The sequence below is a fragment of the Rissa tridactyla genome, chromosome 2, assembly GCF_028500815.1.
Source record: "Rissa tridactyla isolate bRisTri1 chromosome 2, bRisTri1.patW.cur.20221130, whole genome shotgun sequence".
Lineage (NCBI taxonomy): Eukaryota > Metazoa > Chordata > Aves > Charadriiformes > Laridae > Rissa > Rissa tridactyla.
Genome location: NC_071467.1, coordinates 24,820,460 through 24,892,548, shown reverse-complemented (window position 1 = coordinate 24,892,548; position 72,089 = coordinate 24,820,460). Strand labels below are relative to the sequence as shown.

Below are 72,089 nucleotides of genomic sequence, written 5' to 3'. Positions count from 1 at the left end.
GGAACAGCGAATGTTTTGTTCCTTCCCAAAATGACAAGTGTGAAGATCATAAAATCAAACTCAACTGGAGTAGCAAATTGATTCTAGACTATCTAGTTCTTCCAGGCTGTGTCATGCCGAGCGGAGTCGGTGGTTGGTTGCCTAGGGTAGCAAAATATTAGGAATAACACAGTATTTAGTGACTGCTCCTTACGAGCGTGCCTGCGAGAGGGGAGGTGTGTTCATGTGTTACTGTGCTTAGCGCAGCAGAAACCCTAGAACTGAGTCAGTCCCGAGTCCTGCCTTTCCAGCCAACTTTCCAACAGCAACGAACTAATAGCATTTCCAAAGGTTAACAGTTCTGTAACTTTGCCAAATGGTAGGGTCATGCCCTGTTTTTCTGCTAATACAATTTACTTCCCTCATTTTTTTTTCTCATGACCTTTTCCCCACTATTTGCCACCATCCATTTTGGCCCTTTCCCGTAGTGCTACAGGCCTCTAACACACTGCTGAAATTAGCAGCTTCATATTTGTGTTTTGCTCTGTCTTTCCTGCAGAACTGCTGCAGCTGTAACGAATATGCCCAAGCCTTAGCTGCTAGTCATTCAACAGACAAGGGGAGACTCTTAACTTCAGATGCATGCAAGTTTACTCACATGTCAAGTGTCTTCAAGGCTTAAATCTGGTTTTAATGGAATATCAACTTGTCCGTAGTAAGCACATAAGCACATGGAGACATTACCCTGCTGTTTACCCTTACAATTTGGTGGCACATCCTCCCCCCTCGCTTTTTTTTGTTGTTTCAACGAGGCAATGCTGTGTTCATCCTAGAAGAATGTGTTCCTAGAAGCCTGGACTCTTGATAAGGAGACCATCAACACTTTCACCCAATGCACAATTACCGGATACAAGTGTTCCTGCCCTTTACTCTGGCACCACCTGGTTGTGGCCGGAGGTGGGATAATGATCTGGGTGCATCACCGGTATTGTCTGATGTTGCAGGTCTTTTGTAAGTTCAGTAGTCCTTCAGTGTTGGAGGATACCCAGCACGTGGTTCTCAGCCTTGGAAACTCTTCCTGCTGTGCCTGAAACTTTTTCTTAACAATTTTTTTTTCACAAATGTGGTGTTTAATCTGTTCCTCTTGGATGCTACATGCTATTCCTGATACAGCTGCCTTGATGTCTCAGAGGCCCTGCAAGAGATCAGGGCTTCTGTGCCCCTGTGCCATCTCCTGGCTCAACAAAGCCGTTTAGTAGCATAAAATGCAGTGAGGACAGATGAGGTATTTATGAAGAAGAGATGCCGTTCTTAGCCAAAAGAAAACAAGAGACACAAATAAGAGACAATCCCTGTCCAAAGATGTCACTCTTCTGTGCCAGTTTCTCTGAAGAGTAATACTAGCGGCTAGCATTCACTGTATCCTTGTGTTGTTTATTGGGCACTATTATTCCCTGGTTCTCAGAGAAATGGGTATTCTCTAGTTAGATGTCCAACCTGTTTGCATTTTTGGAGTACACTGCGTTTTTGGTAGCCCAACAGCATCTGCAGGTGGGACTAGCAGAAGAATTTACACGGTGAGCAGGAGCTAGCGCACAAGCTTTGGCCAAACGCGCTGGACTGAGGCGTACAGTGGAGACACTACTGTACAGTTTCATGATCTGCAGGAGCTCGCCCCGAGCATGGGATTTGTCCTTCTCACCAGACCCTTGGCTTCCTCAGGCCATTTATTTCTGGAGATGGCAGTTCTGCACGTGGCTGTTTGCTGCACAGAAATGCACCAGGTGCGGGTTTAATGAGTGAGTGAGACGGTAACACCCTACCCCACGTGCTCATTAGGTGATTTCCAAACCCTTGTAAGTGCCAAGTCAACAACAAAAATTTCCTCTGGGACCCGGCCTTGTGCTGCACTCCATGAACATATTTCCACACCAAGTGTCACTGCCTGAGACTGCCTTTTGCTTTGAAGCCTTGCTTGGAGGGTGGGGGAAGGCAGGGAAAAGGTCTGAGTATATTTTTACAATGCGGAGAAGAATTTTTTTCTTCACTTCCCGCTCACACGGTAATGGCTGAACTTTGCTTCCTTTCTTCTTGTGAAGGAAATGTTCCAAAATAAACAAAACTACTGAGTTGCAAGCAGCTACCACGTCAGGAAACCTGGAACCGGGAGACAGCAGCTCTCTAAAGTTAGGGACCAAAAGTGAGGTTACAACCAAAGCCTTTTTACTATGTTGACCTCTATTCTCACCCTAGTTTTTCATACAAACCACTGCCTAAATAACTTACATGAAGCCAACATGAAGAGAAGCAACAGAAGGAGAAGAACATGTTGGCAAAAAAGGGCTATTTTGGATACCCCAATGGTGGGGTGGTCCAGAGAAGATGCAGGAGAGGCAGAGGAGCTGTGTGGTGGTGCCGTGTGGTCATCTTCTGGTGCAGAAGGATGAAGGGACCGAAAGGGAGAAACAAGCTGAGAGGCTAAAGGAGCTGATGTGGGTTTACGTGGAGCCTCATGTGAGGAGGGACTGTGAGATAGCTGGCGGAGGTTGGGCCTCCGAGACCACGGGAACGTGCCACTCCGAGATGTGAAGCTGAACAGAAATGAGGTGAAGGAGGTCCCTTCCCGCCTCCTCTCAGGACCGTCCCAGCTGACCCGCTGGCGCTGGTCCCGCCTGCGTGATGCTCTCAGCCTGGCCCATCTACCCCCGGCTGCGCATCAGCTCCTTACCGGGGCCAACTATTTTTCAGCTGCTTTTCAAACTCAGGCTTGGGACCCGTATTTTAGCTCGAAGATAAACATTTTGAAAGCTGTCCTCTTTCTCACAGTGCAGGCACGAGGTGTTTTTAATTATCTTAGGAAAGCTTTCCTTGGCCAGGCCAATTTGTTCACTGTTTCTCTTGCGTAGTTGGTCTGTTTGTCTTGTGGAGCTGGCCTATAAACCAGCTATTAAGGGTGTATTGTATAACATTATCAAGAAAGTAATCTTTGAAAAAAAAATGAAATCATTTTAACAACCCTTTTTTTTTTTTTCCTTGCAAATAACTTCATAGAAGCCAAATGATCTCCACAGATGACCACCCAAACCTGCTGGAAAATGCTTGCTCCAAATGAAAATGTTTAGGTTTAGTCACGTTTTAGTCCTCAAATGTTTTAAGTGATGATTTGGGCAGGAAAAAGTAAGTTCTTCCAGTAGGGAGATGATATAGGAGAAAGACGACTTCTTTATTTTTCAGAATGATGTATTTTTGAGTCATCAATGCATGATATGTGCAGAGACAGGCGAGTCCTGCTCTTTGCTAGATTTATGTCTGTTTTACACACACACACACACGCAGACTCACTCTCATACAAAGAAAGCAAGCGATGGGGAGAGAACAGCAGCAATTATTACACCTACTGGTTTTATTATTGGTTTTGCTGTGCAGACTGAACCACGTGGGTGTTGATGGTTGACTTTTTAAGAGACTTAATGAAGGTTACCCTTGGAAATTTTGACATTCTTGATGATAAATCTGCTACTTACTCAGAGGAATTCAGTTATCTTAAACAGACTATAACAAAAATTTAATTTTCCCTTTTTTTTCTTTGACATACTTCTGCATTATCCCTTTTGAGAGGGATGCCAGTATTTTTCAGATGACTGTAATTTTATTGCTTCCCTACTGACAAAGGGAAAAGAGGTATCTTTCTTAAGTGCTCCTCAAAAGGAACAGAAAAGCAAGGCCCTTGTAAGTACCAAAAGGAGACTCCTCAATATTTACATTTTATTACTATTCCAAAGGAAATTTGATGGGAGGGAGGCACTACTTATTCTAGTCAGACTATCCTTTTACATCTTATCTCTGAGGTACCTCTCATTCACTGAGAAAATGTTTCCAGAATCTTAAAAGGCTACTCCTCAACCTGGAAAATGAAAGAAACCCATAAGGAAACCTGCCTCTTTTCAGGGGTCTGTGCATTTACTGTCCGTGTCTTCTGGAGCCCACCTACCTTTCTTCCTTGGGATGCTCTTACACTGGTAACAACTTTCCTTAAAATCTATACTCTCAGTTCTTGCATGCTTAGAGAATACAAGGTGTTGAATGTATCAGCTCTGATTTCGTACTCTACTTCATGGGAGCACCCAGGAGATCTTACATCTCGGGCTTTCCACGCATGCCTGCAGAAGAACAGCAGGGGTTACATTTGCATTGGGGTTTAAACATTTCCTTCGCTATGACAACAACCAGAGCGCTATTTTCTATTTTGCTCTAAGTTAGAGATGAAAATAACAATGGAGAGGTCTAACCACCCCTGCTCTCTGAGCAATCCCTCATGAACTCAGCAGCTTTGGGGAACAGTGCAGATTTGCTCTCAGATGTTATTTTGTCCTTGGGACAGTATTTCTCAACCTGTGCCCTGGGGACCACTCATGGTGTGAAAGACTTCAGAGAATGGTTTGTGAGATCACTCTAAAACAAAGCAGCTGTCCCCACCACCTCCCCCCACCCCAAAACTGCCCAAACCCACATACACATATTGTCACAACTTTCAAAGGGCAGCCTAATTTTTAGTTGATTATTCATGAAGACCACTGGATTAAGACTGCTCAAGCAGCCTGCAGCTTAGTCCTCCAAAAAGTTCAGGGATCTTTGTATTAAAAAGCATGGAGAAATACTGCTTTGGAGAAGCGTGTCCACTATTTTATTTATTTGGGAAGACACAAAGCATCCACCTTGTGCATTGTCTGTACTCTTTGGAGTCAATGACAGATTGCTGCATCAGCCTTCCACCTTCTACCAGGTGCTTAATACTCATGAATGAAGCATACTAGATGCAACAGAGCTACTAATAAAACACAGCAGTTTTATATTATCTTACTCTACTCCTTTTGTCTCCTGGACACCACCTCAGATGCTGCTGGAGCCCTTACTACCGCTATTGCAGTAGGCTGGGTTGGCTTTTCCAGTATAAACATTGCTCCTGGAATATCTCGGCTACTGCGTAGCCTCGGCTCAAATGCAAGTCTTTTCCCTTCCTCACAGCTCTGCTCTACGGAGAGGAGGTGCTCTCTGCTATGCACAGAAGTTCACAGCAGCAAGAAGCCAAGGCTGAATGTAACAGCTTGTAATCAGATTGGGGAGCTTAAGACGGGGAGAGACCTCCACATCAGAAGTTCCTGGGCTATTGCAGACAAACAGATCATACGCTTTGCAGGCTCCATCCTAAGAGTTAGTTAGGTTTCTTGCTCCCGCTGTTTCTACTGGAAAGCTTGTTGGAGCCTTGTTCCAGAGCTTGTTTCTAGCAGCGTCTGGAAACTTCGTAATCTCAGGCACATTTTTATGGTATATGTAAGTGTATTTATTCTTGAGCTGATGCTGCCTTTTATCTTAGTGAATTATTTGTACTGCGGTCGCACCCAACAAACGCTGCAAGTGGAGCTGACCTGAAAGAAGGCACAATGAGACTCTAAACAGAAGATGCAAAACACAAATGTGGAGTCGACCTGGTCTCCTGACTGCTGACAGCTCTGGTGCCTCTTCCATCATAGGGAACAGAAAAATACCCCAAAGACCTGCTGCGAAAGGCAAATGGAGGGAACGGGGGAGAGTCAACAGGAGTGGCTGCTCCAGAGAGGAGGAGGCCAGGTTTTATGGCTACACCTACTTCACCTGAATTTGATCAGAAAAAAAGGAACCAAAACATTGCCACAGCCACGAGCACGCAGGGATTCAGGATTGTCTCTTATCTGTGCTGGGGCACGGTCTGTTGTAAGCGCAGGCTCAAGGCAAGGGGCTGAATGGCTCCCAGGAACCCCCCAGCGCACCCCAGCAGTTTGGGTGTCAGTTATTAGGCAGCTGAAGGAAAGCACAGGGACTCTGGTGTCCGCCGTGGCTTCTGCCATCTATGAGCACCGACATTTGCTGAAATAGACTTAGGACCATCTTGCAGAGCAGAAAACGTTCCTGTCATTTTTTAGCACAACTGTATTCTTGTAGGTGGATGTTGAGATCATCTTAAGCAGTGCTTTACTGCAGTGTGTGTGTTGCACATTTTACCCTTTTTTCATACAGGCCCAAGTGCAGCCTAGCTCTGCTCATGGCTGGGTGCGTTTAAAGCCACCACTTGGCATAACAAAACAAATTAACATAGGCTTGAGTTTTGGCCAGCCAAACTAGATACATTTTTAAGCTATGATTTTGTTCTGGCCAACAGCTAATGATGACATGTTTTAAAGCTGTGATTTTATTTTGCAGTAGAAGACTTGTAACAAATAACTATTTTTTCCAGTCTTAATGATATTAACTGCATGTTGCACAACTCCAGTCTCTAAGAAAGAAAGAAAAAAAGGTGCACTCAGAGCACCGAGTGGCACAGCACATTGGATGCTAACAAAGATGTGGTAGGGCTGGTATCAGTGAGATATTAATCTATGCCACACAAGTACCCAGTTAACTGGACATACCCGCAAACACTTTTTCCTCCAAATGACACTGTTTAAGGCAAATGTCCCGGTCTCGGGCACAGCTGGCAGCACTGCTTCATTCCCTGCTCCAAGATCCCGTTTTGAGCTGATCATAAACCTCTGCCAAATTTCTACCTGAGTTTATTCATATGAGGTGTTTACCTCTGAGTGCTGCTGCTGGTGGTTTATAATCAGTTGGTTTAACAATATGGTTTAACTTCTTCAGAGCAAAGGTAGTGAAAAGCATTTATTTCTTAGCAAAACAGCAGCACTGAATTTCTTTGAATGTAGGAGGAAAGAAGCATCTTGTGTGTGTCAGGCATCTGACTGCCACATGAAGTGCCACCACAGCACCCTCTGGACTGCAGCAGCAGGGTCAAGGCTGAGCAGAAATCCGCATCCCCCAATAGCCCAATTCTCCCATTTCCTATAGGTGCAGCTAGTGGTCTCCAGTTCAGACGGGGGAAGATTTCAACTCAGACTTTTAAACTTCACATTAATGTTTTGACCACTAAGAGATACCCCAGAGCAGTGCATGCCCTGAACTCGCTTAGGCTGTAGGAGCCATTTGTTTTGTAAAGCGCTGCATCCTTTGAAGCCGTGCCCACCTCCACCCTCCCGGTGTAGCTGGTGGATGGGGCTACGCGAATGGTCCCTAATCTGCTTCGAGCAGTGACGGTGGGATTAGTGGAGGCCTCCCTTCATCGACAGTGAAGGCAACAGGAGGATGCTCAGTGTGCACTGTGTAATGGCATTGGCTTTGCTCTGTTCGGTTGGCAGAGCTGTGGAGCGTGAGGGCAAGCCGCTGGGGGAAATGCCGTTTCTTACTCAGCACAGTCTTTGCAAAATTACAGTTTGTCTGGGCTGTAAGTGTCTACATGAAGTGTCTAGGAAGTACATGTCCGGCATAATTCTGGAATTCACATGAGTGCTTGTTTGACCTAAGTGGGATTCATGAAAGGCCCAGCTCCATTAAGCATCTGCAGCACCAGACCCCGAATCAGGGAGGAGGGGGCTGACGTTCAGATCAATCCTTGGAAAAATTGCCCCAAGACTTTTCTCTCTCTCCTTTTCCTTCATTTTCAAGGGTGCCCTTTCGGGTTCTCAAGTGAAGACTTTGCCGACCGCAGCTGGAGAGCAAGGCAGCCCAATAAACAGGAAAGTAAGAGTCTATTTATCTCTGGCGCAGCCTGCCTTTTTCTGGGCTGGATGGAAAAGAAGACGAAAGTCCACGGAGCACTTGAGTGAACAACAAATGGCACAAGAACAAATGCAGCAAAAGGGAATGCCAAGGTTGTCATCCCCCGTCAGCGGCTTGGATGGGTTTCCTGCTCGGAGCGGCGCTGGGGAGGCTCGAGGCGGGACCCCGCGCAGGAAGCAGGTGGTTTGCTTTACCGAGAGCCGTGCGTAATGGTCAGGGAGCTGCGCCGCGCGTCGGGCCAAGCTACAGCAGATGGGCTGCAGTTCGCTCCGCTCAAGGATATTTTTCATGTTATGTGTGGAAAAGAGCAGTAACCCTTGTTTGTTATATGAGGCCTTGTAGGACTTTGCTTGGAAAAAAGCCATTTCTGAGATAAAAAAAAAGCCATTAAAACTATGAGTCACTGTAATCACATTCAAAGTACTCCAGCATGGCCTTTTATTTGCAAAGACTTCACTATTAAAAGCAGCTTTTTTTTTTTTTGATGAAGAATTCCACCACAAACTACCTCAGGCTAATTGAGGTGACATTACTGAGCTGTTCAGTTGAAATTACTAAAAAAAACCAAACCTGAACACCGCAAAGCACTGAATTCAAACTAGTCACAGTGCAAAGGGTACCAGCAAAATAGCTGTGCCTCCTCTGTGGTGTAACACGAGACCTTGGGCTGGAAATGCACCACAACGTTCTCTCCAACACAAATGCATTTCAAAACCTAGATCCCTGAAAGGGCTGGGGGAGACTCATCCCATGTGCAGGGACAAGAAGCAGGACAGAAACACAGGATCTATCCAGAAGCAGGACCCTGTGGGGAGCCTTGGGCACCTCAGGGTGCGGACATCCACAGCCTGAGCACATTGCTGGTCACCCGATTGAGCCAAAGAGGCCAGGGCTGGCACATGCGTGCCGCTGCAGTTTGGGGTTTGGATGCCCCATTCACCATCAAGAGGTGCTTGAGTCCTCTCAGAGGGGAGATGTCCAAGCTGCTGCTTTCAAAACACATCCTCTCCAAGAGGCTGTGAGCAGCAAGGGGCAGAGGGAGCAGCAGCCTGTCGTGCATCACAAATATCAGCACCTTTTCTCTCCATTGCACCATCACCATCCTTGAGAAGAGACCAATTGATCTGGGCAGGGTCTCTTCTCATCCAGGCACCCCTCCCAAAGCCTATTTACTTACCTCACCTTAAAAGGCTGCTGAATGAGTCACCGTCCTCTCAAATCCGGGCTGAGCCCTCAAATCCCACAGGTGTTGGAGAAAGGGCAGCTCAATGAGGTTGCTTACGACCACTGCCAGGTGCCACCGTGTCTGTGCCAGCCCCTGGGCCAGAGGGTTTCAGTGTCTCCTGCTGTGCTGGACCTCCTGGGGACCTCTGACCAGGGGCACATACCCTTTGGACCATTGCCGAGCTCAGCAATGAGTCAGAAGTCAAATTGCTGAAAATAATCGAGGCCGCTGCATCTCTGGGCATGCAGGACAGCCACCGTTAAATTAGCGTTAAATTGGTGTAAAACCAGAAAGCTTTGGCACCTCCAGGGAGAGGTGGCAGCTGAGCCGGGTGCTGGGCTGCAGCCTGGGGAAGAGGGGAAGCCGCGCTCCTCATCACAGCACGCTGCGTCTGGTCCAGTTCCGGGCTACTTCTTCAGCGCTCCCAGGATCTGATTTTTACTCTGTATTTGCCCAACTGTGGACTCTGGAAAAACGGAGAGAGAGCAGAAAACAACCACAGAAAACAATTTGAGGGCTGACAGAAATGTCTGACGGTGAGAGACTTAAAAGGTCCGTCTGTTTGGCTTAGCGCGTAGCCCAAGTCATCTTACTGTATTTTACTAGAGGGACTTACCGAGTACTTTAAATCACTGGCAACAGACATAGCTGCAAGTTAAATCCAGACAAGTTAAAATAGACATAAGGCACAGTTCAAAAGCAAACAATGAGTCATTGCTAGTACAAATTGCTAATGGCATTGGTGGATCCTCTACTTTGACTAGTAGGAGAGGACGGTGTGCCTTCTTCTGTAGATGGGCCAAAGGGTTCGCACAGAAGTGCTTGGAGGAGGTTGTCTGACCGTAGCTGTGCAGGAGGCCAGGCCAGATGACATCGAACTTCCTTCTCATATCAGCAACCTGCCGTTACTCACACCGCTGCGTCGAATCCTGCAGCACATCCACGCACCCAGCATCCCCTCAGTATGGTCAGGATGTGCCTGTTAGTTAGCTGTTAAATATTGTCTGGAAAAAATAAGCACATGGGTAACTGCAATGCTTAGTAATAGTAAATCATATTCCTCAGATCCTTTCCCTTGTAAAACACAGAACAGCTGTTCTTGGAAAACTGAATAGAAGCTCCAGACTTTGTTGTTGTACTCTATTGCCGGATGATGTGTTACCAGCAGTAACCTTCAGTGACAGGTAAGAACTGCCTTATTAGTAACCTCTGTGCCATGCAAGCTTCTCTCTTACTCTTGGCTGAGGGCATTACAGAGCATTAGATAGCATAAAGCTCTGGGCCTAGTACACATTCTATTGAAACTCAAGAAAATAATTAAATTTTTTTTTTTAATGGAGACAAAAGTCCTGATCTTGTGTTCATGCTGCTCTGGATTTATGCCCACCAGCTATCAAACAGAAGAAAAATGACAGTGCTGTTCTTTCAACCAGTTTAATGATTCTGGCAAAAGACCTGGCAGCAGATTCCAAAGTTTTCATCTAGGCAAGGCAATGCCTATTCCAAGAGTGGAAATCTCCAACTGGAGAACTGGCAAGCGCATGTTTGTGCTGGAGGCTTAAATCAATCATTTCTATTTTTCCCAATGTGATCTAGCAAAGTACAGAAATTGGCTCCTTCATCAATGGCCACAGGCCACTTTTCATGTTTAAGGTATTAGTGCCATGGGCTACAGTGATACATTGACTTCATGTAAAACAGTCATGTTAGAACCACCCGTCTAATCATTCCTTTACAGCAGCTCTACTTTGAAAACTGTCAACAAATGCCTTGTTGACGCTGTCAACAAGGAGTCCAGGAGACCACTATATATTAGTCATCCCCTCTGTGTTCATGCAAATTTCTCGTGCCACCACGATACATTTCTGATTCAGCTGCCGAACGCCATCGCCCTCATCGTTACCTTGTGAACTGACATGAAGTCCCCTGACACCGATGCCCAAGTCCATCAGCAGTCACAATGCTACTGCAGATTTAGGCTATTAAATGCACTTTCTCCCTGAAAGGCTTGGACAAACTTTAGAGGCCTAACTGAAAAACGAGGATTTAGATTAAATAAGAAACGTACTCAGCAGCCACTTAACTCTTTATTTAGGGTCCGTCGGTTGTGCCTGGAAGTTCCTGAGGTGCCAATAATTCTGCTTCTGTGGACACCCAAAATTACCCTTGTTTACTCTGGTGCCAATCACAAAGTAAAGGGAACATAATCAAAGGCTGTAGGTTTGTGCAACTTCCTTTTAGGGCACTACATAAACACTTCCAAGGTCAAGGGAAATGCCCTGGCAATACTGAATCTTCTTATCAGAGTAAGACTTTGGTATGTACCCACCACACGGTCCAATTTCCACACAGGGAAGACCTGGCAAGAGCTCTGCATGCGAGACAGTACATGCCAAGGAGGCATCAATAGGATGCTCAAGGCGCCCAGACCCCAGAAACCAGTTCAGAATGTTTCAAAAATACATTTATGTGCAGCCTAATGGGACGGATCAGCTACACGTGCTCTGAAAAGATCTAACACATGACAAGACAAGCATCCTTTCTAAATGGTCATGACTGCTTAACGTGTAGTGATGTATTAGTCAGTGCTGCCTCCTTGTATAGCTCAATGGTTACTTCGGCCAGGGTGCTTGGAAGGTGCCTCTACGCTTCTCACAGCTTTAAAAGGCTGAAACATCTCCCATCTGCCAAGGGAATGTCTAATTTCCTCTCTGCTTCTCTAGGCAGAGAATAGTCATCCCTCACTCCTAAATCAGTTAAAAAAAAAAAAAAAGCCAAGCTAAACTAAAACCACATACAAAATTATATGGAATATATGAAATTTATTCACTGATGTCCCTAATTCTATCCCAGAACTCAGAAACATTTCAAACGCACGATTTCTCAAGCTCCTGAGAATCCAGAGCACTAAACATTATCTCTTTCTCCTGAAGTGGCCTCAGGTTGTATATCTTCCAGCTTGGGCCTCCAATAATAATTATGGTAATTAGGCTCTCTCTCTTTGGGCTAGTTGCTAACACGGTCCAGCTGATTTCTCCAAATGGAATAAACAAACAAATCTAAACAAGAAAAAGGCCAAGTCTCAGAGGATGGTAACAAAAGGGCAAACTGAAAGACAGCTCAGTCTAAACATCTGCACCTCAGTGTTATCAGAGTCAACGTTTTTCTCTGCAAATAACCAACGCTCCTGCATAAAGTGGGTTGGAAGGAGCGATCGCAAGGGCAGACCATTTTGAGTTCAGAAGACCCAGTCCATCCTTCCAGGGCTGTTCATGCACCTCATAACAAACAGTCAAGGGAAAGAAAAAAATCGATCCTTAGAACAAGTTGCACAGTCAGACACATGTCCAGGCTTCTAGCTGACCTTAGGGCACTCGTTGTGCCACAAGATGCCTGTCTTAGCACCCATGTGGAGCCACTCAGCACTTAGCTATGCACAGCCCAGGGAGTCTGGCTCAGGGTTTTGCTTCAGGAGTCAGACCCTTTAAAATGCTTCAAGAGGTTCATAACTGCTGCATTTGGGCCATGGTGACACATGAGGAGTAAGCTTAGCAGGATGCTTGCTGTATGGTGAAGCTCCTCAGAAGGAGAGAACTAATGTAATACTTCCCCCTAAAGAAGAGAGGCCTCACTCCCTCTCCTCCTTTTCCCCTCCTTCCCACCAAACGCTCCAGTCAGCCAGGTTGGCTCAGCTCAGGGAGCCAACTCAACAAGGAGAAGAAAGCAGATGATTTCTGGGGGATGAATGAGCTGAACCGGCTCAGAGAGAGCCACGGGCCATGCAGGACCTCGCAGCTGGGAAAAAGAGGATAAGACTTTGAGCAGCACTGAACCGTTCAAGCAGCTCTCCAGGTATTGAAACTTCAGCTTCAAAGCACAGAAGCTCAAGCTCCTATGATGTCCGACCTCTTTCCTTTGCTTTTAGGTGACCAGTGCCCTCACACGCAAAACAGGAGGCCACCAAAAGCTGGGTTGTAGCAAGGAGCAGGCAATAAGCCTGCCAGGTGAATGCCAGGCCCCTATCATGGGCAAAAATACAAATCCAGTCCAAAATTCATTTAATTTTTGCCAGCTGAAACCATTTGGTAAATCCAGCCTGATATTTTATGGCAAAAACTAAACAGCCTTGCTCTAATCCAGAGCTCCCATTTCCAGGCCCATGGCCAGTTAATACTTCATCTCTTACCGCAGCGTGACCAGCAGTGGAACAAGCACTAAACGAGTCCTGCTGGTTCTGGTCTGTCAAAAATCCCAAGCTGGAGCCTGGGGGACCACGTGAGCCGCCGCCTGCCCACCCCGCCTTCCCGCGGTTTGGTTTCCTCAGATGCTGGGGAAGATCTGTTCAAGAGATTTCAGTCTGCAGGTGCAAGTTTTGCAGCTTTATATCTGGCCCACATTTTTGATGTCAGGAAAAACATTGCAAGAAAATAACTCATTATTAAAGAGAAGAGCTCCAGAGACTTTTTTGTATTCCAGCGAAAAGGCTTTTCTTTTAGCAGGCATTTGTGTGTGGTGTTTGCAACCTAAATATCGCCAGCAGAATCTGAAAATTATATTGATTAGAAACTGGTTCTTGAAACAAATTATGTCCCTTTCTTGGCAGAGCAGTAGTGAATTCTCATCTCTGAGTTCTTCCAATCTTGTAATACATTAATTTGTTGGAACATGCTCACATCTCAAAAATCATGTCAAATCACAAATTTTAATTACACATAATTCCCATCAGTGTTTTGCTCCATAAATTAATTTCAATTACATTCAAGTTTACAGAAAACCTTTTAACCCTTATAATTTTTTATAAACCCATAGGAAGAAAAGAAGCGTTGTTCAAGAAGAAATACAGTAGTTTAAAATAAGTAATAACTTTTGCCACAGATATTTACATTTTATTTCCTGCTTTAAAGAGAAAATCCTATACCTGGTAACCCTTATTATCTCCTCCAGCCCTCCTGAATCTTGGAAACAGATTTCAGAAAGATGCTCAAGGCCAGTCATTTAAAAAAGAAACAAAACCAAATCCTTTCACACATTTGTTTCTGGGGCCACAGAATGAAAAACTGTTGGCCTCCTATTTCCATCTTTAACACACGCTCTCACTTGAGACTTCGAAAGTGACTTAAATTTGCCTTGCAAAAGAGAGATAGAGGCATGCCCTTATTCCCTGGAGAAAGCATACAAAAAGAATGTGCTTTTTTTGTTGTTATTTTAAGCTTTAGAAACTTGAACTCAAGCTGTAAGAGGGGAAAGGAAGGCCACGGCCAGGCAGCTGGTACAAGTAAGGTGCAGACACAGAGTCTTGTCCTGTGCCAGCTGGAAAAGATCCACGCTGGAAAACAACTTCACAACTCCCAGCCCTGCACCCTGGCTCCCAGGACATTGCTGCGTAGGAAAAACTGCAGCTCTTTGTGCCCTTTGTAGGGTTTGAAATGAAATTGTGTTTTGGATCTTCAGCTGTACCTATTTTAAAATGAAACAAACAAGTTTTCAGGAAAAAAATGAGACGTCATTTCCTCATATGCCACTGAAACAGAATACACAGAGCCTATGGCCCCTATCCATTACTGCGGATTAATTCAAACCTAAAAGAAGTATCTTGTCCAAGATGTAAAGACTTTTCAAGAGCACTTGCACTTGTTTCTGCAGAGGAGGTGTCTGACCCCCACTGTGTCGGCTGAGGTGGATCAGCGCAGCCAGGCAGCGGTAAATGGACCCATGGCGAATTCCCAGAAGAAGCTTTCTTGCTGGGAGGCTGGGACTGAGGGGCAGCGAGACCTCCCAGACCTGAACACAGAGCCCGTATTGCCATGGTTCCCATTGCTGCTGGCTCTTCAAATCAGTGGGGGACACTACTGTCTAATGAACAAAAAATTGTACTGTTGCTGTGACTTTTTGTGATCCTGTTTTTCTACAACCTTTCCTCATCCAGGATTACCAGCATTTAGGAAGGAGGCAGGAGTTTCCCTACTGTTCTTTTTTAGGAATATTTTTCCAAGACGCACCAAGGGAGGGAGCCTGGTACCCCATTCCCTCTGGAGAGCTTTGCACTTTCTTAACTAAAACCTTGTTTTCCTGAAAACAGAGGCTAAACCTCAGGCTATGTTATACTAACAGCTAGTATAGCCCAGCCCAGTGCAGAGGAACCTGCTGGGACGATGTAAAATATCAAGCGTGGCTCCCTAGCGCTGCCTTCACTGGGCACCACAAATGTGTGTGTGTGTGTGCGCTCATGTGCCTGTGTTTATGGCAACTGCTCTCTTCCTTCCCACTCCTCACACAAGTATTTATTTCCTTGGAAGAGAAGAGAATTAGTCTGATGGCAGAAGGTAGTCAGGATTTTCCCTCCACACATAATATAAAACACTTTGTGTGTATATGTTTGTGTATACTGTATATATGCCCACAGTGTTGATTCTTGAACAGGAAGGATCAGGGTTTTTTAAGTTTTATACATATAGCAGAATACTTTGAAGTTATTTATGAAAATTCTCCTCATTTCTAACCTTTGTCTTTAAGCATCTACACAGATCTGGGGGGCTTCAAAGGGGAATTTTTATAAACCTGTTCTGTGCCTATTTGCATTTCAAGGCAATTAAGACTCTAAAAATATCCCCAAGAGGCAATAATACTAGAAGAATGTTCCATTTCTTTAATGGTTATTTAGTTTTTCTTAAGGCTTCCTTTATCTTCAGAACACATTTGGGACAGCCATGGGATAAATTAAGTAAGATTAAATAACGCTATGACTCATCAACATACAGGGGTTCAACTAATACTTGAATATGTTCAACAAAAAGGTGCTGCTCATCCTTGTTCCAGTGCTGTTCCTCCTGTTAATTGGCATGTAAGGTGCTTTCTTCTTTCAGCTTTGACTTTTCACCGAGTCGTCTTCATTATTCAAAGTGCCATAGCGTGAACTGCGAGAATCTGGTTGTATTTTGCCTGTCAATTTTTTTCCTAAGGAAATGGGGTGAGAGAAGGGAAAAACAACAACTCTGTGAAGAATTTTAATAAAACAAATCCCCCACCAATCCATCATTTAAACATTCTTTGCTCCAATAATCATTGTTTTCATTTGACTGGTTGTAACAATAGTTTGGAAAAACTCTGAAAAATTCTTTGAAAAATCTGTTGGGAACAGGAATAGAAATTAAGGGAACAGTATATTTATTAAATATGACTAGAACACATTTGTGACTCAACTCTCCTAGGTCATCCCATTATCTGATACCTCATTTTTAAACAGAGACAGAAAAAAGCCCTACTTACCAGGAATAAGTCCACAGTCAATAAAAGGAATTTGTAAATGCTCCTCTCTCTTATTTCTTGCAATTACAAATACACCAAGGAAAGATAGGAGACACCTGCAAAATAACAGTGGCACAGTATCATTAGAAACAGTTCACTGCATCTGAGATGAGAATGTCTTTCCATGTTGCTTTTTCAAGCACTTCCAAATCCAAGCTGCTCAGTTTATAGAGAAACTTTTCTTCCTGGCAGCTCTATAAATTCATCTTGGGCTCCCTTTCAGTTTATTTTTTGCCTCCTGAAGCTTTATTATCAGTTCCAAAGGCTCTGCAGGCAAAATTACACTTTCAGCAATATATACCTAATCAAATGCCTGTGAGTGTGAGACCGCAACATTTGAATCCCTGAGCAAATCTTCGCAGAGCATCTAAGCTAGCATTCTAGCATTTACAATTTCATTAACAACTCAGTCTAGCTGCAGACAATCAACATCTCTGTTGTTTTTCTCGTTTGACTGTGTGTCTCAGGGGCAAGCTGTAAGCCAGAAGTGATGAGAAACTGCTATGCTTGGATAAATCTTCTATCCGCTCTATGTTGGACACACAACCACTAATTCCTGCCTGCCAAATACATGGGTTGAATTTGCTCATCTCCATCTTCTGTCACTTTTCCTGCAGTCAAACAGAATAGTAGTTGTGTGCACCTACTCTGGTCCGACTGCCAAGCACAAAGAGGTCTGTAGTTATCGGCATTGTGGCAAGACACCTCTAGCAGTTCTAGGAGATGCTTTTAACCATGTCACACCCGTTAACAAGTAACTGTCACCTGTCCCCAGAGTTGTTACAGTGCGGGTAGCCAGGAGAAATTTTCTGCTCTCACAACACCTAGACCCTTCTTCAAACATTTATTGTTAACAGCTTCTTAGCATGCTCTGAACTCTTCCACAGGGATGCTGTGTCTTCCTTGGCAGAGGAGGATAAGGGAGAGATATTCTACTACTGCCTTATAGGCAAGTAACTCCTATAATTGCCCATGCCCAGGGGCAGCAAAGACCCTCCGGACACGCAAGTGGAAGGTGAGATGGGAGGAGATTTCTCGCAGTTGTAAAAGCACCCCCTATAACATGATCTTTGGTGAAGAGCAGTGATTTCTCCTTCCTGCTGGAGGAACACATGCTGCTGGTTTTTCATTCTGTCATGAGACTAGTAGTTCATAAGTGTCTCACATTTTTACATATTTGGATTCAAAACCAGCCTCCAAACTCCCAAGGCACAGACATCAATCTTTCCTTTAATGTTTTTTTATCCTACTATAATGGCTATTCCATAATACTTTAATAACAAGACGGGTTTCTTCTTACTGAGAAAAGGAGGGATTCCACAAGGCAATGCTGTTTCAATGCAAACGTTAGTGGAGATTTTAGGCCGATACACTTACCCGAACAGAAACATGAACACGCTCAGCAAAGCCGCACTTTGGAATTCCTGATAAAATATGACCCCTGGAATGTGACAGAAACAAGAATTGCAGACCTTGACTGGCTTCCAAGTGATATGAATTACAGCTGGGAGGGTCAGGAACAGTGTCATGCTCAAACGGAGCAAAAAAAAAAATCCCAAATAAGGTATTAATACACATTGTGATGGGTTCACTTTATGTGCCCATATTCCATTACCTAGGCTTTCTCAAGATACTGCATGGGACTGGAGAAGATTTAGTCTATCAGGTTGAAGCATGTGCTGTGTTAGTAACTGCACAGATGCAGGTATTTTTTGCACTGTCAGCAACAGTTTTTATGCAGGTCAAACTCAGGGTCTTATTCACAAGAAGAGTCATAGCAATATAGCTAACAGGCTCTTCATGGATTTAGTTAAGCCACTCCAATAGACCATGTGGACATCTTAACTCCAACTGGGAACAGGTTTTTGATAACTAGCTGTGTCCCTGATGTTTACATCAAGTTAAGAGTTCCAGCAGCCAAGTTTGCCAAATCTTTCTAGCTGAAGGGATCAATAGCTCTTTCTGGTCACCCCTCTTCCAGGAATTAGCACCTCCACAGTGGAGGTGACAGAACCAGATGTATATCTGGCTCTCAGCTGCCCTAACTCACAGCCAAGTATATTAGCTTTAAACCACTGATGAGCATAGTTTTGCTTAGAAACGGCAGAGCGTGAACCAGTGCAGCTGAAGTGTGACTGTATCTTCAAAGGCTGTAACTTGGGATGAGGGAATCATGAGACAAGGTGTCTTCTACGAGCAGCCCAGAAAGATTCAGCAGAGGTTGTTCTTCTAAGCCCTCCGCTGGTTTGACTAACCTGGTGCAAATGCATGTGTATCCATTCTCAAAGCTATTAAGCCATTCCTGAATAGGTACTTGATCTTTTAAAGCAGCCCAAGGCCAAATTCCCCATATGGTGACAAGAATGCAACCCCCTTTTGGCACAAGTCTCCTCTCAGTCACAAAGTGTAGGTCTCTTCTAACACAGGTGCTGAGGCAATCTGTGCGTGAAGCTAACTCTCCTTCTCATTAATGGCAGCTCTGCATGAGAAACTCCGGCACAGCAATGACAGGAAAGCCCCCAGTGTGTGTTAAAATGAGTCATAAATGTTCTAACAACATGATTATTTTGGCTCATTGCTGATACAGCATCTTAGTCGTCCTCCCTGCTCATGTTATTACGCTGCGCATCATTCCCAAGATTTGCAGTCCCTCTTTAACAGCACCGAGTTCGAAGTTCTCACCCAGAATAAAATGTTAAATGCTTAAAAGGTCTTTGGAGTCATTTTAGTTCCTTCACTTAACCTAGAATTCCACCTTCTGAAACTGAACATACACTAACTACTACGAAGCACAGCTGGTTGTCATTTGAGTAGTTTGCCAGGCTGTTAAAATTACTCTACCAGTTCGGATATGGAGAGGCTGGTGTGCACATGGTAAATGCATTTGCTGGCCGTCAAGATGAGGCTAGGATAAATGCAGGTACTTCTAGTAAGCCAGCAATGCACAGTAAACTGTATGTATAAATTCTGGAAATGCTAGAATTTTATTATTTTTATTTTGCTTCGAAAGTTGGGAAATTATTCATTTTTCAGAACTTAAACACCTGTCTCTTAGGGAAAACTTCTTTTTGCGAAGATAAACATGACTGGTTTTTGTTCCTGTTCACAGGCAGTTATTCTTGAAAACCTGACGTTTAGAAAATCATTCTGTAGAGGCAGAAGGCCAGAAACAAACCTGAAATGATGGCACTGGTGGTGAAGAACACAAAATTAATGGGCACAACTGCTGTCGCTTCATACAGATGCATTGCTTGATTCAAGAACCTGGAAGACAAGTGTTATTGCACCTCGTGCCTACAGGAGGTTCATTGCACTTTAAGTCAGGTTAAGCCACTTTATGTCAGCTTAACAATAAGTGTGACCATTTCTTACCACAATAGCAAGTAGCCCTGCACAGATGCTTATGTCTGTTGAATTTACCTTCTGGGTTTGACTCTGCAGAGTACAAACAAATAGGTGAAAGCAAGAAGGTTGCTGTGGATTCTTCTGGCCATAGGCTGTCATTGGAGAGTCCTTTGAAGCACTGTTGGAAAAATTTTGTCTGCCACAGATAAGGGAGGAATGCTAGGGTATTACTGCTTATGGTCTGCATTGGTTCTTGGAAGCAGTGCTGCCTGCGAGCAGCCAGGGACAAGTTGCTCTAATTTAAACAGGTTGTGTAAGGGTATATTTCCAGCACAGACATGAACACGCAAGTCCTCGTAGGAACCGTTTCACTTTACTGAAGTCCACATTGCTGCTACTGCTCAATCCAACTTGGCTAAAACACATATTTGTGTGTTTATCCATGCAATCATACCCCAGTCACACTCTGTCCTGCCGGGAAAGTCCAGGAAGGTGGCTCCAAGCATGTGCTCCTTGGGTTGGAAACTCTCTGCTGTGTTCCTCAGAAAGGCAACACAAACCCTCACCAGAATCACGAGCAAGAGTGTGCAGGAGCGTACACTGCACACAAACCTGCAGGACTAAGACACTGGCCATGGAGAAGCCCGCCCAGTCTTCATCAGACGATGAAAAAGGCAAAACAATTAACCCACTTGTACAGAGACCAGAGCTATCAACATTTACACACAGGGTGATGAATCATGAGTGTGAACTCTCGGATGCACTGGTAGATACTCTGTTATGTGAACGGTACATTTCAGACCAAAAGAGAAAAATCAGGAGGCTGCAGAGTGTGTTCAAAACCTATAAAAAGAACCACACTTAAATGTTTCACTGGTACAATACATGTGCACAGTAAAAATCCAAGCTTGGATCTGTTTTAGCCATTAAAGTAATTGCATGGTTATTTTAGCAACTGTTGAACAGTCTCCATGGTGCTTTAAAAATAAAGAAATCCTACATATCCACAGGATAGTCAGGATTTTGAAGTCATTGAAAACACCTCATTATTTTCTCCCATTTGCAACAAACTTGGTCACAGGGACTAAAACAGTGATACCAAGGCCTAGCATTGCATCCAGGAGGATGTTGCAGCACAGGCTGTTCTGAGCTAACACACAACAGTCCAATAAAATAAGAGAGGAAACAAATAAAATGAAAAATTTAGACTGACAACACTGTGTCTGTTAGAAAACGTGTCCAACAAAGAAGGCAGAAAGAGACACAGGGAGCGAAAGAGCCCAGGGAATGAAATGGGCACATTTCACTTCTGTTTTAATTTTGACCCAGCAAATGAAAGAAATAAAAAACTGCCAAGAAGGAGAGGTTAATTCAGCAGCTTCCTATTCACCAAGTTTTTATTTCCTATTTTAAATGCCCTGAGCTGTTCTCCCAGCGAAGACAAGCTGGATGTAAATCAGTCTATAATCTGTTACAGGGGAGTTCTTGAGTCAGCCATGGAGAGTCACTGCATAATAACGCATGGACTTTCTGATTCCACATGGGAATGGTATGTTCTGCCACGAGAAAGCTGGGTTGGCTCTTCTACTGGAAAAAAATCATGCAAGTAAACACTCAGATTCGCACTGGAGCAGTCTAGATGAGATTACTGAATGATGCTATCAGCACCTGAAGCAGAGGGACCGGCGTAAAGGGAATGGACTCTCTGTTCAGCTGCAAGTCATATTTTACCATGCTGCCACCCCCAGCAATCTGCGAAGGCAGCATAAAACAATCACTTAACAGGCCAGAGGCCAGCAGGCAAAACTCACATGTCCCCTGCTCACCAAAAGTTAACTATTTCCTAAAAAGGTACAGACATACAGGGTAGCAAAGCGCAACATGCAGATTTAACAGAGGCAGGGAGAAAGTTGGGGTAAGCTCTATTTTTTGGTCTGATGGGTGACATAAGCTAGGGGAAACAGATGCACAATGAGGGTAAACACGGCCATTTGGTTATTCAGCGATGAAGGTTGCTAAAAGTAACAAAAAAATATATTACATAAACATAAATTTCATTTCATGAGTTCAAAACCTGTGCCAAAACTAGAACTAAAATTGGTAAGACCTTGTATAAGGTGATAATGACATGAGGTAGCATCTGTGTAATTAATCAATTATAAACTGAGAAATAAAGCCTAAATAAACAACACAATCAGCTGTAGGCAATTCATGCATCTGCCAAGGCTCTGCTAGGAATTTGTTGCCTTTAAGTGCAACTTGGATCTGGAGTCGATATCAGTACTGAAAAAAAACAGATAAATGGGTACAAATGTTAGGAGATGAGTAGAAACTCACTTACTTGACTTGGAAAGCACAAGAAGTTGCCATTAAAACAATCATGATATAGAAAACTGGATAAGTTAGCTGCATTTTCCCCTTTGCAGAGAGTGTTATCATGCTGGCCACAGCCTTCACAGCAATGACAGTCAGCGATGCTGAAAGGGAAAGGGAGAGATTAGCGGGGCAGGATTCACAGCAGGGACCTCAGAGCATCCAGGAGGGAGGACAAGGTGCCAGGTCAGAGCCACAGAGCTGATCACCTAAAGACACACTGTGGCAGGATTTGGGCACCTAAAGCCAAGCGTTTGATTTTACAAATGCTCACTAAGTTACTGCCTAAATTCAGAGTGGCCTTAACTCCATGTGTGCTTTGTGTTTTCCCTTGCAAGTTCTCGTAGCACTGAGGTCTGCAGCAACCCTGCACCTACCAAAGTTTCCCCATTTTCAACCAGGTAACTGAGGTTAGCGTCAGATAAAATCTTGCAAGGTAGGACTCTGTGTGCATGTGTGAGAGAGGTTAAGCTCAGGTAGAAGAAAGAACTGGATCCATTTCCCATTGCTGGGCAGATCCTAAACACTGGACTACCAGATGGTGGTGGTACAACAGACTCCACGTCTTTCAGACATACTTTATCCTCCAGCTGCTAATTTGGAGCTCATGTTGCATTATTCAGGGAGGTCTGAGAAGTCTCGCTATCTGCTCAAAGTAGCTGGGACACCTCCTAATAGCAGCCTGCACACGATACCAGCAGCCTAAAATAACTCCTCACCCTCAGGGTTTCTCTGCTGAGGTGGGAAATAGCTAAAGCTGGCCACAGATGACTTTTGGGGTCGCATCACGAAGCCCCCCACTGGTTTTGTACAGGGGGCAGTAAACCAACACAGGGGTCTGTGTTTCATTTCAGGGGCCAGGCTCTTAAGACCATTATTGGATTTAGCCCACTGAATAGAATATTTTAGTAGTTTGTTTTCAATCCATTTAGTCACTGTCATTGCATCACCACAAACAAATCTCAGAAGGCAGGCAATGGTTTTAATACATGTCGCCAGTTCAGAGAAGTCTTGCAATATACATCTTCTAGAAAAGGGACTGACAGTTCAGCTAAGAATTACTTTAGATTTCCTTTTGCAGTGCGCTCTTTGTTGAAGCTAACGCAAGTATGCTGTGATTCCTGCAAGTAAAATGTACCAAATTCAAAAGAAACAAAAAATGATAAGACGAGTCAGGGTGTGGAGATGACCTTTGAAAAAAAGGTAATTAATCGTCAGGAGCACTGTCCCCCAGCTGGGATCCAGTTCCAGCCTCTCCCAGTGTTGGATTTCGGTGGTCTGATTCATCCTCCTGTAACTGCAAAATTCAGATTGGCAAGAGGAGCTGCACTGTGCAAAAAGTTCAGGCCAAGGCTTGGGAGAAAAGGTGGGGGAAGGAGAATAGATTCAAGTCTGTGGTTTTGATTGCAAGCATTTTTCTTACAGCAAGTCCAAAAGTTCAGGGGGAGTTTAGGAGTTGCATACATCTTGTGATGATCCTGTTTTCATGACAACCTTTCCACCTAGTACTTCTTGCTCTGTAATGGAAATAGGTGGAGCGGTTTAACAAACCTAGCAGTAAAAGTGAGCAGAGGAGGTCAAACCCTGGCCTGCAGTCATGCTAATCGTATGACAAAAAGCCAAAAAATACACTCAAGACCCAACAAGCAGCCTACATAAAAATTGAGATTTGCACTCTAATGTGGGGGAGTTACTATTTTAAAAGAACACTTACAGGTAAAAATTAGTAGTTTGAATTGTCCAACTAAAGGTAAAGATTGGTGAAAACTTGTTTCTGACGAAAGGGCAGTTTCCATCCCTTATTATTTTAACAAAGCAAAAAAGAAAGCATCAGGGGTTTTTTGTTTGGTTGGTTGGGTTGGGTTTTTTGAAAAGCTGAATGATCTTTTTTCTTAAAGTAGCCCTGGAATAAATTTCAAAACCTAGGTAATGGTTTTCCTATCTCTGATAGAATAACCCCCCTGCGAGGCTAGTGTGACAAATGATGTCACTTTCCAGCTGTTAGGGCAGGAAACTCAGAAATCCCACTTTAATCTGAAATATTTCCCCCCAAACTTATGATAACTCCCAGTATATACATGAGGTAAGGTAATTCTCACCAAATGAATTTGCAGAGTTTTACTAAGCAAAACATTTGCAAATTTTAGAATCACGTCTGTATTTTTTTCATAATGAAAGTAGCTTTCATATCCATTGAAGCACAAAGGCTGCCTTCTTTTTAAAGAAACTGTTCTACCTTTCGTTTACATCTCTCCAAACCCTCCACCAGGAATGTATCTGTGCAGATATAAGAAAACGCAGAAATCCCCTTCCATGAGCTGCAACTGAGAATTTTCTGCTTGGAGACCCCAAGCCTCGTCCACCCGTCCCACAGCCAGGGCTCTCTGAGGACAGCGCGTGTGCCAGACGGCTGGGAGCAGAGCTGCTGGGACCTCTCTCAGCCCCTCTCTCATCACTTTGCTCAGCAGAAAGGTCGGAGAGCAAGAAGGCGGCTCCAAGTGTAGCTTTGTGGGGACTGCCAGGCACCAGGACTGGGAACCAGAGCCAGCCACAGTTCTGGGTTTCCTGCTTGAGGGAAATGTCAGTATTTCAAAAGTTCCCATGAACCAGGATTTGTTTGTTTGTGTCTTTTTTAATAGAGCAGAAATAATGACACATTTTTCCTGAAGCTGCATATGCTCACCAAAATGTCAGCAGCCACCAGCTGAAATTGTTATTTTTGGTTGATTGCAGCCTGACCACTAAACTGCAGTTAGCGCCTGCTGCGGCATGGGTTTGCAGCCCTGCTGCTGTTCAGCAGCTCCATGCGTCCCTTTGGCACGGGTGGCATCAGGGCTGTCAGGCTACATGGCAAAAGAAGCACACAGGGCTACGCAGCTCAATGGCCCAGGTCTCCCAGAGCCATGTGTTGACCTTGCTTGGGGCAGTCATCATGGTGGGTCTGCCCAGATCTGCAGCAGTCAAGTGTAGAAGCCCATCTGGGGATCTCCAGGCTTCCAGCTCTACAACAAGGAGGCTGGACCTGGCTTGTCTCTCAGGAGCATGCAGTGCTTCACGCTCCTCATGGGAGGGTAAGAAGCTGAAGAGAAGCTCAAGGAAGCTCTGCTGAAGCTCCTAGGCTCCGTGCTAGGACCTGAGTCTGGCTGGACTCGCACTTCACTCCTCCAAACCAAGAGCAGTCAAACAGTTAAAGCTAAGGCTTTGGGGGCTCTTCCATCTCTGCTTTATGCAGGGACGATGGAAATCCTTCAAGGCTTCTGGAGAGCTACAGATCCTGATGTTCCTAGTGCTGGGAAACTTAAATGGGAAGACTGTCACGAAAAAGTTGATCTGGAAGCCTGAGCGTTTCAGCTGGGTAAGAAACCAGTCAGGGATCTGAAGGAAGGCAGTTAATAAATCTGTGAGGGTTTTTCACATTCAGTTAAATCCAAATTGTGTAACTGGCAAACTTTGGTGAAATTCTATTTTATCAAAACACTCATGACCATTAGTGATGACTCATGACCAAGGCTCCATTAGAAATGTGTGTTATAGGTCTTTGCAGACTGATACATGCACCCACTGAACTCAGTGAAAATATAACCATTTACTTCAATGGCACAGTTCAAGCACCTTTCACTTCAACCGAAGAAATGTGGTGTCCCATTAGGGTTTCATGGTGAAGTGACAAGGCAAGGACGGCAGAAGACACAGGGTGGTAATAAATTCTTAATATAGCCCTGCAAGTGGTGGAGCTTTAGAGATAGACTCCTGAGATTTTTCAAAACTGATTCAAGTTTAACTTTATTGAAAGCTGCCTGATAAGATGACCTGGGTATTGATTGCGGCAATGTTAATCAAAAGGCAAGCTTCAGTGGCCCACTGAGTTCTTGCTATGTTTCTGGAAAGGTGGTAAAGTATGAAATGTTGGGTGTGCAAACAGGCATAGATAATTCAAAGAAAAGTTCCTGTACAGTCACAGCATATCACTGCATGTGCTTACAGAGTGCTTACAAGGTCTTAAACTGCTCTGTTTTAAAGAACTGATTTTCATGGCTAGCCTGCCCTCCAAAACAAAATTTCAAACAGTCCCCTTTCCCAGGATCTAAAGATAAAGCATTGTTTTAAAAAAGCTACAGAATACCATTGCACACAGCATATTAATTTTAGGAAATCTGTAAAAAGAGATAGTGCCAGCAATAAGCATAGAAACTATGTTTCATAATCGGCTTTCCTCTTCAAAAAGAGACCACAGTAAAAGTCACGTGAAATGTTTCAATGATTCTCCTTCAGCACGCTGCTTTGAAATGGCCCTAATCTAAACTAGCTGGGGAGACCGAGTGACAAGGAATTATCAAGTAACAGACAGGGACATTAAAGTGAATAATATGTTCTTACCCAGTAGTGCTACCATCATTAACAAAACCACGATGTGCTTCACAGCCTTTTGTTTGTAAAAATAGAGGAGAATGCAGAATGTTATAATTTCTAAGATCTGAAAATAAAAGGGAAGAAAGTTAGAGCTGTGAAACTATGTAATAAATGCTTAATTCAAAGTCTTTGAGATGTCACATTCATTTTCTCTGCTCTAAGAGTTCAGAGGAGAATTATTTTATTAAGCATCTTCTGCTAAAAATTAACCTTATTACCAGTTGACTGAGCTATCGAACAGTTGTTGTCATTTATCTTTCCTATTATAGCAAGAGTTAAACTTTGAGCATTTCTTATTCTTTAGGTTTTCATTTTGCACTTCGAGCTATATTTTGTCACTGGTGACATTTTTAATGTGACAGCAAAGATACCCATGTTTATTAGTAATAGTTCTTACAGAAACTGTGTTTATAATTCCTATGGCGTAAAGCACTTACCTCGTGGAAGAGCAGTCTCTCCTTCTAGCTGTGGTATTCCTAGTGTCACTCTTTGTGAGATGCAAGCTTATTTTTGCTACCCTCTTTGCCCTTCTCCCCTGTCCTACTAAAAAAAATCCCCCCAAACACTGTCCTTCTGTTCAAAATTTCTGCCATACGTTGTAAGGAGGAAAACATTTATTTCAGTGGTGGTTCTCAAATCCCAGGTACCAGTCAAGAGCTTACCTTGAAAAGCTCAATGACACAGTAGAAGACCACACTGCAGGACATCTGCAGCTGCTGCAGCAGCTTTACCTATACTGTGCATGGTCCAAACTTGCTCCTTCAAGAACATCTGACAGCTAAATAGCAGACAGTTAAATTTACTGACTTGCTGTTCATGTGTCTCTTTGCAGATTCCCTTAGTACCTCCTGCCTTTTGCCATCTCAGAAGCATGGGTATTCTCCCTCCTACCCACACAGCCCAAATACCCCTCTACGCCTAAAGAAAACCGCAAGTGCAAAACCCAAAAACTTTCTATGAAGCCCAGAACAGTTACAAGAGCAGGGATGATGGACCTCTGCACTGAGAGGTGCTCAGAAGCCTGGTAGCCTTGGAGACAGCAAGAAGAAAGAGAAGTTCATTTGTGCATATTGGAAAGTAATCAAATGGGGGAAATAAGATAGAAAGTGAGATTGTCATCATCAATGAATCCAGTTTTTGTCATTTTTTACCAACAAAAGAAGTCATAGAAGTACTTCATGTCTATCTCCTTGGTTTCATCACCAACATACCAATTTGTGTTTTATAATGCTTCTCCAGTCTTAAACCAGCAGTCACCGTAAGGCAGCACTAGACTTGAAAAGACCTGGGTGTTGCGCTGATGAACTTTCCAAAGAAGTGAATGAACAGTTACAGCAGCGGTTGTATAATGTAAGATAGGCCATTCCTCATTTTGAAGAGTGACTGCAGCAGGGAAGAGTCATCAGCTACATACTAAAATTTTCTACCACGCTCACACCTCTCCCAGTTTAGTAGCATTCAAAAATATGAACAGAATATAATTATGCCTTAATTCATTTTTTATTTACCTTCACACTGATCCCTTGGTCCCGAAGACAACCAAGAGACAATTGCGTCTCAGAACATTACAAACACAAATCTGGATTTTATGTCAAATGTTTATCGCAAGATTAAAAAAAAAAAGACTTTTTTTTTAACTGTGTTGAATTTAGGAAAGCATTTTGCTGTTGGTTAAAAAAATGCATTCCTGGACTAATCCTTGTTTAATAATCTTTCCAATCTCTTGTGGAGCACTGGTCTTATCTCCCTCCAGAGAAACTTCCCTCCCCACCAGGCTTGCACCCCGAGGGGAAAGCTGGGGCACCAGCTGGTAGAAAAGAGGCCTTTGCCTCAGCCTCACAGTAAGTAACTTGGCCAGCCTCCCCAGCTTTATTCAACAGCGAAACACTGGGTATGTCTAAATCAGGAACCGAGGAAGAAGTCATGTTAAGATCTGCAGATAAGTGAGTTCATCTTGGCCTCCCTGTGGAAAACTGGGTTTTGAGGAAACTCAAAAGGAGAAGTAAAGGTAGCAGCTTCCGTCTTCATGTCACTGGCAAAGACATCTTAGGGCCAGAGGGGAATATCACATTATCAGGCTGCAGCTACAGCAGTATTCAAATAGCTTCAGTTGCTATTTTGACAGTGAACAGTTGCTAACAGAATAGAAGAAAGCTGTGCTAAATAAATATTCCCCACATGGAAAGGTACCCAGGCTAAGAAAGATGTTCCAGAGATGTCCCAAGTATACTCCCCCCTGACACACCAGTTCAGGACTGGCACACAGGATGGTGTGACTGGGATGGGGCCATGGCACCAGGTGACACAGCACTGTGAGTTGTGTTTCCCCCCCGGTGCAAAACATCACCTCTCCCAGACCCTTGGACTGGTTGTCACAGAGTGTGCAGAAACGCATGAGACAGCCCTACTGTAGGCAGCCAGCTACACCTCAGGTATTGGTTTGTTTTATGTCACCTAGACAACTTTAATTGCAATGCCAATAGAGGGAAACACCATCATCTGCCCTGTCACTTACATTTCAAACTACGCAAAAACAATCATCCCAAAACAAGCCCAGGGACAGTAGCTGGCTCACACCGCTCTATCACACCACCTCTGGTGCTCCATTCACTCTTCCACCTTACACTGACCCCCAGAGTGACAGGTAGTGCCAAGCACCACCAGCCTTGACTGAGCCAAGTCACTGTTGCTGGCTCTGTCCATCAACCCTCTGTCAGTCCTCATCCTGCCATCAGCTCTTCTCTTCCTAAAGCTACCATAAATCTCCCCAGTGGTCTCCTGTTTAAAAGCAAACAAACCCACCAAGAAGACGCACTTCTGAAAGGAAACAGCCAAGCAAAACCATCAAAAGGGCATAAAAGAGTCCCTGATGGCAGCTCTGGAAGGGACACACAGGACTGTGTGCTTGGCTGCTTCTCCCTCCTGGGGAAGCCCCAAGAGCAGCAGTGATGTTGTGCCAGAGATGGCAGTCCTGCAGCTGAACCTGGGGGAAAAGCTGATGTTTGGTTTTCAGGGCTGTTATTTAAGTTTGTACAGCTCTGTCAAGTCTCGCACACTAAGCATGAAATTCAAACAATTAGTTGTCACCTTGTGCTGCCCAGCAGCCAAACTATTCTTCCGTGGTTCTCTGCCACTTGGTGACCCACCAACAGGTCACTTTTAATCACAATACATGGGAGAGGCCATCACATTGAGTCACGCTGCAAGGAGAGTGCATGGCTCCTACCAGAGCCTCACGCAGACAGGGACCCACCTGGGGTGCCCCAGCTGTTGCCTACGATTGTCTCCTGAGAATTACCTAAAATAGTGCTGGCTCTCATAGTTGATAGCTGTGGTAGTGTTAAATACAAAGTCCAGGAATGGGAAGTGCGTAGATTATATCAGCTTCACATATTCTGTTTAGAGGAATTGAAGGACCTTGGCCTGCTTACAATCATTTTTGCTATTATAACTAATCTCTACTGAAGTCTCCTCAAGTCCACATCTCATCAACATTTTTTTATAATCATGATGTTTTCCATGTTTCTAAGCATTACCAGGAGGCACCAAAACAAAATACCACATTGTCTGCCTCAACTCTTTTTCTGAGATACACAGCAACATACGGACCAATCAACCAGGAGGGTCTTCTAGGCACTTTGAAGGAAAAGCAGAAATGCTTTGAGCCTGATTTTACAGAGATTAAATATTAACAACCCAATACTCACTATGCTTCTGTTTAGGGAAACATAAGAGCTTCATCTATAATTGATGTCTTCTGTAGTGACTCAAAGTGCACATAAGCAAAAGAGAAAAAAAACAAGATAGGATAGTCTTTCTTGTTCAGACATGATTATGCTACTGCAAAGTCTCTAAAGGTGACTCAAAGTTGTCTCATGTGGGAACTAGAGGCTATTTCTGCAGAACTCCTCTGATGCCAGTGGAGTGCCACATGGGGATGGTTTATCACCCACGCAGAACATTTTGTACCACTGGGGCTTTGTATTTCTCAGCAAACCACACTTTGGGGCTACTTTTAGAAAGACTGTTGGACTACATTAAACTGCTGTACTGTCTCCTCGCTATATATTTATACTGGAAACTCTGCAACTTCTGCTGCGCTTTTTTACATCTCAGCAGCCAAGCTGTGCTAAGCATTTTACAAACAATTACGAAGAGCTAGTTCCCTGCCCAAAAAGAATGTTTACAGCAGGGTTTGCTTGAACTTCCAGCAGCATACCAGGATAATCAGGCTGGTATCTCAGAGTCTCTTGTGGAGCCTTTCACTCCTCCCTTTTCTTTGGACAGAGGAAGCTCAAAACAGATGAATCCAGGGAGCAGAAGGAACAAATAAAGCTTGATACGTTGTTGAGTCAACAAGATTTGCTGTGTACTTGCTCCATCCTTTCCTGCAACCCACACTGTACATCTAGAACTGGGTGCTGGCTGAGGCAGGGAAAAGAGACAAGAGGGGAAAGAAAGTCCAGGGGTTACCTACAACCTACCTACCACCATAATGTCTCCTGAGAAGAACACGGCACAGTCTTCCTAGGCGTTCAACTGTGTTCTTATTAATTTTTCCTGAAACACTGTGTTCTTATTAACTTTTCCTGAAACAAGGTCAAAAACTCCTCAGACGGGGAAAAGCTCTTTTCCAGCAACCTGTTGGTTTTAAGAAAAAGTGAACAGCATATGGCACAGAAATTTCTGGTGTCACTGGGTGTGGATGGGGAACAAAAGGATGACCCAGCAATTTAAAATCAGTGCCTAAAATGCCAGGCTGTTTTAGCATCCACAGGTGAAACTGTATGGTAGAGGGGGATAATCAGTAGGAAAGAGAGAGGGTCCTCCAGTGAGCACCAAGCCCCTTGTTCTGAACCACCTCCTAAAGAAGTCCCTTCCCCTCTGCTGGGTCATAGAACCATACAATCATAGAATCATAGGGCTGGAAGGGACCTCTGGAGATCATCTAGTCCAACTACCCTGCCAGAGCAGGGTCACCTGGAGCAGGTTGCACAGGAACGCTTCCAGGCGGGTTTTGAATGTCACCAGAGTTGGAGACTCCACCACCTCTCTGGGCAGCCTGTTCCAGTGCTCTGCCACACTCATAGATTACATAGACTTACAGGTTACATAGATTTGCTGAAGCTCTTGCTGAGGCTGAACCTATCCTTACTGAGTACCCCACAACTCTTGGGCATTGCCTTCAAAAGCCTCTCTACTGCCTGACTGAAAGTGCATGTTGTGATTTGTGCCACATGATCACTAATTTCTTCCATTGAGCTGTATCACCATCTTTTAAAATGCACAAAAAATAGAGCAAGAGGATCAATGTTTTTTGTGGTAGCACGTACTTTCTGCTTAATCAGTAGTCTCATGGATAGTTAGATATATTTAAAGTCTGCAGGTTGGCTAAAAGATTAAGGTTCTTAAACTGTCTACTCATTGGCTTTCTAACTGAGCTTCCTACTGAGAAAAGCCTGGGCACCAACATCTATCCCAAGTGAGTCACTTTACTGGGAAAAAAGTAGCTGCTTCTGAAGCTCATATATTGCGTCTTTTACATTCAGCTGAAGGAACAAATTTTCAGCATTCCAGAGGAAGAGAGAGAGAGAAATTCCTCCTACTCACTCTGGTCTTGTTCCTGATGCTAATTAAATACATCAAAGAAGACGTATGTTATTTGAAGTTTGTATACAGATACTTTAATCAAAATGGTATTTTTGTATTTGAATTCAAACTCAGGTTCGGATTGTGATATGAAAGAAAAAAGCAGGACCAAATGCATACATAGCCTAATTTCTAAAAGCACAAGTCCATCATATTCCAGAAAAGCACTGTAACTTAGATGTACATGCAGACAGCATGGCACGAACACATATATAGGAAATATAAGCAGTGCTAATATTCAGGTTTTCCTTCAAGCCCACCAAACCCCAAAATCTTTCCATTCCTGTCCATCTGGAACAACTGTAATTTTCCCCTGGCATGTAGTTCAAAACACATGAGTGTTTTGGTTCATCGTATTTTCAGCTTGGGGACGGGTGTGATGACCCAGAGACTTGCTATCTCTCCTATCAAAATAACACAATTTATCTTCAGGAGCAGTTTTTCTGCCACTAATTCATAATGCTGCAAAAAGCCCAAGAGCCCCAGTTTTTCTCATTTAGGGAGTAGTATGAAGCAGATACTCACCAAATATACCAAAAAAGGCCAGCTCACTAAGTAATTCTGTACTCGTCTTGCTGTGAGCTCTTGGGGTACATTTGGAGCGAATGTCACCAGCAAGTATGTCCCTGTTACTGTCAGTGTTCCTCCTTTAAAGAAAAGGACACATTATTTTGGTACGACAGTATTTGTTAATTATGGTCATCCTTGCTCTCCAGCTGACTTGGAAATAGTTTCTAGAAGAAAATTTAAGTCCATTTAATCAGATCTGGCTTTAGGTACTTGGGTTGCCTTGCATTCGTGGTCTTATCTAGTGTAATTTTTATTAAAGACTCAAAGGATTTTGGAAATATGAAAAAAGCTGTCAGGAAAGCCACATGAATTAGGGTTCCAACTCAGCAATGTGTTTTCAAATGTTCTCAATTCTAATATCAAGCGCACGACAAAGGAGAATCAATCCTTTGTATTTCTCACAGACACAAAGCAGGTCACATAAACTCATCCTAAACTGAAAGAAGAAGTTGCTTACTGAGGCAGACAGCTAGATCATTAACCAGCACAAATAAACATCGCTCTCCCAAGGTCAGCGTGGACACAGAGATCTGCACCAGCTATGGACCTGCCCTGGAAACATTAAGCGCAACAGCTATGCTCCAGTCCAGTGCTCATGTGAAGCTGTCATGGAGCCAACATTTTGGCGACTCCCTCTTGTATTTGCAGACCTATCATCTGTTCTATAAAGGGTTGATTTGCAAAAGACTGTTCAGCCATTAAGTTGCCAGGGCCTCTTTTCAAGGTCGAACCTGCATTATTGTGCTTTTAATAAAAATCTGGAAGTTCTGCCTTGTGGACAGCCAGCTGACAAACACAGATGTTCGTCGAGGTATCGAGATAGAAGTGAGCAGATCCTGAGCTCATAAGCAGTTTGGATTAAGGAAGATATTAACTAATAGATTATTTTTTTTCAAGTAATCTTTAAAATTCTTTGCAAACCTACAAATTGGTGTGGAATACAAGGCTCAGGAATACAAAACACAGCACATCCAGAGGACTTTGCTGGCACTGCTCTTGCACACAGTTCCTTTGGAAAAGCAGAACTGCTCTGTATTTATGTGCTTGCAAAAACATCACCATATTTCCCATCATACAGCTCATTCCTATGGAATGTAGCAACATTGTTAAATCCTTCTTGCAAAGTCGAACTCACAGAAATAAAATAAATCAGTGCTTGAAAGTTAAAGCAACACACAATGTATAAGGCCATAAGGGAAACATGATCAGACCGGGGAGGGGGGGATTTTGAATGTAGCAGCTGAGCTGGCAAACTTGGATCCCAAACCTAAATAAATATTATATAGTATTCCTGGAACAATGCTGAACAGATCCCTCCAAAACATTCATGAGAACAGCTGGGATGTCCTCATAGTATGGACAATCAGTTCTAGATGCTAGGAATGCCACAGAAATATCAGGTGCCCAGTATCAACATCAGGTGCACTGTCCCGGCCAAGATGGCTTGGTGTAAAGCCCAAACCCTGGTATATGCTTGTCTCTCACTATTACTGTGTTCAAGCTGGACAGTTTTGGTTTTCAAAAAAATCTTGGACACAGACAAAAAATTGACATGCTTTTACAGTGAAGACCGTGTTTCCCAACAAAACACTTGACAACATGATTATTTGTTCTTTGAAGTGATAAAATCAATACCAAAAGGGAGGTTGTCACTTTTAATTGAGCTTGAATTTTTGTGCAATGTCTATGCAGTAAGAAAAAAAATCATGTATTTGAATGAATAACTCAATCACTTCATTGTTTTTATTAAAATTGTGTTGTACTCATAAATATAATACTAAATACAACCTCAGAGGCAAAAATAGACAATGAAAATAAATATGAGCAATGAGGACACATAAGGAATGAGTTATGGTTAGAAGAGCAGAGGATTGCAGTCTTTTCCACATGCACCGAAGATTCTCTCTCTTTTTGTCGCTTCTTCCCAATTTTGTAAGTATCTGCCTCGAAACACTTGCTCGGGAAAGTGGGAGTGGGAAGGTGGGGGGCTGCGTGAGAGTTACAGCTTGCTAAGCATACGGCGACACACATGTCCATATTAGCAAACGCTTACTTACCCAATATATCGGCAGCCCTCATGGTCTTCTTTAGGAATAAGACAGAAATAAATGCACTACCTAGAGCAGAAATATAAAGACTTTTTTTTTATATCTGATAAAATATCAAGTGCTACAGCAAAAAGCTGCCCTGGGCCAAGTATAAATATATCTCATGGCTGTTGTTGTTGCACCATACCATGATATAACCAGCCAGGAGTCCATTCCGGCAACCAACCATCCCTCAGTTTTTGTAAGATTTTAAATATCCAGCAGGCTCTTACGTGGTTGAAGAGATGCAATACCCTTCCCATCTCCCACGCAGACACTGCTTAAACTGCTCTGATTCAGTCATATGTGGAAGTGTCAGGAAAGCTGGGCACTGATCAGCCTTATCATTCCACTCCCCATTTTGCCAATAACCCACTGTATGGACTTGCTCAAGGTAAATTGCCTCATAGAAGGATAAAATTCTGCTTCCTTAGACTTCAGTGTATTAATAGAACAAAAGTAGCAGTACAACCGAGAGGAAGAAAGCCATATAATTGCAAAAGCATAATATTTCATATGAACTAAGAAAGCGGTCATGATGTCTGCAACAAACAGGTGGAAGAACTAACATATGTTCCATACAGGAGCACTGCCCGTGGTTTTCTACAGTGACTAGTCACGAGGAAAGAGAAAAATGGAAGTGAGCCCTGCAAATGACCTCCTGTTCCCTGGGCAACTCTACCCTTGTCCGGCTCTCGCATCATCTCTGTGCCAGCTCCTAGCCCTGCCTCTCCTGGAAGGGCAGCAGTGGGTGGTGAGCAGCAGTAGTGATCAGGCCAGGATTTCTGGTAAGCAGCTCAGCATGGACATGTGCTTGAAAGGGAAGAAGGGGTTTTTGGACCTATGACGGATGAGACTGTTGGCCACCTGGGAGAGATGGCTTTATTCCAGCAGGCAACATTCGAGCATCTACCTCTAAGGAGAAGCAGGAGAGGCTGAATAGCTCCCATGTGAAAGAGATGAGGAAAGGCCTTTGGGAGAGGTGCATTGCTAATGTTAGAATCATTTAGAAACCTCAAAAGAAGACTCTGCCCAGGAGGGACAGTGAAGGGACACATTGAACCTAAATCATGGGATGCTATTACAAGAGCTCTGTTCCTGCCTACAGCATGAAATTCTTAGTTTATTCTTGAAATGACAGTTCAACCTTTTCGCAACCCTCTTTGCCTCATTATCTCTATTGTTCTGATGGAAAATACAATTTGCGGTTAGCTAGTGGATGTACTCTAGGTAAATCTAGTGAGGTTCATACCAAGAGGTAAACAGAGAACTGGAATTCAGCATCACGTCTGTGTTACCCAATCGGTAAAAAGTCAGATATAGCAGAAGTCATAAATTTAAACTGTATCAAGGGTGGTGGAGATCTATGCAAACAAATAAGTGCAATAAAAGAATCTTCAACTGAAAATGCCCTGCTGAAAATAAGCTGCCTGACACGGTTTTCTTTATTCAATGTTTCAGCGACAACTTTGCTGGAGAAAAGACAGTGGTATCCAGGCAACGCTGGTAATAGCAGAGCTACCTAGGTTTAGAAAAGGGAGAGGACAAAAACCAGAAAAGAAGCATCAGCAACCCAAGATAGTGCAGGAATTAATTACCACTCTGTCTCCCTGCTGTCGCAGCTCTCCCAAACTCCACCTCAGCCCACCCACCTAGGCAGTCACTGTCACAGCAAAGACTTGTTGCTTAATGAAGTGATTTTTATTATTTTTTTTATTCCCCCCTTGCCTAGGCCCTCTCCATTCAGCAGAGATCTAGTAAATGCAATTTAGGGTTCAATTCCAGTGTTGGCATCCAATTTGGGGTGAGATGAGTTATGCCCAAAATTCCACTGCCTGGTTTTCTGGAGATGATAAATGGCAGCTTGGGGGGATCACAATCTCCAAGGCTGGCAGTGGGCACAGGGAGGCACTGGAATGCATCCAGATAATGAAACTTGTCACTCAGCCTGTCATCCGCTTTAATAATGCATTCAAATGTGGAAAGCTCTTTCTCCAGAGATAGCTGGTAATGCACAAGAGATCATGAGCTTAACAGAAAGTATGTATAATTAATGCTCTTTATGATGTGTAATATGTAGAGGAATCTAAAAATAGGAGAGGTTTTAAGAACATATATTAGGCCATCTGGGGTTGGAGGAAAAACTGAAGTAGGAGGGGAGGTGCAACACCAAGGTGAGGAGATTGAGACCCAGGAGAGACTCTGAACACAAAAGACAGCTATCCCTGTTGTCTTTTCACCAACACTCACATGCATTCAAGTGAAGAAGAAAAGCAAATAGGGTAAACCTAAGTGAAAAAGCAGAGAACAGTTACACAGAACTGATGAGATGCCAGAGGACGTACATGACTGATCAGCAGCCTGGCAGACTCTGGCTGTTACCTTCAGGGCTGAATTTTAAGCAAGTTATGGTAGCACAGCCAAGAGAGCACCTTGTCACTACACACTGCCTAACACAATATTTAAATTTTATATTTATTTTGTTAATTATCTGGGGTTTAGGCTCCATAAGCTTGACTTTTAAATAGTCTTTTATGTTCTTCATAACCTGGTGGGTTTGAACCAGCTTAAATCAAAGAAACCAAGGGCATTTTGTCTTGACACAGGCAGTGGCTCACTAGAAACAATGAGCCAGAGGAGGAGGGGTATGAAAGGAGCCCGTGAGCCCCAGGAGCACAGGCTACCCTTTACTTGCTTTGCCTTCTGCTGGCTTTGCAACTTTGCCTGGCCAGCAAGACAAATGGCAGTCACCAACGTGCATCCTGGGAGCCCAGTGAGAAATTCACAGCCCTCACAGCTGCTCTGCTCCTCTTCCTTAACTCCTTTGGGCTCCAGCTCACAGTCTCAGGTGCAGTTAGCTGCTTAAGACATTAACTCGTCCAGAAAAGGCAGTTAAAGACAATATGCTAGATGGCCAACACATTCACCCAACCATCTCCTTTCTGCCTAGTGGCCTCCAAGCTGACCCTGCTGTGAGCAAGAGGTTGGGTTAGGGACCTCCTGAGGCCCCTTCCAACCTGAGTTATCCTACGACCTTGTGAACCCTTGGCAGAAGAGCAAGTGGGCAGCCAGAGGCCACAGCTAAGGCCACCAGATATATGAGTTAAAGACCTTACTGTGTCCCAAATTCAGCTCCTAAATGCAGGCCTGCTGAAACTCCTGTGCTCAGCTCCTCAGACTCTCCGCTGCTTCTTCACCATCCCTCAGACCACAGGCAAGGTGTCTCCCATCTTCCCTCTTCTCCTCCTCAACACCAGTGATGTTACACCCACACACTTTCCTCCTAGCCAGCTTCCCCTTCACCATGATTTTGCACCGTCACTGCAGCATAAGTCTAACTTCCTACCACCCAGCCCTCGTTTTCCCTTTCCATGCCAAGGTCCTCTTGTTCCTCCTCTGTCACAGAAGCTGTGTGCCTCCTCCTCCCACACCATTATACTGATGTGGGAAATAAATCACTGAACATTATGTTCAGATCTACGGACAAATAGACCAAAAAACTTGAGCAACTGCTGTGCTGAAAAGTATTAATGTGTCTTTGCAACTGCTCATTTGTTTGCCTGTGTCGTTTTAAAAGCTATAGGCAGTTACAGAGATTGAGATCTGTGTCAGAGGGAGGAATAGTCTCTGATTTTTTTTTAATTGGTCAGCAATAGAATACAACAATACAGAAATGCAGACAAAAACAATTGTGTCAAAGTGTAAGCTGGCAACAGCTTGGCAGTAAAGTAAGCAATTTATCATTGTTCTGAAGCCTCCTTGGTTTTGAGCCACTGGTTTTAGCAACACAACACATGCACCACTCTAAGCCCAAATTGTCAGCCTGAAAGTCATTGAAGCAAAGACTGCATCCCTGGTTGTCTGAGAAGACTTGTATACTTCTGGGTGAATCAGAACATTTTAAACTTTTTAACTAATTACTAAGGTAAAACTTTCAAAACTAGGCGCAGATCCTACTCCCACTGAGTGCGGTGGCAGATAGCCTGCAAGATCAAGAGAAGAGCAGAAAATCTGGGCGATGATCTGTTAAGGATACACATTACAGAACCAACACATCCTAAAGAAATCCTTGAGTTCATTTCATGCCTTGGTTGCATCATGCTTATATTAATATCCACAAATTGAGAAGTATATATGTCCTGCAAAATATCTGTATCAATATCTGTAGGCTTATGAAACTCTTCAATCTGGAAACACAGAGCTAGTATTTCAAATGAAAAATATTATGACTTGGCACAAAATCATGATAAGAAACTACTGGGTAGAAAATGGGTAAAAAAGAGTTTGTTCAGGACCTTAATTGCTATGTTGAAACAACTTCATCTTCTCATACATCAGCATAAAACAGGGTGTTTTGTATTCATTATTGAATGAATATATATTCACATTATTGAATTAATATATACTCACTGCAGCATGTGAATTTCAATTTAAATTGAAAAAATGGTAGAAAATGTCCATTTCTGCATGATATGCAATTAAGCCCCTTAAGGGAGGGCTGTAATGGTGCCACACATAGCTTAGTCAGCTCCTCATTCTCTTAGGAGAGTGATCATTTACGATTATCTCCATATGTAGTTTTTCTCCAGCACAAATAGAAATAGAGAGTAGTGTGATATGTGGGTTCTGCCACTAGCAGACACTGAATGGTGAGAACCCAGATCACAAAACAACTCCTCTGCCTCCTAGACATGAATGCTGCAGTTAGGATTGTTTCTTGCTTGTTTCTTTAAGAAAGGGAAAATACACAACAGGAGAAGTTAAAGATAGAAAATACATACTGATCTGTAGAGTGTATTTTCTATATTTTGTCCAATTCAGCCTTAAACAACTCAAATGAAAGTGTCCACCACTTATTTTTCCTACCCAAAACTATTTCACAAATAAGTATATTTCATTATTAAGTTGTTTTCCTGGTACTGAGACTATTTATGAATCTCATCTTTTTACGTCTATTTTTATTGTCAGGTCTTACACTAAATAATTCCTTTCATAACTGTTCATAACTTCAAATATTAGTATATCCTTCCTTTTCCTCTTTTCAATTCTTAGATGACCATTATGTACTATTTTAAATAGATTAGTGCTCTCCTCATAAATGCATAGACTGCTTCTGTCTTGTCCAATAGTTTTCCAATAAAAACATAACATTTAATATTTGCCTCAAATGTTCATTCTGCTAAGCTTAACTGGTTCAGTCAGGTAAAGGCATTTAAAACCACCTATTTTGCAGAATACTTTTGTACCCATTTCACTGGTGGTTTGGATGAAATACCAAAGGAGGAGTACGAGCCATGATTCAAAAGACTGTTTTTTAATGTTTGCACCTCTCCCAGCTTGTGCAACAAGAAAAACATTTCACTTTGAGACCAAGCATTTATGCTGTTTTATTTAACTTAGGGGTCTGTCTCCATTTAATGAAGCAGAGATTGTAGGTTGTTTGGTTGGACTCGATGATCTCAAAGGTCCTTTCCAACCATGAAGATTCTATGATTCTATGAAGCAGTTTAAGCTCACCCAGTTGATTTTGCACTAAATCTGCTGAGCAGCGCTCAAGCTGTGAGAATGTGGTTGCTGCCGGTCATGTTTTAAGATGTAACCTTAAAGCATGCTTTATAGAGATAGACCCTCAGTCTAGCTTCCCAGATGAAGAGATTCAGGACCATCCCGGTGCAGAAGCACTTGGTGATTCTCTAATCCATCCCCAAACTCAAGCTATTTTAGTCTGCCATGCAGTCAGGGAGATCTGGAGAGATGATGGAACAGGTAGTACATTTGATCATTGCAGCTCAAATGAGCTGGAGGTTAAGGGAGCAGAGAATGGGGAGCAGGTCTTCCTGGGATCCAGAGGCTGCACGCTAAGAGGGGGACAAGAAAAAAGGCTGAACTGATGAGATTGCCAGTCATGAGAGGAATGTAGTTTAGCTGAAGAATAGTGTGAAAAAGCTATTAAAGAGTGACCAAGCATTTTTATTAAGCACATTCAGAAGGAAAAGAGCTGGTTTGGAGAAAGGAATTGTGCTCACAGTCTTGGAGCAAACTAAAATATCTCTCTCCCATGCAAATTGCTACGGGGGGGGCGGGGGGCGGACAGAATGACAGGAAGCACAGCCAGCCCCTAATGCCCATGCACAAAGTACGAGGACAAGCAAGTCCACGTGCAATCTGCAGGCACTGACAGATAAATCACAGCTGATTTTCAGTACCTGTAGCACCAGTGCCTTGGTGGAGCCTGCATATAGACTGCTAAATCCAAGCCTGAGAATCTCTCTGCCCTGAAACCATTAGTTTAAAACCTCCTTCATCTTATCCTGCCTACATCTCAGATCTACCGTCTCGCTCAAGGGGAGGTCAGTCTGCTGACCTACTGTGGGTCATTTTGGGGTAGGCAGGGGAGAAGATCCAGGTATGAGGAGGAGGGATGCATTTAGAGCTGGTGGGACCTGGGTCTCCTTCAGGGCCAGAGCTCTGTGTCAAGGAGAATTAGCACCAATTTGGAGAAATTTAAGAATGCCTGTATGCGTAGCCAGAGTTAAACAGAGAGCTAGCTCTGCCCAAGACATCTGGGAACAAATTCATCACAGCTAATTGACTACTCAAACCTATTCTTAGTTTATATGATAGATATTAATGGTGCACTGAATACAAAGGAAGATATTTCAGAATTTAGGCATTTGGTGCATGACCTCTTGATAGCTATCCTGCACACTGAACATGTAACAGTTCTAACATGATTAAATATTACAACTGGAAAAGTGGTGGACAAAACATGAAACATTTTTCCCCATCCTTAATGACAATATCCTAATAAAAACGCAAGCCAAATATCAGAGGAATTGCTCAAAAGAGAGGCCATTAAGGTGAGCTTAATTCTGGAAACTGGATTATAGCACATACACACTGCGGAGAGAAGAACCCTGAAAATCCTTTTGTTGCGTATTCTAGACATGTACAAACAAAGTATTTTAAAGAATAATCTGGTGAATGTTTCCCAGTTCTCATTAGTAACAGAGTTCTCAAAATCCCAAGTTCTTGGGCCACAAAGACGTTACATTACAATGAGTGAGAGAAATCCATTTCTATGAGAATATTTGAGAATCTTTTTCCTAAAGCACCATCAGGGATATCAATTTTCAAAGCCTAAAGCAATTTCTTGTCCCACAGCTATTTAGAAGGAGCACATGAAAATGCAAAGGGATCTCAACAATGTCAGTCTAAGTGAGTTAAGTGTAAACCAGCTCCCTACAGAATTATGAAACCTGCAGAAGAAATTATCTCTGATACCACTGGCCTCTTCTCATACCCCCAACCCCCAAGTTATTTCTACAGGCAAAAGCAAGACAATGAGCTAAAAACCACAGCAGCCTGAAATTACCCATGCTACATGTAAAACATGATTTTTAATTCTTAAGTATAAAAAGCTTTTTAATGATCACATCAAACATGTATTACTCCTCCACTTTTAAATTAAAAATTTACCAATTTCTCCTCTTGAAGAAAACAACTGCTGTCTTCTCAAACTATTTTAAACCCTGAACAGATGTAGAGCTTGCATCATTGCAACCACACACAGAAATACTTCCACTGTGTAAGAAGAAAAATATAGTCCTTGTAGCTTAATTCTAAGAAAAAAAAATATTAAAATCTACTGATGTCATGCCAATTCATGGTCTGTGGTGCTGGATTTTTTCTAAAACCCAGCCATCAGAAGCACCCAGCTCAATAGAATGAGACACAAACTTTTCACTATTTAATTGATACCGCGAAGTGCAAAACTCAGTTGGATGCAGTTAAATGCGGTAGCAGAGCATAATTGATGTTGGCTCCATCTATTTTAAGACCCAGGATGCTTCCTGTCTCAGAGGTCTGGAGATATATGGTGAATACAACCCAAATCCATTCTAGGCAGAGACGCCAGTCTGCCTTATCCTTCTCCAAAACCCTGGTTTCCAAGCAAAGGAAACTTTCCATGCAGATCCAGAGTGACAGAGATCTTCAGAGGATCCCTTAGATGGGTGGGCATACTGCAAAGCGCATTTCCCCTCAGTCCAGCGTAGGTACTGAGTACCTAATGTCAGTGAGAGTCAGCTCTCACCATGTGGGATGTGTTGACACCAAATTTCAAAAAAATGCTTATCAGAAGGGTGGGCTTAGGGTTCAGATTCACTTTTGTTTTTTTATCAAGTGCTTAATTTCTTAATTTAAAAAGTTAACTAATGAAAGACACACATACAGTAAACCTCAAAACAGCTGCAAATTACACTGTGCAAAGTCCACCCTCCACCACCTAAAATAGGTCACAACTTAATGAGAAAAATATTTCCTGACCTTTTAAATTGGAAGACCTGCTGTCTAAACTACCCTTTGCCCAGTTGTGCTGATGATGCACATGTGTCCTGGTCAGTTTGTCATTGCCCTAAATGATGGATTCTTGTAAAATTAAAAGGATGCTCTCTCTCCCTCTCTGGCTTTAATTTCAGAAGGCAGGAGACTACCTAATGGTAGGAAGTGTTACTGGGAAGTTATTGTTGTAATTGGCTGTCTACATCAGTTTTACTTTCCCTTCCTTAAGGGAATGTTTTCTAGACTAAATAAAATTTCAGATATCTCTATTGTTTGGGCTATGAAATGGATACTGTCAGCTGATATGTGGGAATGGAATATTAGATATTAAAGTGCTTTCTGGCATCTTCCAGGATAAGCATTTTGGGTCAGTTAAAAAAAAAAAAAAGGTGAATGAGAATTTTGATGAGATATAAAAGTTATGAAAATTGTTTCTTGGTATTTGTTATAAGTAAGGGGAAATGGAGAATGGAGGAAACAGATGGAACAATTCTTTGCATATTGCAAAGGTAAAGAAGAAGGAATCTGCCCAGATAAAAATCAACCCTAATCGCGACCTCTTTGTAGCAGCTTAATAACCAATGGAATTTTTTTCTCTTCCCACTGCTTTTCACCTCTTCTTTCTAATTTTCTACGTTTGCGTTTTATTCAGTTTGGGGAACAAATTAGATTGGTCAACATCCCTTTATGTTCAGAGACATCTGGAAATGCGTACTTTTGGTAAAGATATAACTACTGCTACCAAAATCACACTGGGATATGTCACATTAATTTACATTTTCATCTCAGGTAATATCTCATTCCTTTCTTTGAGGAACCTTTCCTACAATGGTGAACTACTGTGGCTTTATGTCTCATTCTCCAAAATTCTGCAATAGTTTAACATTAAAGGTTACAGTAAATTGCCTGCAGTTTCCTTCCCCCTCACATATGGCTGGCTGCCTTTTTCCACTGCAGCCAGGCAGTCCAGTGGGAAGATAATTCATCTTTCCTACCATACCATGCAGAATCCCTCACTGCAATGTCACTTCCAAGCATGAAACTGGTAGCTAGAGACAGACCATGAAATGTTATCACTTGTCAATAGCAAGCGAATGAGCACCAGCGTATGCAGAGCTGTTGTGGTATCTCAGCCCTGGATGGTTCAGCTGTGGGTATGGAGTGACTCGGTTAAGGGATACAGCTGCACCTTGTATTCCCGTTTTCACAGCCTCTGTACAATATTGCCCTGTACACTCTGTGTTGCATTAGCACAACATGATAAAGTATTTTAAAACATATGTTTCTTTATCAAAGAAACAGACATCTCATATGCGTCAATACCTTAATTACAAAAAACCACGTGAAGTAAAGAGAAAGATCATATCAAATGAGTCCTATGGATAGGACTTCTGCTAAAGTCCAATTAATCTGCACATGAAGGAACAAATGATGTCCATAAATAAACTAAACATTTCAGGAAATTTCTAGGCCCTTTTTGTCACACACTGCAGAAATTCAAGCAAACTTGCCCATGTCAACATGAATCATGGTGATGGGCAGGGGACAGGCAGCAGAAACCGCTTGGTGTGACAACAGAAAACACGTTGCAGGTACTTGGGATCACACCACAGCTCTGTGGGGTCAGCAGGATGCCAGCCCCCTGCTCCGGGGGCTTGCAGAGCCAGCAGCACTAGTACAGCCCTGGGTGACCAACTGGCAGGAATGAGCAGAGCACAGAGAGACACAAAAGACAAAACTACGGAAAAAGAAAGCTATTAGAAGAGTCTCTGAGTTAAGTAGAGGGTTTGTGTTAAACTGTCAGTTCATGTAATTATATGAGTAATTTCTTTTCAAACCACAGCATTAACATTTTCCCCTTGTGTTCCTGCTGCCGTTCCTGCAGTATTATTCCTCTAGTCACAAACAAGCGCGTCATTAAAGTATGTACCCAAGCAAAAAAATGGCAAACCATCTCACCTATGACAGATACACATCCCAGTGGAGCGACAAGGGCAATGGGGGCAAATCCGTAGGCTATGAAATTGCCCACCTCTCCAAGCCCCAGGAGAGTAATCCCACACCACCATAGCTTGCTCGTGTAGTAGGGCTTCGGCTCTTTTCGGCAAGCCAGTCGGAGATGAGAGCATTTCTAGAAAATTAATTATTAGGAACAAGCATGAAAAGAAAGACTTCCATTGTGTTCTTATGTCTGACAAAAGTGGAATAATTAAGGGGGCTGTCAACTTCAAATTCCAGGTGTGTCAAGGTTTTCTTTTTAAACATGACTTTCAGCTTGCTGTTGCAGACATACTTGCTTTGTATTAACTCAGTGCTGCTTCAGATGTGTGCTTTCTTAGCTGAGGTGGAAATGACTGTAAAATTAGACCTCTGAATAAACCTGAAAAATATTAAGTGAATACTAGCTAATGCTTCCTAGCTATCACTGCACACCCCTGTTCTCCCAAAGCAAAGCTTGGCAGTTGTGCTGTGGATCTGGAAACACTCAAAGGCAGGAGATGGGGCAAAATCAGAAAGGTGGCAACAAACTGGGAGAAAGGGACCGGACGCCATGGTGTTCCTGCCCCCTGATACATACCCTAGCCAGAAATACGATTTCAAAATGAAAAAGGCAGCACTTAACCAAATCTGCTGTAGGGAGGACTCTAAATTAATTAGGTAGAATTTATGATTTGGTTACAATCTCCTGTTTGACCTTAGAAGAAGATCTCAGCTAAAGCATTATTTTCAGAAGGAAAACAGCTATACCTGTGTCAACAGGTATAATATATACTCAAGTAATACTTCAGCAACAATTCTTGTTACATGGTGAAGGTATCACTGACACATGTTGTAATTGCTTTCTCTCTGGCTGTACAGCAATAACCTCTATATAACAAGATAACTTGACTTTGATCACACTGGTCTTCTGAAACAGAGTCCAGTCAATCTCCATCATGAAAGTGTCATGATTGGGAAGGATGCAATATTTACCGCATTAGTTCTCCAGAATATTGTTTCCTTTCTCAGATTCCTCACTGGCCTCTCTGCATAGGTAACAAAATGGGTCAAAAAAGTGGGAAGCCAAATGATACAAGTGTTGTAGTATAAATGGTGGTAAAATACATTTTCTTCATCACTTGATGTTTGATTTTGGAAGTGTCCCTGCAGAGCCCCAGGGAAGTTGTAAACAATTTTCCTCATACTCCCATTCTACTCTGTAGGCTGCGCTACAGAGCTACAGAGTATGGGCCAAACAGTAACGTCTGTGATCCACCATAGCCTCAGTTGTTCCTCTTCTTGAGAGGATGCAGCACATTATTGCAGCTTCGTGCTGTGGAATGTGTTCAGGGGATGAAATTCTAGGAAGAAGTTTAGTTTTCCTCCTCTCCAAGGAGAAAGGGAGCATAAGAAAATCATAATTCCCTGAGCCACAGACCAGCAATTCACAGTAACATCCGGGATTTTGCATGTTCCATTTTTATAAATAAACACAAAAAGAAAAGCCCAATAAAGATCCAATTGAAATTAATATTAAATAATATTCAAATAAAGAATCCAAGTTTCTGCTGAAAACCAGATAGGACAAGTTCTTAACGGAATCCTGAGCTCTGGTTTCTCCCCAGATTCTTGTAGGAATAACTCTTGAAGGCACAGCGTGATTGAAAAGATGTGCGACGAGCACAGGAGGGTGAGCTCAGCGGATCCTCTACAGCCTCCTTTCTCCAGATGTCTGCTGCCTTTGCATAGTAACGTGTGCCGATGGTATTTAGGTGGAGGCTGTTTACAATCCAGCTGAAATACATTGCAAATGATGGGCTGTTCTTTAGCTGACAACCAGCTAGAGGGAAGAGAGGGAGGATAACTGTCTGTGTGGTGGGCAAGGGAGAGTGAACAATAAAATCTGTCCTGTCCACTTAATATGAGTGTGAAAATAAATGTTGAGATCTAGGGAAAGCCATTATTCATATTTATAAGGTGTTGTTACTAAATGGAGAAAAAACAATTTAAAAGATAAATAAAAATTTCGGTTGAAACTATCTGTCAAATGGCAATGCAGAATGATTTTCTAGGTTTTCTTAAATAACATTTTAAAAGCTGGAAGATAGTTCAAATCCAGTAAATGCTGTTAAGGATCACAAGTCAATAGAAGTCTGTCTGCACGCCTCTGTACGTTCCCTGGCAAAGCATCCACTTTGGCCCTCAGTGCCCTCAGCAGACAAAAGATATGAAGTCTGAACAACTTCATTATTATGGGCTAGTCTGAATTTCCACTTCAGCAACAAGAGCTTTGCCATTGAAACAGAGCCTGTCCTAGTACCATCACCGTCAGCAGGTTGGAACGCATATTGGAGAGGCAGCAGTCATCTCAACCTGCCATCTCTGGCTAAACAGATTTCTTCCTATGGGGTTTTCCAACTAGAGATACTTAAAAGGGAATCAGTGAAGAACCTTCCAGCATTAATAAAATGGGTTATTATGAATTAAAGATTTCATATTCATGTTCCACAGCTTTCTGTTTCATCCTTTACAGAAAAAGCAAGTAGCTTTATATGAGACATATACAACTCATAAACTACAAGCTAGCAAAATCACATTTTTTCTGGACAACTTACACAGCAATGTCTTCTGCACTTTAAAAACTTTTGTCAGAAGACCTAAAAACACCATGAAGTCTACAAGATACAGATTATAATTAATTATTTAACTTTCTACTGAGTATGTATTCTAATTATTAATACAGAAAGGATTTTATAAATCTCATCCTTCGACCCTTTGCCATCATTGTAAGGTCAGCACCTCCCTTTGCTTTTATGATTTAAAATAATATTTGCTCAGATTATTTTATCCTAATAGCAGAAGGAAAACTAAATTAGTCAAAGTCATTTTTGGGCCCAACATTGCAAAAAATTGTGTGCCTCTATGCATTTAATTACATTAATTGCTTCATTAAGCAGCGCCTAAGACCTTGTGGTCAATTTCATTTTAGATTTGGACACTGAGACAGGTTCATCTGATGTCCAGTGGGACCACAAGCAGGTCACAGCTGGTATTTCCTTATGGCACATTACAAGGAGGAGGAGGAGTTATGAATGTTTATTCTGTTCCCATATAAGAATCACGGCACAGAACAGGTTGAGAGGTAGCATGCTGCCAACCACTGCAGCAGGGCACTGTTAAACGCCAGTTAAAGAGAGGGAATGTTTATTAAACGCAACAAAATTTGTATTTTGAACTTCACCATAAAACCAAACTATAACACAAGTTACTTGCTAAATATAAACAACTCTGAATTAAGAGAAATGATTCATACCTGTATATTCAGAGAGACACTAATCAGAAAATTTGAAGCAGCAGCAAGTAAAACTCCCAAGAGCTGAGTCTGCAAGATCACAAAACAAAGAAATACAAAAATATTTCTTATTAGTTTAAGAAGAACAATACAATGGTGGTTTTCCGGTAGCACATCGCAACCCAATCAAAAACAAATTATTGCACTTTTCAGTCAGTGAGTTCATGCTACACCGAGTAAAATGATAAAAAATATCTCCGCACAGTTGACTAGGACTTAAGTAGTAAACAACTGGGAATGGAAAGGGCATCCCAGCACAGGAGGTGGTCTTGCTGTCCTTCAGTAGAACACCTTCTTAAATGTCATGAAAGAAGAAACTCATCAGGTCTCAGCTGAACACTACACACAGGTATTGTTCTTCTCCAAAAAAATAACCTGTTTTGTTACATAATCCAGAAGGAAAATCAACAACAATCGAACCATTCATATTGGAACACAATTATCTTATGTGTTAACATATCCACTGTTTGACAGGGCAGCCAGGAACATAGGTCTCCTGATAGTTTCTTTAATGTATTGTGTTATTTCATCAAACTCTTTTCTAATCAGCCTGTCTAATTTTCAGAAAGATTTGCAAACTTTCTATGAAGCTGAGAGATTAAAAACATTCAAGCAGGATTCATTATTTTGGAAAGCAGGCGTTTAAAAATGGCATTTCAGCAAGCTCAAATAACAGGTACATGGTAGAGCTCCCTGTCTACTTTCAAAATGTTGTAACACTTTGTACGTTGTTTTAAGTGTATTCAAGACCCATTCAAGGTCACTCGTATAAGTGCTGTGAGGAGCCCCTTTAGCTTGCAGAGAAGTCAAACATTCTATCAGTGAGTTTTTATAAACAAGGTCATGGTAACAAAACCCAGCATTACTATTGTTTGCAAGCTGTAAAGCAGCATCCAACGCAGTGCTCACAGCCTCAGCTTTCATAGGGCGCCTATGAACAGGCAGTGCCTACCAGCCACAGAGACTGTTGCCCCTCAGCATTTATAAAGAGCAATATGTGTTCCAGCCTCTTGGAGATGACAACAGGAGATCATTGTTATGGCTAGATAATTCCCAGACTAGGAAAGAGCATCCCCCAAAACTTGAAGAAACAACAGCCTTATTACGAACGGATGATAACATTCTTATTTAAGAGACACGGCTGAATCTGTGTCTCCAGCCCATGCATTTCTGTAGCAGCCTAGACTCAGAAGGAGAAGCAAAACTGAATCGCTCGGAGTGAAATGCTTGGCCACCTGCCAGGTGTCACCAAGACATGACTGACAGGTACAAGGGGATGCAGAGAGGGCAATGCAGGAGGTGAAAAGGCTCTCTTTGCTCACACACCCCCTGTGCCAAGTAATACAGCATCAGTGCCACTGCCTGTGTGCAAGAAGCGTTCAATGAGAAGCATTACTCAAGAGTTTTGCCCATACCCTTTGGTGCCTGGCCACTGGAGGTCCTTCCCATCTTAAATCCTCTCTTCCCACTCCAGTTTTCCCCAGTGGATGCTCCAGCAGCACGTCGTGGGCTCTCACGCACGTTGTATTTTCCACGTTCTGAGAACTCCCCTCACTGGGAGCAGTGGGGAGTGTGTGACAAGATGTCTCAGCACACCTCAGCACAGATGTCCCTGCTGAGATTAGGCACTAACTGTTACAGGGGCAGGAGCAGCCGAGCAGCCTCCTTACACACTGGGGAAATGCTGTCAAATGGTTCCCACCCAGGGCCCCGCAGGAGCGGAGGGGATGGGTTTTCCTTTCTGAGGCTTTGATGCTGGTGGTAGTACATCTTGCGCAAAGTTTGGCCACTTCACAGGTGGATTATTGCATCATCCTGCACACACAGCAGCTTCAATAAAACAGCAGTTAAATCAAAATTTTTTTCTTACTCCTGAAGACTTGTTCTTTTTAAATGACAACATGCTCCCTTGTGAGGGGGTGGAGTGGTGGCCTTGTCAGCCTAGTCATGAAGGGTTTAAGAAAAAGGAGACAGCAGGGAATAGAAAACAGAAACTACCACCTCATTTACCCCATTATTTTATTGCTTTCACATCAGTAATTGTGATACATCTATACTACTCCCAGCAGAGAACCCAGTCTCTCTGCGGCTCTTTCCATTTCAGTGGCCAATCCTGCCCTTATGGCTGCATCTCTAGATAACCCCTTGCAGGTCCTTACTCCCGGCTTTCAGCTGTGCAGGACTCAGGAGGCAACCAGCACCCCAGGAAGGACACAGGGTTGGTCTCAAGCCAGTGAAAAGGAGGGTCTCCATCCAGCTCTTGAGTAAAACTTGCATGCAGCTGGTGGGCAGAGGGTGGGACAATACGTTCCACCTGTCATCCAAATAAATGTGCAAAATCCATGTATAGGTACCAATGATGACCTGAATATCTGACTCCAGAGACTGTGAATCAAATGCCCCTTTCATGGCTTTACACGTTGCATGGATAGGGACTCCAGCAGGAAGTCTTCCAATGCATCACTGGTGTCCTCTCCAGAGCTGACTGCTTTCATACCATGGTGGTTGCTTCCTCGGGTACATGTGAGCTGGGCTCAGATATCCTTGTGGGACACATAACATTTCCAACATGATGGCCACCCTGTGTCTGAACAGGAACCATCTCCCAAAAGTCAATCTTCTTCTTACAGTTCCCAGAAATTGCCAGGAACAGAAAACAGGTCAAAAACTTGGGTCTTCTCAGTCTTATCCTCCTTTTCTGGGAAATACTGAGACATGTGTGACCATTGTCCTGGTACTTCCCTGGGAAATACCAAGAGCAGTATTTCCCTCAGCTGAGGTTGGTCTGGGATATGGGCCTTGGGTGGGCCCAGCTCACCAGGACCCATGGCCGGGCAGGGCAGGGCTGTGGGGAGCTGGAGACCGGCCCTGCTGTGGCAGGGCTGGAGCACAGGCTGACGGCCAGAAGGGGCTGCCATGGGCAGGGTGGGAGAGGCCCGGGGGTGGGCAGGGACAGGCAGGGCTGTGGGCACTCTCAGGGCCCTGACAAACACACGCAAAGCTGTTGAGGTGACGCTCCCTTGTGCCTAACTTAGGTGACCTCCTGTGTCTGCACATAAGGAAAAACAGTGCATGTATGATCAAGGAAAAGTCGTAGTGACAGTCTGGGCTCAAACCTTACCCTCATCGCTCAGGTCATTTTATCGTAATGACCACATGTTTCACCTGAGCATTGCTGTTGGCATATATACTGCGCTGCCTGCTCCAGACTGACACGTGTTAATGAGCTCTGTTTAATATGGTGATAGCACCATACTTCCAAACCCAGTGCTGGACAGACCCCTAAAGATTAAAAGCAGAGTACAAGGCCCGAAGGAGGTCAAATATCACATGGATCTGTCCAGGGAGATGAGATGAAAGTACAGTAACGCCACGCAGCTATAGCATGGCAAAACTGTCTTGTACAGGTTCATGCTCAGACATGCCAATATTAAAGAAAACAACAGGGAAAAAAAATGCACTAAAGAGGAAAATTGGATTATTAACTTCACAAATCAGAGTGCATCTTAAATCAGCAGGCAATTTCTAGTGCACAAGAGCTATCACATACAGCAGCGCTCAAAGCAGGAGAGAAAAAAATGGGATACCATCTCAGGCTAGTAAAACTATGCATGAATGAAAGATGACCTACGACAGAAGACAGGTCACCCTATCAAACCAAAATGGTTGCTGTATTGCCCTGAAGTCCACCACAACCCTTTTGCTCCCATCTTGTCATGTAAAAGGCTTCATTATTTGTGCTGTGTCTGCCATTCAACATCTTTTAGAGGCTAGAGCACCAGTGGAACAGCCAGTTTTATAAGTAATAAACATGATATTCTCTGAACACAGAGTTTCCAGTTGGGATATCCAGTTGTGATATCATCTGCAGCACTGCAGGGCTTCCCACACATAAGTCTTGAGACAAACCTCCATGAGGGAATTCAGTTGCAGACACAACTTCAGAGCCACGGTGCTACTTCAGTCAACTAAGGACTTCTACAAGAAAAAAGCCTTAAATATTCAAAACTATTGGCATAAAATGCAAGTCCCTTCATCACCAAAACATCTGTCTGAACGTACAGGCCACTTTGTTGGACCCCAGATTTGAAACAGTTGACGCATTCTTCCAGTGCTTCCAAATGCTTGTCACAGAAACATCCTGTCCTTAAGTTTTCCAGAAAGTAAAAAAAACACCGCAGAAATTTTATTTCCTTCACCTCAATATGGTTTGGAAAAAGCCATGAAAGTCACTTGCCGGCTTTGCAGTCCTTTCTAGACAGTCCCTGAGCACACAGACCATGGACTGAGGCTGTGGATCTGCCGACATTTTCCTCCGTGGCAAAGCCGGCTTGAGGAATGCCTTCCTCTGGCCCCCTGTTCCCTCACTGGCTCGTTTGCATTAAAACTACTGTTTGTGAGGCCTGCAAGGCACTGTTCCATTTCCAAACTGTTCCACTGTTTGAAATAACCCTCCCAAAATATACCCCATTAGCATTGTGTTCTTTATAAGCCACCTGCCAACGTTTAGCACTAAAGGAGGATCAAAATTCACAAGCCACAGCAAGGGTTTTAAAATCGTGACCCCGTGTAGTTTGCCAGGGGTGACAGTGGCCCGTACAAGGGAGCTGATGAGGGGGAATGAGTTCAAGAAGTGGCTAATTCCTCTTGAGCAAGGCACCCTCAGCACTCCCCTGTCATCCCCCATCCCAGTCGTGTGAGGCTCTCGCACAAGCCCAGGCGTGGGGCGTGGAGGTTTGAACGATGGGTCAGTAGGCATCCATTTGCCAAGTGAAGTGGCAACACATTGCTATTCAAAATAAATGAGCGGCAGTGTGGCATATTGCTGCGTAAGGTCCTGCTTTGAGCACTCACGCAGGACCTGATGCTTATTTACCCTAGCACCTTTTCACATCATTCTGGCAGTGTTTTGAAAGGGCATTTTACATGCAAAGTCTCTTTTTATTGTCAAAGTATTGTAAGGGGTTCATGGCAAATGAAAGCCAGGCTGAAATCTAAGTCTTTGGCACTAATTCTAACAAATTTATCCTTTGCAGACTAAGATCTGCAGTGGAGACTCAGTTATACTGTGAGATGCAATTTATCCATATTACATGTATGTTTGCCTAATGCACATTGAACTGCAGTTGCCAGGCCTGTGAAAAGAAAACTTAGAAAGATTAACTTAATTTGCATTGACTAAAATGTGTATGGTCATTATTTATGGAAAGTTACTATGCCTATAAATTGAACTGATGAGCAGAAAACAAACCACTTCAAATGTATGTTGTCGGCTCACTTATCAGGGCTAGTTAAACTGTTCCTCCTGTTTTTCTTTATTTCTGCACTTATTTGTGATCTAAAGGTGTTTCCAACAAATGTAATAACATATACTACTTCAAAAACTACACATCGTTTCCAGTAATTAGGATTTTGCCAGATCTCAATGGATCTCATAAAAAAAGGGGGGGGCGAAATGTCTTAAACTTCCAATTCTGAGTTAACTCTGAAGCAAAGGGAATTCAGAGTCCTTAACAAAAACCATATTTTTCAAAGATCCACCATGTGGAATTAGGAGAGGCTTATCATTTAGCTATTATTATTCACAGAGCTCTGGCTGTACTCAGTTCTTTACAGATGTATAAAGAAAACAAGGTCCTTGGTTTCAATGGTTTTCATAGTGTGATTCATATATTCATATATGGGTCCAGGCCCATATGAAGTACTGAAGGATAGATGAAATAAGAGTAAAAGGGCAATTACCAGTGTTGGAACATGTAATGAAAACACAATTGATTTGTTCATTGTGACATAAAAGAAAAGGACATTGTTCAATATACAAGAAGGAGAGAATTAAAACATTTGGCACCATCTTTGTAAGGAACAGGAGGAGAGAGACTTGGTAACTAAGTCAGGATAAAGTTGAGTGAAGACAAGAGTTTGTAGGTTTTACGCAGGTCGCCAGGCTGGATTCCAGACCACAGTAGACAAAGTTTGTATCTCATGAATATTACAGCATCCTTGCCTTTACTAGGTTTTACCTTTCATTACTTCACAAATGTAAAATATATCTCTTTCCAGAAAAGAGACAAACTGTAAAGGCTGGAAAGAGAGCCTGGTAGGTTATGAAAAGGTGTAGGAACTTGAAAGGATAATGCAACTATAGAAGTGGGACCCTTCTGTTCATCTCCATGCTTTAATCATTTTCATGAGATCTTATTTATAGTCATCAGTCTGATTAATTAATGCCCATAATGGATAACAAACTGAGACAAATAATATGAATTGTGAAATATACTAACGTAACTTTCAATGCGCTCACTAAGGCTATATACAAACATATCCATCCACTGTAATGTTAACATCATGAGTAGTAATTTTTTTCCTTTCTGAAGAGCTACAATCAACCCTCCCAAATCCTAAATTTCAATTTCTTATTCTCAGGAAACAACTCGCAAAATTAGAAATAAAGGGGACAATAGGGAAGGGCTAGAATGGATTTTTACTCCGTTCCTCAGGTTAACAGCCTGGGATACTTTGCTGCATAATCAAAGACCATTTCGTATTTTTAATACTACCTGTTAGATTGCAAATAAAAACCTCTCCAATGAGCCTCTGTATAGCAGAGGCTCTAAAAAACTCAATCATAGTTGATAACATCTTAACAGAAAGATTTTCTCAAGGACCACCACATAACTTCTCCATGGCAACTATAGAAATGGCATACCCGGGAAAAGCAAGAATAGGATTAAAAACTTTTGCCAGTTTCCAGGTCCCTCAGGAGAAACAAGGAGGCAAGCCAGCATTACCTGACCACCCTGTCCCACAGAAGAGCCATCTGGCTTGGGGATGCACCTCTATCACCGCCTAGGAGCAGGCTTCCTGGATATTCCTGTTTGTCCCTGTCTAACTCCTGGTGTACAAGGTAAGGTTCAAGCCAGACCACTTGAAAGGCTAGGTATTATTAATTCCTAGAAGCTGTAGCCTGGCTCACATTGAGAGGATGTGCTGCTCCTCTCCCTGCTTCATGTGGCTCCCTGGACCCCTGAATCAAGAGCCGAGGAGGGGACACAAGGCACATGGGGAGCTGGAGTGTACCAGTTCTTGCCCCGCGAGATGGAGCTAGCGCTGCCTCTCTCAGAAAGACGGGCAAGCTCAAGTCTGAACAACTGAGTAAATAGTGCTGTTAAGTGTTACAACAAGTTGCAGAACAAGGCACAGCGAGTGCTGTTGCAGAGGTGGCTCACTCTGCATGTACGCACAAACATGCCTCCAACCCAAACATAGCTAGCTCATTCCCTCTTGTTATTGTAGTACGAGTCTTGCTGGAGTACAAATGAGCTATTTCTAATTCCACTTAAATCAGATACACAAAACCCCAACAGCAATGTAGCCAGCTTAATACATTATTTACCCGATCCTAAAAAGAGCTTACATGTAAAAATCTCCCTTCACCAGCTGAGAGGAGCAGGGGAACGACATGCTGTTTCCAGCATGCATCTCTCCAGCATCACTTTACAACAGAGGCAGGCTTATCTCCCATCCTGTCTCAATTAATCCTCTGTTAGCTATAACTAACCCTTCCTTTGATGTGCACAGAAAACGCTTCTCCACATCACAACCCGAGTGAACATGCTCAGCTGTTCAACCCTGGTGTCACACGTGCGGGACAGGACTGGCTGTCCCACCATAGAGACATAGGCTGGAAACGAGGACACTTCCAAGCCAGTGGCATTTCAGAATAGTTTCTAACAGGAGCAACAACAGAGGAGGGGGGAAAATAAAAGATCTGACTGCATTTAGAATGAAGTTTGATCCATCTGTTGAAAGAATTACTTGATTTTATGGTAGGGGAATGGGCAGCCCAAAGGCCCTTCCAGTCTGCCGCTCCTGCAGAGGAGGGGTGCTGTACATTAGTTCCTTGCTCTCCTTCCTGCACCTCACGCGCTTGGCTCTCCTAGTTTTATTTCCACAGAGACTGTTAATCATTTACAGATAGTTCCTAATGCAAAAAAATGACTGGACTCCAGAAGGCAGAACCTTCTGGTTAGCAGCATTATTCATTTTAATATAAACAACTGCTAGATCAGTGGTGATTTAAAAACAAGAGGTCTTGCACTCTCTAAAATATTCACACGTACGTGTATGGATGCATACACACACAAACACACAACTGGATGCTTTTAATTTGCAGATACTTCTGGTCAAAACTGTAAAATGCAAATCTGTAGATAACAAAAAAACCTCTTGAAAGAAATGACCTCATATGCAAATTTCTTGGAGGGGCCTGAGATATAGGCACTGGACTCAGGTTTTCCCAGCTGCTTCCCTGTAGCACGTTACAGTTGTGCATTTTGACCTTTTACTATAAACTGTAACCTGGTTTAAAGTATTGGTTACCATTTTGTAGTTCATAGTGGGTGCTGACATAAAGACATAGTTGCCTTCTGCTGCAGAAAACAGAAATCAGTTTAACTTCTAGGTACTCTTGTCACCTTTTTAAGATCCCTGTTGCACTTAAAGAGATAACAAGGTGGCAAGTTTTTTCCCCAGTTTTGAGTATCATTGATCTTTCAGCAACTGTACCTTAGATGGATTCTCCCATACAGAACATGCTGTCTTTTTTTCTGGTATTTTAGTGTTACTATAGATTATAATGGTTAGAAAGTTTTTTCTTGACAGGGATTACTACAGAGATGGGGCCATGAAGATAAATTCTGTCTTCTCCCTTTCAGGAATTTAAAAAATGAAGGAGAACTGAGCACCCTTTTCATGAGTCAGATGCTATCATCTCTATGCTTTTGTAAGCCACGCGTTGCTCTTCAGTTTGTCCTGGCAGCCTCTGATCTGTAGTTGTTGTGGTTTAACTGCAGCCGGCAACTCAGCCCCACACAGCCACTCACTTGCTCCCCCCCAGCAAGATGGGGGAGAGCACAAGAAGGGTAAAAGCGCAAAAACTTGTGGGTTGAGATAAAGACATTTTAATACATAAAGCAAAAGCTGCATGTGCAGGCAAAGCAAAATCAGGAATTCATTCACTACTTCCCATTGTCAGACAGGTCTTTAGCCACCCCCAGGAAAGCAGGGCTCCACCATGCATGATAATTACTTGAGAAGACAAATGCCATAACTCCGAAAGTCCCTCCATCCTCCTTCTTCCACCAGCTTTTATTGCTGAGCATGATGCCATATGGTATGGCATACCCCTTTGGTCAGTTGGGGTCAGCTGTCCCAGCTGCGTCCCCTCCCATCTTCTTGTGCACCTCCAACCTGCTCGCTGGCAGGGAAGTGTGAGAAACAAAAAATGCCTCGATGCTGTGCAAGCACTGCTCAGCAATAACTGAAACATCCCCATGTTATCAACACATTCCATCACAAATCCAAAACATAGCCCCATATAAGTTACTATGCAGAAAATTGATTCTGGCCAAAACCAGTACAATAGTCAAGAGGGCGAGCCAGAGCATTGATCAGATGAAAGCTGTTATTATTTGTTGGACTGAAGCTTCTGCAGACACTACAAGCTTTGCTCTTTGTCATCTTGACAGGATGACTGAGTCTTTGCAGCATGATAACACAGACATTGAAGGATAATGTTCATGGTGCTTTAGTCACTGCAGGGAGCAAAAGATTGTCACTGAAAGAAAGAAAAAAAGGAAAGAGATTAATGTCATTAAATACAAGAACCTTGTGACAATTCCAAAGCTGGGGGTGGGGTGGGGTGGTAAACAAACAACAGAACCCCCACAAAAACAGAAGAGAAATATTAAGAAATAGTAGGTTAGAGTCATAAAGCAAAGTAAATGGAGTCACAATCTATTTACTCACAAGCCAGAGCCCCAAAAAGTTAAACTAGGTTTTAATTGGGAGTTAACTCTCTGGGTAGAAGTCTATTATGTACACAAAACCCATATTTTGGTTGTTTTTCACAGGATTCTCTTTCCAGTGGAGACATCCTTGGCTGTTGAAGAAAAAGGCTTCAAGTGCAATCCATATCAGCTGGCGAAATGACTTTGTTTTGGCAAAATGATTTTGTTCAGAGGAGGATGACAGTTAAATCATCAGACATGTTACCTAAGAGTCTGATGGAGATTTTAACTCCCATGAAGCTGATTTTTTTCTAGAGGATTAAAAGTCATCACGAGCTAGGCTTGTCCACAAGAGGATATATACTTCTACGTTACTACTTCATCTCAGCTAGCATGAAAAAGCCATGTCCAAGGAGACAGCATTTTCTTTGCTGTGAGTCACTGATTCCACAAGTGGAGGATTTTCCTTCAAACCTTGCATTCGTCGTCATCTAGACCTTGCATTCGTCATCATCTAGACCTTGCATTCACCATAGACCTCTGCATCACAGGGTTGTTTTTGCAGAACACAGCAGGATATGAAGGGGAATATAGCCAGAGAGTCGGTGTGTTCCTCTTCCAAGAGTTAAACTCCAGCAATCCCATGATTTCTCTCTATCACAGTTCCATAATCTCTCTTCATTTCCACATTATCGGCAAAACAGTTCATATCACCAAACAAGGTCAAAGCTTCTAGCCTAGATGATGTAAATCAATGATGGAATCATGGAGGAGAATGCAGTTATACTGGTATAACCTCAACTTAAGCAGTACACATCTGTTTAGTTTGATATTGGCTATTTACTTTTGACCACACTCTGCAAATATCACTGACACATTTCTTAAGATCTCTGCTCCAGGCCTGGCGTTGATTCGCACACCAACTGGCTTTCTTTTGAAGCTGCTGGCAGTATGTTTCAAAGTCCAGATTAGTCACAGAATGGAAAGCGTAGTCCACAGAATGGAACTCCCAACTGTTCACATTAACAAATGCCATTCTTCTGGGACAATCTGCGGTGACATAAACATGAGCATAACAGTTTATACATGTCACCAAAACTCCAAATGGAAAAATCGCAGCTTCCAGTTACTAGGTTAGCCAAAGGTCCTCACCTCCCTTATGATGGAAGTGCACAGTCTGCTGTTTGCTCATCATTCTAAAGCCTTGGGGTTTGAGTTTAGTCAAATTTCTACTTGAGTCATTTCGATTATTTTGATTCCTTCAAACAGGAGTTAATCAGGTCCAGCAGACTGTTGGAGACATGCAAGGATAAGATTCAGACATCTTTTTTTTCGATGTCCGAAGCAGACTTCAAGAGCATAGGAAGAGAAAGATCATACTTCAACTTCAAAGAGCAATAAAGTCTTCTTTGGGGTCACAAAATTGTAAGAGGCCACAGTGTCCCAGGTGAGATTTCATGAGAAGGGCAAATTTCATTTAAAAACTTATATCAATTAGAAATTTCCTGTTGATTTAGCCAGACAAACTGCCTCATCAAGGAACCAAATGAAGCCGCAGAAGCACAGATTCAAGATGGTAGCAACACCACCTCTTTGGATGGCAGCGGTGTTCTAGATCTGCACAGAAACCTCATGAAATCCCAGGAGCAGATAGGTGTTTACCTGAGCAGCCAGACCTTCACCCTACATCACCTTGCAACTCCTAGGCAAAGCTGTGAGACACCAAAATCAACACCGTACCCACGGCCAATTTAATTTAAAGTCAATTATTTGCAGAGTAGTCTAGAAGTTGGGGGCAGGGAGGGCAGAGCACTGCACTGAGCCAGACACCTCCAAAGCAGAGTAGGGATGCAGACTCGTCCCATGTCTGGTCTTTCCTACTCAGCGCTGACTAAGGGAAGAGGAGCATCACCCTGCATCTGCTGGATTCTGCTGCTCTGGAACACCATGCTGAAAAACAGTGCTTATGTTTTAAGCCCTGTAGTCAGTGGCTGAGCTGGTTATCAGACAGTCTGCACTATGCCCACAATCTTTCTGTAAAATACCATTTTGAAGCAGTCCAAAGCAAAACTAATTTCTGCATTACGTAGGATAGTATAACTTGTGACTCAAGCTTCTTTGCATTTGTTTTCTGCACCCCACTTTCTGACAAATGACAAGAATTGCAATGCTCTTTATTGCCTAGAAATTTCTGAATTAACATTCTTAAACCTCTTAAAAGAGATTAGCGTGATTACGAAGCTCCTGTTTAACTCACTGTCACCTTAATCATTACAAAAAAAATAAAAATCAAATGCACATGTTCTTCAATGTCCTCAGAAGAACTGAAAACTCATTTTACCATAGCAGCTGTTGGGAGAGGAAGCACTGAAAACAATCCGAGATTTGGGAAAAATAGCCCAATGAGAATCAGGGAATAGGCACTTGGCAAAGCTATAGCTGGTGCTTAGCATGGCCCCAGCCCTGTGAGTGCAGTTGTTTCCAATGTCCTGGCTGAGGTGTCCAGGAGGAGACACCAAGACTGCTTCAGTCAAAATGAACTCTGAGTCATCAGCCTAAATAAAAGGGCTTTGCTCACCAGCTTCTGCTGGCTGTCAGGGTAGGAAGCACTAATTTAAGCAGTTCTGCCAGTAATGCTGAGGAGATTAAAATGTCCAGAACAGATGGAGGTTGAGCTCTCACATCAATAGCATTTGCTTTGGGTCTGTGCACCCCAAATTCAAAACGTGGAGCTGAGTTGGTTTGCTGTATCTGCTGCCCAGCACCATGCTGGGTGTTGGAGCAAAACTGCCACGGGCACCTGATTCCTTCCAGCCTTAGTAGGAGAAACCCAAGAAGTGCGATAGAGACCTGCCAATAACACAGCACTAGGAAATTAGGCTGTTCTGGGACCCAGAGTAGTGCCTGGTGGAAACCATATAAGCAGGTCACTCCTCGGGCTAGCTCGGAAATCTGCATGCTAACTCCAGTCTTTGGGCTACTTTCCCACCCAGGGCATCTGTTCCAGACCTGCTGCCCCATTCCCTGCCTCTTCTTTATTCAGAGGTATAAGCAGCTCCGCTGCTTACTCCCACTCTGCTTGCAGTGACTGAAGGAAAAAAGCCACATTTCCCTAAGGAATTTGAGAGTTGCAATGATATAAGCCAGGGGACAGGCAGGTGGTACGGCTCTCCTGTACTTGTAACCCTTACCTTTGAGGAATGAGTAAGTCCCCACGCAGCAGCTCATCTTTCTTTAAGCTGGAGGCTGCAGCTTATATAAGAAGCTGTGTGCTCATTTCACACCAGACCTGTTGTGATCTTTACATCCGCAGGGAGAGTGATGTTTGGCAAGGCAGAATGGATGTATGAGGTTGTAAAAAAGATATGAGTGATCCTTTCTAACCGGTGCTCTAATTTCGCTTTCGCATGTCAGCTTCTCACTCACACTAACGGTAATCAGAGCACAACCCCCAGCAGATCAGATCTACTGCTCTGGAAGAGCCTGAAAACTTGGGTGCAAAGCTGGCCCAGCTGACAGTCTGGCAATTATGACCCAAAGCCACACATCCTTTTCTAGTTGGAGCTAAATTAAATGGGGACTAAGCCATGGAAAGGCTGCTGGATTCCTGACAGCAAAACAACCCCAGAAGAGTATGCATCAGTGCTGGCAGCAACTGTTTGCAATGCTTCTTTGTTATAAGCTTTGACTTTTGGATTCCCTATGACCAATTCCAAAAAGGTGCATTTGAAAGGCTGAGTGAAGTCCTCTTCCTAACTTGATTTATAAAGGTTAAAAATAACACACATTTCCCACCTAAGAAAATGGTATGCGTTTTCTCCCGTACATATTCCTCCATAAGACAAAGGAAACTGAAACCGTGTGAACTCTGAAATCTGACAGGTAAAGTACAACTTGATGATGTAGAGTCAGTGTTTTGATAACCTTGTTTGCTTTCAGTGAACAGTTTTAGAATAAGGAGCTGGGGGGAAGAGGAAAAACTTTTCACCATAGTCTTCACAGATGAGTACAGCAGCAGAGTACAGGGTGAGGCCATGTTTGTCTCTACTCTCCCCATGCTTTCAGCTGATTAAACTGCAACAGTCTATCAAGGAGCAGACTGCAGCATGAGGTGCCCTACAGAGGCTGAGAAGATGGCATTAAAAAAAACCCACAAAACACCTGAAGTGGAAAAAAACAGGAGGGTTTACCTTCACCTTTAATAGCCTGATAATATCCAGTGGTTGCTTTTTGCAGAGGAACGCTGCCATGGTTGAAACCTGCGCGTGTTGTGGCCATGTTGCCCTTTTGGCTCCCACCCGCACTTCCATGGACACCTTGGCTTGCTCTAGAGTTTTCCCTGATTGAAAACCGTGGTTGTAAATTTCATTGTTTAAGTGCTTAAAATATCCTGGTGAATGTTTGTAGGATGTGCCATGACAACTTTTTTCTCTGGTGGCAGGGCCAGCTGAAGAGGCCCTCACTGTTTCTGGGGTGCTTCCTCAGCCAAGGGAAGCGGAGAAATAATCTTGCTCTCCATGGTGGCAGCTCCCTGCCCTCCTGCACTGGGTCTCTCACAGCACAGGGGCAGCAGCTCCCGTGGTTGGCAGAAGCACCAACAGGGACTGGTGGCAGATGTACCAACAAGGACTGTGCTGCCACTGGAAGAAACCAGGAACAAACCATGCCCTCACCTTGATGAGGCTCAGTGGCATTAGATATCAAGCCCTTAGCAAGATGGGGTGAGTTGAAGCGCGGAAGACTTTCTCCTTGAACAAGATGAGCTATAAAGCTTAACTGTGGCATCTCACACGAAATATAGTTTTCATGTATATGATAGAAGGCAGCTTAGAAAGACCTCACAAGGATCTGTTTAATCCATGGGATTTCTCATCGCACCTGATAGTCGCCACCACTGCCCGCTGATTAAACCACACAAAGGATCAGGTTTCCTGGCTGCACATACTCGCCACCTGCGCGTATGGCCTGTGACAGGCTGTGATATATCGTCACAGGACAAGAGGCCACAGATCCATCTGAAGGAGCTGTCAACATTTTAAACCTCAAATATAGAGCCGAAATGATTTATTACCACAACCCACGAAATAAAACAATCTCTCGAGGTGAGTGTCTGGGCAGCCAGTAATAACTCCAAGTTTATTAAGAGACAGGCAAACGAGAAAAAAGAAGCAGAAGTGAAATGAATTTCCATCTCCAGCTCAGCTTCCGCACTTGAACAGCTACACGCAGTGACTACACACAACAGCCACGTGAACTACTGAGTTACGGAAGGAGTATTACATTTGAGCTTTCATTGACTATTGCCACCCAGCTCTTCTCTATAAAGTCAAAACAAGATCAATATTGTAGTTAATAATCTCAACTAATCTTGCAAAACGTTTTTGTCCATAAACAACAATATTGGAAATAAATAAAAAACCTTTAAGAAGTGCTGACGGAAATAAAAAGGATTAAACTGAAGCAATTACATACACTTCCTATTAAGCAGACCAAATCTACATGTGGTGGCTTCTTACGTTCCTCACTCCAGCAGACCCAAAAATACTACAGTAATCTCATTTTGTCAGGAAATACTTCAGGTAACTAAGTACATATTTAATCAGATTTTACTGCACCGTCAAACAGGCTCGTGTCCCATGACACACAACTCAGGGCTGAGACAGGGAAGGCTGTGGGAGCATGGGATCCTGTGTTGCAGATTTCAGAGGTACAGTTCCTCCAGCAGCATCAACCAAGCTACATCCACGCTGATGCCAAGGAGAAGTCCCACCTCCCCCCTTTTTTTCCCATGACCATGCATTCCCCCTGCTACCCTCATGCCAACAGCTAGTACCAGTTAGCCCAATCAGGGGCCTGGCAGGAGAACAACCCCATTTAAAAAAAAACAACAAAGAAATGTAATGCCAGCACAAGGAGACTTTATACTACACAGCCACTTGGATACAGGCACTCTAACTTCTTCCAGAGAGCTGCACGTTTACATATATCATTTAATGCTTACCCTAGTGTCACGGATTTCCCTAATGCATGCGTCAGATCTGCTGATCCCATGTGGATGTCTCTAACGCCCACGTAGCACTTTAGGCAGCTGTGACGGGCAGCCATGCCAAGCACCTCATGTTTAGGGGCTCTTGAAAGGGCATCTCACTCTTTCAGCTCCTGATGGTCCGTGAGGCTTAAGGGGATGAAAAATACTCCCCAAAAAGCAATTCAGTTCAGCTTTCCCAGCGTGTTGCCAGGCAGATGAGACCTGATGCAGTTATAGACCCTTGCAGAGGTAAAAAAGACGACTTCCTTTTCAAAACCTAACAAAAAGGGTGAAATGACCTCAAGGAAAGGGGAAGGGAAAGAGCCTCCACATGAAGTCCTGAATCCACTGAATCACAGCCAGGACAGCCCATTTGCTGGCAATGGAGGGAGAAAATGGTTTCTGATATTTAAAAAAAATGTAGTGAAAATGGGGGTGTACAGAAGAATTTAACTCTTGGGAAAATGAAGGTTGGCGGCAACACACAACCCATAGTTACCCATTACCTGCTCCAAAGCCTCAATGAAGCATCTCTCTTATGAGGAAAGGCTGAGAGAACTGGGTCTGTTTAGCCTGGGGAAGAGAAGACTGAGAGGGGATCTCATCAATGCTTATAAATACCTAAAGGGTGGGTGTCAAGAGGATGGGGCCAGGCTCTTTTCAGTGGTGCCCGGCAACAGGACAAGGGGCAACGAACACAAGCTAGAACACAGGAAATTCCATCTCAACATTAGGAAAAAATTCTTTACTAAGAGTGTAACAAAACACTGGAAACAGGCTGCCCAGAGGGGTGGTGGTGTCTCCATCTCTGGAGACATTCAAAACCCGCCTGGACGTGTGCCTGTGCAACCTGCTCTAGGTGACCCTGCTCTGGCAGGGGTGTTGGACTAGATGATCTCTGAAGGTCCTTTCCAACCCCTACCATTCTGTGATTCTGTGTGATTCTGTAACTCTAGAAGTAAATGGAAGCACAGAAAACCAGTCTCGCCTGCTGATACTCAAGCAACACTGAAAAATGGTTCAGGTCTTCCACAAAAACTACCGGGCTTAAAACACAGCAGTCCTCACACAACCAACCCAAGAAGCGCAGGAACAGGGCTGGGATGTTTTGCAAGCAAACCGATAACCCCACTGTAACGTGCAGGTGGGTGTCCCCATGCCAAGGGAGTTCCCTGTTGCTGCCTTCCCCCAGCAGCTCTGCAAGCACTGCCAGCCCCAGGGCCCTAACTCCCAAACCCACAGTAACCCTTGGCTCCACACTCTTGTGTTGCATAAGGGATTCCAGCTCTGGTCCCCGAAAGCACCACCACCAGCCATCAGCCAGGAATTCTGCTGCTCCAGGGACCTGAGCACAGGAATTCACAGATTTCCTTCCCTCTGAGAACATGGGGCTGAGAAATGCCTCCTGCCATCTGGACATCTACCCAGTAGCAAATGCTGAATCCAGAGGGGAAAGTTTTGGGGACCTTCGCCAGGCTATGACCTGCTACCGGGCTGCTCGCAGAGAAAGGACAGCAGTTAGTTGCAAGCCATTTTATGCACAATTTATACCAACACTTTGCATCGTAAAAACGTGGTTTGCCTCTTATGCAGCGAAAACCAATAATGTTGAGTATCCTCCCATGCCTCCTAGTTTGTGAAGCAAAAAGCAGGGAAAAGGTAAAGGGTTTAATCAACCTCCAATTCATTTTTATTGTTAGCAGATGCTTCAACTTGCTAGTTCTCAGGGGCCTCCTCAGTCTGTCTTTTGCAGTTGCCCCAATACGTTGTCAGCACTGACAGCGACAGAAACACCGATGACAAAACCCAGCGATGCTGTAGTGCAGAACAGCACAGCTCTCTGCCCCGTTCCCACTCAGAAAGGACTGTGTGGAGGGGGAAGCCAGGGCAGTGTGGGCTGAGCAGCGGGGTGAAGAAAGAGCAGGTGTCAGCAGCGAACAAGAGCTGGAAGGGGGCTCTTCAGAGGACGGTGAGGAGAGGCTGAAATTATTACCCTGGCTCTCTCCAAGCCCTTTTGTTCCTAGACCCCATCATGGTGCTGCACGGCAGGCACTTACCTTGTGTGTGCTGTACCAAGGGCCAGAGAGGGGCCCGCTCCCGGTGTCTGGCCCCCCAAAGGATACATTCCAGGATGCCCACTCCAAAACAGGGAGGATGCCCATGTCCTTGCCCTGAGGCCCCAGCCACTGGCCATGCCACGCACTGTCACACCAGTGAGTACAGGTGGCTGTGAGGAGAGGCGAGCAGGAGAGGGACGTGGCACTCGCTTCCTGGTGTGAGAAAGGCTGCTCGCGTGGGGCACTCCGCACGCAGGTGTGTGCAGCCGAGGGCTGCGGCTGCCGGTGGGCACCGGGAGACCCTCAGCTTGGGGGTGTTTGTAGCACAGGAGAGGAAGGGGATCTTGACAGAAGGTTTTTCTGCTCCTTCCCAGGGCATTCAGGTGCCTTTTTTTCTCTCTCTGACTTCCCGATGCCCCACCCTGCTCTGAAAAGGCAGCCTGGGAATTTAACTCCTTCAAATCAGAGCCTAAATCTAATGGTCAGTTATTAATTCCTCACTGCTAAGTTGCAAGAGTTGGAAGTAGTTGCTCCTTTATGCATATAGTCACTTGCATAAATTCTTACTTCTGTCATGTATTCTTCACCTGTAAGTATTTCCTGAATAGTTTCTTTGCAGAGATTTCAGGCAATGGATTTGTTCCCAGGCTGTGGCTTTATCCTTTCATTCTGTTAGTTTTGATTTGGTCACTTAAGCTCTCCTGGGGAAAACAACAACTAAAAAAGCTCCTTAAAAGGGAGAGTAGGGCTAGCAAGGTGTGAGCTTGGCAGAATTACCTTGGAGACAGAAATAGGCTTCTAGAGAAGCACAGAGAGGAAGAACTGAGCCAACGGATCTTCAGGCTCTGGACAAGATCACTGATTGCAATCCAGAAAGTTCATACTGTACCTTGGAAGTATTGCGTTGTATTAGTTTATCCCATTGGTCAGCTGGGCTTGAAAATGTCCAAAGTCCTGACAATTAGTGTAGCAGACAAGGGTCAGCTGGGAGTCATTCTACCACCTGCTACAGCAGACTTTTCTCCTACTCTTGAGAAGATGTGGGATTGATTGCTTTGTTCCAGTGGGACTGGTGGTCCTACCATCAGCATGATGCATCAAGAGAGAAGAGAAGTCAACATGGAGGAGAGCAGGCAGGGGACTGAGCTTCCAGCAGGCAAGGAGATGTAATAGCTAATTGAAATGAGCAGCAGAGAGACCAATGATGATACAGACCCTCAGTATAATTAACTTGTTTGAAAATGGAAGGAACAAACAATTACAGGAAAGAAACCGAAGTTAAATTAATACTCTCCTACTTGACTACATAACCAATGCCTGCATTAGCCACAAGGATGTTATTTGAATCTAGACAGAAGGTGATACAAGAAAGGCAGAAGTGGCAAGTTAGTGCTTCAGTTAGATGATAATATAACACCCCAAAGTACAAAACCTTACCTTATAACAAGAAATGTTTTGTTCACATGTGTGGCCTAACTTGAAATACCAGTTTCTGTGATCGCAGCTCCAGTGAGTCCTCTGTAAATACTGGGGCTAGCTGCAGCCATGTATACATAGGTACACTGGAAAAAAACAGCTCCAATACTTCATGGCTATGTAAATTGCTGCAGACTATTTTTACAGCATTGCGTAATTATTCTCCGGAGTCTAAGCTTACATTTAAAAAAAAAAAAAGTTTCTAGGCGCTTTGGGTTATGGTCGCAAAAAAACCCTTTAAAGTGGAACTGGAGTGTAAACTGCTACAGTGATATTTGCCTGGTCTAGAGAGAGTTGAAACAATAGCTCAGAGGGAAGTGTGAATGGACCCATTCTTCTAACTGGAACACTAAACTGGAAGTCTGCTGACAATTTAAGTGTCAACATCAGCTACTTCAAGGCGGATCATTTTAGCAGAAACACCAGGCTAATGTTCTTATTTGTCATCCTCAATTTGCACTTGTTGGATAGCAGATCCTGGGGAGAAGAGGAAAAGCAGCAACTGGTTGTCAAAGGTTGCTGGGCTGAGGAAACTTCTCCTGTTCCTCTGCCTCCTTCATCCATAGTCACCTCTGCCCCAGCTCAAAATGGGGAGCAAAAAGATTGATGCTTCGCCAGGCTAGGGAAGTTTTTTTGCTAGCCAAAAGCCGCAGCGGTCCCCACCATCCTGCCAGTGACCTCTGCAGTATAGTTCTCTGTTGCCAAAAATGCACAAATTGGTAAGAGATTGAAAAGGAGTGTAAGGGGAGTGGGAGGAGAGGAGCAGCCCGAAATATCTCTTGAGGACAGTTCTTGTTGTTTTGCTTCATTCTTGTTGGTTCGCTGCCTAAAATACAAATGTGACTGTGGTTTTCTCTTGCATAAGAAAGCCATTGGAACAGGTTTTCTGTAATGTTGTCTACATGGAGCCATTGTTGAATTGCTTTTCAAGTTGATCTAGCAGTGATGGATTGCTGTTCCACACTGAGCCCAGATATGGCCATTTTTTCTAAACACGGCAGGGACCCTTATGGCATCCTTTATTTATTAAAAAACTCTGATTGTCTCGCCTGTATAAGAATCCAAAGTTATTTAACTTTTCTTTACATTGTAAGCCAGCCCTATTAAGAAAGTAAATGGCATTTTGGAAACTCTTTCTGCTCAGTTACCACCCTCCATTATTAAAAACAACTTAGTATGTGCATTGCTGGTTTCAGGCAGAAAGTGCTGCTGAGGTGATTGGCATAAAGGTACTAAAGCCCTTGGGACTGCCACTTAAAATATCTGAGGAAATATTCCATGGAGTGGAAGCAGAAGATGGGTTCTGCACGATGTTTTGACAGGGAACATTATTTCCAGTTTTCAGTGCTGCTCAGCTGTGCTGCAAGCTTCTGTCCAAAGTCGAGTTCTGTTTGAGGGTCCTTCAAAGTAGGAGTGTCCTCTGCCAGGTGGGCCAGCAGAATAGACTAGAGCTACTTCAAAACCTTGGAAATATAAGGTGGTTTCAGTGGGCACCACAATACATTAGCAAAACAGCACAGCAGAGATCCAGCACCAGACTCAAGGTCACATCACTGGGGATGCGTTCAGAATGAACCATGTATGATTCCTTGCATGTGTATTTTCGGTTGTTGTCCTTGTACTGTGGGGAATCAGGTAGATCAAGAAATACCTCAGGGAAAGTATCTTCAGAAAGGTGACCTGACTTGCTATTGCTGGCTGGCTGTCCTTAAGCCTGGGCAAAAAGCAACTGAATAAGAGTTTGTATTTGGATGTGGTGACTGGCCCACGTCAGAATCAGGACAGGACTGAGCCACTGCAATCCCTCACTCTCTCTAGATAGCACATAGCAGGAGGTACCACTGGTGAAGATGAAGTAGATGCTACTTGAGTTAGTTGCATTGCTAGAAAATCTCAAAGATGATTAAACTGAGTCATTTACGAGATGGCAGTCTTTGGCTCCTCCCATTCTATTGACAGTCATTTTAGAGTAGAAAAGCAGGAGTTACACAGCCTGGGAAATGATATCCACCTGTGGAGACACAGGATACTATTGTGGGTTTTAGTTGCATGGATTCCCTTACTTTGATGCTGTATTTCTATCTCATAGACTTTGACCAAGCATGGGTCTCTATTAACAGAAGATGATGTTCTTCTGTTGGGTCACAAGGCTTTGCAGATTGCAATGGGTGCTTTGTCAACCTCGGGTTCAGATGATCTGGGAAGGTGGTTGATCCCTGTCCTCCCTGAACTCTGTTTTGTCTGATAGTAGGACCACATAAACCAACATGGTCATTATGCAGTTTCCTACCTCTAGTTGCTTTAGCCCCCTGAAGTCACCCATGGATAGCTTGATCTGGCAGTAGGGTCACTTCATTTCAGATACTCAATATACTTGGGTGTCTGAAGAGGAAATAAGGTGGCCTTTCATGTTTGCTTGCCCATGTCCCATCGTTTCTCTGAGCTTACACTTCATCACTGTAGATGAAACACATGCTTAGCTGAGACAAGTACATAGCCTTTGTCACAGATACCAAGACCACCTAAGCCAAATGAAAAAGGTTATGGTTTCCTCCTCTGACAAAAAGGAAAACAGTCCTTCCTCTGGGGTATCTAAGTGTTTCTACCACCATCTGCTCTCCACTGTGAGGACAGAGTTCACGTGATGAGAAGTTCACTGCTGGGATGGATGGTCCCTGCTGGGTGATACTGGAGAAACGTGAAGGCCTTACTTTGATATGCTACTCAGAGGACATGGCTGCTAGTGCTAGATTAGTCCAAACAGTGCTAAGCTTGTGCAGTATTATCAGACATATTTCTAAGTTAAATGTCCACTGGCAGAGTTTTGCTGGGTCAGTTACTGTAAGACCATACCTGAACCTGTGAGCTGGGGAATCTGCCTCAGGTGGGTTGCAGACAAGGGTATACTGTGGAGTCTTAGTGCAGGAAAACTTGTGGAAGATGTGTACAGTCAGTCTGTTGATTTGTACAAGCAGCTTTCATCTCCCTTCCCCCAGCATCTTTACAAGTTCATGGTGCAAGTATGTACTACTCCATGTGCTAGCAATTACAGTCATGACTGCAAGTTGCTTTCCATCCTGAAGTCTACAAATGTACAAAAACCAGGAGTCCTGGAATCAAGATGTACATTACAGACCCTGGAGAAGGCTTTTGTCCTTCCTTTCTGGATGGTGGATCAGTGAGAGATTTGTAGACTTCGGACATTTTCATTTTTGCCATTTTGAATCTACCAATTTAGGCTTAATCCTGATCCTTTTAAAATCAATGGCTAAGGTCCCACTGACTTCAAAAGAGACGGCCTGAGCTCTCAAATACTTTAAAGAACAATTTAAAACAAACAAACCTAAGATGGATAAGAATTGCGTTTTCTCTCTCTATTAGGCATGCAACTTATTTTCTCCAAATGTAAACGTTACCTGGAGAGCTAAGCAGCGATGTGTTTTTTATTATTTCTTCAGGAGGCTACGGTACCCAAAGTATATTCCATACATACTTCTTCATTTAGGAGCCAAACATAGCTATGTAAAGTGAGCAGCTTGTTTACAGTAGGCCCTTATGGCTTGCTATCAAATTAGTGGCAAATCAGGACTGTAGTAAACAGAGGTCAAAGATCAAACCCACAATTTCACATAAAATTCCAGACCATGTACACAAAATTTAAAATGCAAAATCTTCAAATCACAAGACCATCAACTGCTCTTAAAACTAATCAAAAGCAGGATAAGGACTGGAGGAAATGAAATTTAAACATGATTTTAATCCAAATTTTAATGGAACAGCTACATCATGGATATCTTTTAAACCATGACAGCTGACTCTATGCTACTTATTCTCACTTGCCATGAAACAAGGTTTTGGTACATCTCACTCACTATTCATACATCCCATTTTGCTTCTTTTTCTCCAATTTGAAATGAAGATAAAATAAATTACAGGAGAAATGTTACCACCTAAGACTTCACAGTGGCTGTGTTTCCGCTACAGCCCATGGTAGTTTTGTGTCACTCCTTTTTAGTGCAGTGATTCTCTGTATTAGCAGAATGGAGAACGGTAAGATCCCACTTGCTCCATTTTGTGCTGGAAGGACTGTGTTTGAACACAGACAGGTCCCTTGGCTGACGGTCCCTTCCTTACCTGGAGGCCAGTGGCCACATCAGTGTCTCACAAGAGATCCAGGACCATGCCAGTTCCATACGTGTGCGTTAGACTAATCCCCAGTCTGAAGTGGTGTGGGAGGAATCCTTTTTGTGGACTCAACAAAGGGAAAATAAGAATGCAGACTCATTAAAACCGAAACTTATTTGTTTAACAAAGATTTGGTTACTGAATGCCACCAGATGTCAGCATACACTATATGATTAAAAGCAAGTGTCTAAGATCTCTGAGAAGTGAGCAGTGATAAAACTGCCTTCTGTCTCATGGAAATGATGTACTGGATCAGCTTTGCTGTGGGAAAAATTATGGCAGGGATTAGC

At 43.4% G+C, this 72,089-nt stretch overlaps 1 protein-coding gene across 1 annotated transcript; it reads right to left on the bottom strand.

The window, feature by feature from the left end:
* Positions 1-15,386: 15,386 nt before the first annotated feature.
* NIPAL2 (NIPA like domain containing 2) lies at positions 15,387-66,491 on the bottom strand. The gene is made up of 11 exons (XM_054191935.1): positions 66,139-66,491; positions 48,227-48,295; positions 44,893-45,064; positions 34,561-34,620; positions 32,459-32,580; positions 26,252-26,348; positions 21,843-21,978; positions 19,332-19,420; positions 17,534-17,597; positions 16,118-16,212; positions 15,387-15,805 (listed from the first exon to the last, which is right to left on the bottom strand). The coding sequence occupies exons 1-11, from the start codon at positions 66,241-66,243 to the stop codon at positions 15,711-15,713; spliced, it is 1,104 nt and encodes a 367-aa protein (XP_054047910.1). The 5' UTR covers positions 66,244-66,491; the 3' UTR covers positions 15,387-15,710.
* Positions 66,492-72,089: the final 5,598 nt, after the last annotated feature.

Excerpts from the sequence above, each read along its gene's own strand:
- NIPAL2 (XM_054191935.1), bottom strand. The coding sequence starts at position 66,243 with ATGGGCATCCTCCCTGTTTTGGAGTGGGCATCCTGGAATGTATCCTTT. Across the intron at positions 21,979-26,251 it reads AATGATGGTAGCACTACTGG|CATCGCTGACTGTCATTGCT; the intron begins GTAAGAACATAT and ends TTTCCCTTTCAG. Across the intron at positions 15,806-16,117 it reads TGACTGTGGACTTATTCCTG|GAAAAAAATTGACAGGCAAA; the intron begins GTAAGTAGGGCT and ends CCATTTCCTTAG.